The sequence below is a fragment of the Malania oleifera genome, chromosome 13 (assembly GCF_029873635.1).
Source record: "Malania oleifera isolate guangnan ecotype guangnan chromosome 13, ASM2987363v1, whole genome shotgun sequence".
NCBI classification, from domain to species: Eukaryota; Viridiplantae; Streptophyta; class Magnoliopsida; order Santalales; family Ximeniaceae; genus Malania; species Malania oleifera.
Window position 1 is genome coordinate 82,819,397 of NC_080429.1, and position 72,089 is coordinate 82,891,485.

Consider the following 72,089-nt stretch of genomic DNA (forward strand, 5'->3'; position numbering starts at 1 on the left):
ATGAGTTATTTTCATAATGTAAATACCTGAAACGATTCTGGCACGAGGCCACATGTATGATTTCGGCACGAGGCCGTATTTATGTTATCGGCTCGAGGTCGTATTTACTATGATTTTGGCTCGAGGCCGTATGTATGATTTTAACGCGAGGCCATATTTATAAAATGTTCGGCACGAGGTTGTATTTACAAAATTATGTACTATATGTTATCAAAACCCGGATGTTAGTTTAGTTCAGTTTAGGAGCTCGGTATCATAGCTATATGTGTAGATCAGATATCTACGTCAGATTAGTGCTAACCATCCCATGAGGAGATGGGAGATGGATAGTCGATGTGGCTTTCAGTAGAGTGTGGACGTCCACCTGGCAGTCCAGACCAGGGTGTGGCGGGCCCATCGTACTTAGAGACATATTTGATTCGGCAGTGGTCGGCCAACCATTGTCGGGTCCCGCCTTCGGGATACACAACCCGTCATGGGGGGTAATACATGACACCAGCTAGCTATTCATCCTGGGTATATTTTCAGTATTACAGTTATAACAGATGTTTATGTATGTTATGTTTTATTAATAAATATGAAAGTTTATGAGAACATAATACTTTATGATGAATGTTTACTGATACATGGAATGTACTGCATATGTATAATTGCATTAAATGTTCATGTTGCCACACAACTGTATTTAGTTTATTTTCCCTTACTGAGAAGTGTATCACTCCCAAACTTGATTAATTTTTCAAGAGCCCCTGAGAGACCGGCGGGTCAAGGCCGCCGTTGAGTCAATGAGATTACCCTGTGAGGAGGGTAAGATTTTGTAATAGGGTCAGAGATATTTTGTGTTTGACTCTAGAGACATTTTAAAATGTATATGAGGATGTATAGAAGTATAGTTTTATAATGTTATAGAAAGCTCTGGTATTATGCTTTATGGATGGATGTTTGGATTTTATGTTTACTGCTGCTTAGATTTCCGCTGTGACTGAAATGTGTCCCCGTTATCCACGGGTTTGGGTTGACCATTTTATTCATTAGATTTTATTTTATATTAAGGAAAATTTAGGGTCGTTACATGTCTGCTCTAATACCAAATATAATATACACATAATCAACCCAGTCCAAAGTGGGATATCAGGGATATACCTGTTGATAAATGCTTACTATCTATGCAGCAGAAAACATAAAAATACTCAAACCTTATATATACAATACTAGAGTGCTATAACCTCCATACATATATAAATACAACCCCCAATAATCCATGAAATTCCCTAGTGATTATACAAAAACATATCTCTCAACTCAAACACTTACCCTGAAACCAGGGCAGTACCACAACCTCCCCTACCTCGGAGCTCACTCTATCTTTCTACTTGGATCTCCTGAAATGTTTGAATTCTCGGGGTGAGACACCTCTCACTAAGTGGGAATAAGTTAATATCAGTGTGTGGCAGATGAGTTTTATATAATCAAGACGTAGCTATTAATTCAACTTAAAGACATTTCTGTGTATATACATATATCATAACTCACACCTATGTCATTTCAAATACACACTTTCTATTTGAACATACTTTTAACTATGATAAATAATTCTGCTTTTGTAAATCTATATATATATATATATATATATATATATATGTACATAACTGTGAAAACTTCCCTAGATGGATAACTGTAATCATGAATTAACCCCACATGATCGGGTTGTGTGGCCCGTAGGCTAAACTTAACCGTGGCTGGCCCACCAAGTTAAGTCAAACTATATTTGTATCTGTAACTGTAACTGTAACTGTGAGTATGATTGGCTTGCCCAGCCTAATCTGGACTCTAGGGGGAACCTCTACTCTCCTCTGGCCTAATCAACTAATTACCAACACTTTATATGAAAGTGTGGCTGCACTACTACAACTGTATAGAAACGGTACCGGACTCTCTGTAAATCTCTGGTCCATCAGAGTTTTGATACTATATAATACTATTTATAAATATTACTATGTTACCATGATTCTATATAAAATATAATACTATGAATTTGTATAAAACTGTGTATCATGGTTCTGTATAAATCTGTAATATCATGGTTCTGTAAAATCTATGGATCTGTATAAACTATATATATACATCATGGTTCTATAAAATCTGTAATACTATGGTTCTATAAAATCTGTAATATTATGAATTTGTATAAAACTATAAATCATGGTTTTGTAAAATACTGTATATAAACTCTATATTTAAAACTATCATTTCTCATGCCACACAGTTTGAGCGGTATTCATAATATAATAATTTGTATGAGAAAAATTGTATTTTCCCTGCTGTATGGGATAAACTATAATTCTCTACTGTAAATAATAATATACTCATCTCTCGGGTTTATCGACATCCCAAATACCAAGCTTTTCCAAAATACGTACATATATGTAAAATTATAATTTTCATACCCATAACTTTCATACTCTATAATCTTGTAATCGCATGTTATACTTTAATCAGTGCAATTTTCTAAATTTACTTATGTAACTTATTCCCCTTACCTGTTTCCTAGAGCTATTCCTACAAGGAACCCAAAACTATGTCTGCGGCACTCGCACAAACCTGTATCCATATACCCTAACTCAATCAGCTCAACTCCAGAATATTTACCTTTTTAATACTCTTAAGCCTATATTCTTTCAATAATTAATTAAACCTGAAAATAACTTCCTTACCCTAGGTTTGGAGTGGTTCTTGGGAAGTCTGAATAGCGAAATCTCTCCGGCTTACCCTAGGTTTGGAGTGGGTCAAGTTTGGGTCAAGGCAGGGTGACCCAGGTTTGGGTTGACTTGAGTAAGGGCTTGGGTTAACTTGAGTACTTGGATCTTGTTGAACTAGGTATTTGGGTTGGGTTTGACTCGGATCCGGGTCTGTTGACCCATGTATTCAGGTCTATTAACCCAGGCATTCCAAGTTGACCTAAGTATTTAAGTCCTTTTAGGGCATTCAAGTTAGGTTGAACCAAATTTTTAGGTCAGTCCCCTCGAGTCTATTTAGGTTTTGATAGGGCTTTGTGAATAGGATGGGAGTGATTTGGGTTCTGGTTTTGAAGAAATAGGTTTAAACAAGTATATAGTAATTGTATTAAAAAAAACTCTTATGATTTGTACTACTGAATCCTCCTTTAAACTCAATTTCAAACTCTTTCAAACAACCATTTTCATCTAAAAATGATACAAATTGATTTGGTCATTATACTTGTTTAATCATGCAATGATCCCAAACCGTTTAGACATAGATTAGAAGGGGAGAGTGAAAGCCCTTACTTAATAAGATACTCCTCCTTTCTCTTGGTCATCCTTTAATGTCATTTGCAATCTCTCCATCCCCTATTCACAGACTCTCACTGTGAGAACATGCTAATCGAATCCAACTTCTCTGCTCCTTCTTACTCTATTATTTTCACCTCCACAACTCCATTAGCCTTCTCACAAATTTCTACAACGCTCAATACGATCCTCCTCTAGCTCTCTATGTTGCTTTTCTTTTTCTAATACTACTTAAGTAACTCTCCAATGTCAATAAATAAATGGAGGTGTCGTCCTTTTTAAAAAAAAAAAAAAAAAAACCAAAAAAAACAAAAACAAAAAAAAAAAACAAGAAAAAAAGTAACTCTCCAATGTGTTCTCTCTCTAAACACTCTTCTCCTTGCTTTCTGCTCTTTCTCATCTTGCTACCCAAGTAACTCTATAGGGTATCTCTCTCTAAACACGTTTTTCCTCACTTTTTTCTTTGTATCCTCTTGCTGCTCAAGTGACTCCCCCAAGGTGTTCTCTCTTCTCTCTACCTCAATCTCTATATTTATAGACCAAAGAAGGGGGACAAGATCCTGATTTGCACAAGATTTGCTTAGGGGCTAGTAGAAGATAGTGTAGTGGAGCAAGCTTTGGGGAGCCTATTGGGGAATAGGTAGTTGCTGGTGGGGGTAGAGTAATGGAGCAAAAAGGGCATACTAGGAGCAAAAAGGGGTAGTGGGAGTAGGAAGGGAAAAGGGCTACTTATAGAGATCCTCTAGGGGTCGAGCAGGGTATTGTTTAAGGCTTCCAAAATCAGCCCCAATTGGACTTTAAATTGAGTACAAGCCCACTGTGGGCCCTAAATGTAAAAGTAGGCCCAAATTGGGCCTTAAGTCCAGCACAAGCCCACTGTGGCCTCAAACGTAAAAGCTAAGCCCAAAATTTGGGATTTCTATGTTAGGTTGCCAAAAACCTTGGCTTTGATCTTTTGTGTGTGCACGTGGATGCGGCCAAGGTGGATTTAAGCAGCTTAAAGATAGGAGGCTCAAGTTTTTTTTTTTTTTTGGTTGTATTTTTCTTGCATAATAAAATGGATGATTGTAAGAAATAAAAGACTTCATAACGCAAACCTAATGATTGAGCATTTACTTCAAGATGATGAGAATGAATGAATTAAGACATAAGGAGAGTCCCCTCTAGGTAAAGACCGTAGAAGGCATTGCCCTAAAAACATAAAGTTTTAAGAAAGATAGAAAATGAACCAAAAACTCCCTTAAAATTCACTTGATTTTGTGCTATAATGCCCAGAAAAATATGGGGCATCTACATCTAGACAACCTGTATAGTCAACATCAGAATACCCAATCATTTTGAGGTGATCCGATCACCTATAAGTGAGCATGTAATCCTTAGTACCTTACAAATATTTCATGACTTTCATTGCAGTCCTCCGATGACTCACCCTAGGATCACTCAAGTATCTATCAAGCGCATCAATTGCATAAGCAATGTCAGGACAGGTACATACTTGAGCATATAGTAGACTACCAACTACTAGAGAATAATGAGCCTCTTTTATGTGTTTTTATCATCATCATTCTCAACACATTATTTTCTTAAAAGTTTCTCACCCTTTACCACAAGTTTTGCACATGATGAACAAGATTGCATGTTAAATATGTTAAGAACTCTCTCGGCATAAGTTGTTAAAGATAAACCAAGAATACCACTTGACCTATCACGATGTATTTGTAAGCCTAGAACAAAAGAAGCATCACCAAAATAAGCCACTAGGGTCATCAGAACATGGAATGAATCCTTCTTAGATATTGGAGAGAATGTTTCTTTATGATCAATTCAATATGGCTTTGGATCTTTCAACCTCATCTGAGGAATCATGTTTGGTTTTGAAAACCCATTTACATCCACCTGCTTTATATTCGCCAAGTAACTCCACCAAGTCCGAGACTTGTTTGTGACCCATAAATGTCAGTTCATCTCATATAGCATCCATCCACTAAGGGATTTGAGGACTGATTGCAGCTTCTTGGAAACTAACCAAATCATCATTAATTCCCATATCATATTTATGTTCCCGCATATACCACATGAAACCATCTGAAATTACAAGTCTACTAACTCTCTGAGATCTCCTCAATGGAGGATCAATGATCTGCGGACCTTGGCCTCCATCATCAACTAATATAAGATCATGAACCATAACTAGTAGAATGATAATGTTCTCTTCTTGTGAAAACACAACATTTGAATGTGATATTGTTGTTAGAGGAAGTACAACATGTTCCTCTAGTGGGGGAAAAAAAATTGATGTGTGATTACAAATCATTTCTAAGGATCTCATCTCCACAAAAAAAAAAAAAAAAACAGCTCAATCTGACTCAAAATCTCTACTGGTATTTTAAGGACAATAAAATTTAAAGCCTTTTGAGCCAATGTATTTTACAAACACATTTGCTAGACATCTGATTCAAATTGTATATAGTTATTTTTAATGCATCTACACCATAAATTAGAAATTAATTCTAAATTAGAAAAATCTCTATGCATGTTGTCAAGGATACAAAGCAGATGGATATGTATGTCAACAGCTCTATGAATTGTGTACATTGTAATCTAATATTAATAGAAAAAGACTTGTATTTTTTTTTTTTTAATTATTTAACTTAAAATTGTCTTTTATAAATTATTAAATTTAGACTTAAAAGCATTAATGTTTTAATATTGTTGGTCACTTTAGACTTTATAATTGTATAGCATGTACAACCAACCTTACTCCTCTCTCAATCAAATGCATGATGTGTGTCTACAATAAATTAACAATCCCCATGATATTACAAACAGTCCATGGTGAATCTAGGCACATTCAACCTAGTGAGGGTACGGCAGATACTCTAGTGGAATTTTAGATAAATTCTAGTCATTATTTGAACAATTACTTGTAGCTAATTGAACAATTTTCCTATTAAAATTTTATATATATGCAGAATATTGAACTATTCAACACACAATCTCAAATTTTCTCCCAAACCCAATACACATTTCTTTATGACTTTTTGTTTTTTTGGTAAAGAAAATTCTTTGAATCTCCATTGCATACAATCATTTGCCACAAAAATAATAGTTGTCATAACCCACTAATTGAGTTACAGAAAGCTGTTATGCACACATCAGACAGACATAAGGAATTGTCTGCGCAGAATTGAAGAGAAGAGGAGAGAAGAAAGATTTCTGAAGTGGGTTGAAGTCACTTTCATGACGCACATCACATCCATTGGATATTGTCAAGGCCGTGGAAACGGGTGGACTGTCGCTAAATTTTCTTCCTATTATTTCAACACAGAATGATGTAATCGATCGGTAGGGTTTAGGGTTTAGTGGTTGCTGCCTAACATGAACATTTACCATTACGTGCATACTGCATCACAAGTGCCTCACAAGGTTGACCTCTTCTCTTCTCATATTCTGGTTTCATTCCAAGTCTTCCACCTTCTCCAAATGCTTCCATCATAAATCATAAATCATGGCGAAGATATCGCTTACACAAATTTTTTCTTCCTTTTCTTTCTTTTTATAATCTTTTTCATTTTTTGATGTGTGAGACCTTCTATTAAGTCTGTAGAAGCAGCCCAATTATTAAATCTCCAACAGTTCCCAGAATTCCAAGAACTAGTTGAAAATGGCTCTCGGAGGCTTAGTGTTTTTCAATGCTTGAGAAAGAGGTTTTTCTGGAGGAGTTTGCTAGGCTTTTGAGGAAGAAAAAAATAAAAAAAAAATTAGATGTTCCAAAAGAATCAACATGATCTTCCCATCAAATCTCCTTATCCAATAAAAATGCATCAAAGAGTGAGTGTCACACGGTAGGGTTCACATATAATTTTATGGAACCTATTGTTTAGTGTGTTTTCATTGGATAGGGGGGGTCTGATAGTGGTCCTCCCGAATGACCTAATTTTTTCTAGAGGTTTTTTTGGATATTACATCTAGTATCTCTCAAAAAGACATAAGGAATGGACCCACATGTAGGGCTCACACACGTGGGATTCACACCCTTTGTCTTCTTGGGAGATTTTAGGATATAATATCTTGGGGTACTTGTTCCTAAAAAATTTACTAGAAATTTTTTACGTGTAAGATTTGAAAATTATTATAGGATGGCACATTAATTAATACTTAACCCTACACAAGTGAAAGATATGATTTGAAGTAGACCTAGCAAAGCGAATCGGGTCGGTTTATCCGTGGCGGATAAGGCGGATTATCAGGTGAAAAAATCATAATCTATATTCGACTCGTTTAAGTGGCGGATTAGGCGGTTTTGGGTTGGATAATTCATGGCTGATGAGCGGATAATCCACCATTCGCAAATATAATTTTATTAATAATTTATTCTTTGTCATAATAATTTAAATTGTATACAATAACTTGCAAGTAGTTTGTGTATTAACTTTTTTAGTAACTATATTAATCATTCAATCTATCATAATAATTTAAATTGTATACGATAATTGATTGAGACATTTTTTTTTTCCCGAATCCTTGTAATGCACTACAAAAAATTAAAAAATGGGATTAAATATTTTCATTTTAATCTTCACATTATCAACATTTTTCTTTCAGATTTTCAAATATATTTTAAGAGAAAGAAAAAAATTTACAATCATCTAGTTCATCATAAAAATAAAAATAAACCACAGCTTCTCTTAAAATAAAGGCAAGACATGCTTGACTGAGCTCTCTTAACCATGTTTGGTGGGCAGAAAATCCACGCCCCATTATCCTACAACTTATATAGCGCAAGTCAAACACCTAACAAATAACTGTCATAAACTCCAATCTATACACCAGTCCAATCTTGCCAAACAAATACACCCAAAGAGAACTTTGCCTACAATAGCCTAGAGTGGATGATTTTGCTTTCCTGGGTAGCAAATAGTTTACGAAAAAAAAAAATTCTATAATCTGAATTCATTTTTCACTTTCCTCAGCAACCAAGCATAAGGCAATAAACCACAAAGTTCACTCATTAGAACACTCGCCAAATACATTATATTGCATCAATTGTACACCAAACCTAAGAGTCTAAGACGAACTCTGCAATTCCAATCTTACGATGTAATACAAAAAAGGATGTTGAATTTTTTATTGAAACAGAAGATATCTGAAGCATGAACATACCGATGTCATGCTAGAGGCCCAAAACCAAATGATAGATTTATTAGATCTGTAGAAGAACTGAAGAAGAAGAAGAAGAAGAATACTTGCGAAGGCCAAAGGGTATTCTGTTTCTGTAGCAAAAGCTTCTGCTGGTTCGAAGCCCGAATGGTTCACGACGAACTCACGAAGGCCAGAACTGAAGGCCAAAGGATCTCCGTCTCTCTCTCTCTCCTCTCATGTTGGCTCCCTGAAGTCTGAACAGTGAACAAAGACGCTCACTGCTCTTCACGCTGAAGAATCAAAGAGGGCAGTGCAGCAGGTAGACTGGCAGAGCCTGAGAGGCAGCTAGGGCTCAAATTGAATAGGGGCTATCGGGCTAGACTAGGACTTGGGACTTGGGACTTGGGAGTGGGAGGGGCTGAAGCAGTGAGGGTCATGAGGCGCTGAGCGGGGCGTGTGGGCAGTGGGTCGTGTGGGCACTTCGGCAGTGGGCTCACTGGATTAAAGGGTTTGGGTTGTAGCCTGTTGGGCTTTCCTGGGTTACTATTGTAAGCAGGTTGGCAAATATCCGTTGGATAAACCCGACCCGACCTGCTAAAGGGGCGGATATGAAAATGAAAAACCATATTCGACTCGTTTAGAAAACGGATAATTATAAGTCGGTTAAAACGGGTCGAATGCGGTTCGAATTAATGGATTTTTATCCATTTTGCCAGGTCTAATTTGATGTAATGCTAAAAGCATGGACTATGCATTAGGTCAGGCTTTAGACATTTGTCATTTGTAGATTATAAATCATACATTGAATGTCCATTGTTAGTATTTCTTGTGGAGTTGATGGATCTCAATTTGTTGTTTAGCACCATTTTAATGGATCTAAAAATTAATATAAACATCACGAATTTCAAATCTAATGTGGAGAAATTACTCCTTGCAAGCATTTCTCTTTCACCTAGAATATCAAATCAATTTCAAAACCAACTTTCATGGAATAGGTTTTTTTTTTTTTTTCAAGTATTCAATAGAAAAAAGGAAAATACTTAAAGTCATTGCCCGTGTCAAAGTCATTGCCCGTGTCATCCTCTGTCCGTGGCGTGCAACACGGCTCTAATAAAAATGGGTATACACCAATCTTGTGTTTGGTTTGTAAGAATGGAATGTAATGTAATGAGAAGAGAATGGAATGAAATATTTTATATGGGAAAAGTGTAAAAGTACAAAAATCAATTTCATTGCACTCCATTTTGTTCTTGTATCCCAAATAAATTAGGTTAATTCAGCATCATTATTAAAAATTATGAAATAATTTTTTAAAAAAAATTAAAAACTAGAAATATAAATTACGTACTAAAAAATGATTACTTGCTTGGTCAATATGCTCAAAATTAAAATAAAGTAAAAACCTTTGTGATCCAAAGATGACAAGGCAAATGAAATGAGTACATAAAAAAAAAAAAAAACATAAAGGATCAATTAAGATATGTCATGTATTACTAATACATCCTTCTATTACTTATATAACTTATTCTTTTTATATCAAGTTGTTTTGGTCCTCGACTGAAATTTTCAAAAAATCAAATTAGGCGATAGCTTTATTCTTTTTTATATAAAATACATAAAGAATTGTACCCATGGTTAACTCAAAATTGATAAAATCAAATTGAATTTTCCTATTTACTAACTTTAGACATGAAATTTATACGCAGAATTAAAAAAATATTATGAGAATTCTTTTCAAATGAATAGATCTTTACCAAATATAGGCACAATAAATGCATGCACTCTCAAAGTCAATGCGGTGTAGCCAAAATATAATGGAATGAAAAGCCATTATAAAAACCAAAGGAAAAAAAAAAAAAAAAGTAATGCAAAAGAAGCATAACTCAATTATATTTCCCTTTTCAAAGAAGATGTGATGATTCTTTCAATCAATGAGTAATAATGTCTAGGTTCATTTGTCCTACTTCTATTAAATATTATCCTATTTCAAAGGATTTATTTTCAAAAAATTCATAGAAAGTTAAATGAAGAAAAGATATTGTTGCCTCCACGGGCATGGCGCGGTGGAGGCGCATCAGCACGTAAGAAGGAGTATCGGGAGTTCAATTCTAGGTAGATACACTCACGAAACCACCGGTACCTATGAATGGTGAGAATTTACTCTGTGAGTCAGCGGAAACCGTGAATGGTGAGAATTCGCTTTGTGAGCTAGTGAGGACCATGGATGGTGAGAGTTCTCTGTGAGCCAGTAGGGACCGTGGATGGTAATGGAAATGTGTCCTGAGGGTCAGGTTGGCCAAACGTCCAACTAATGCACGGAAGCCATGTCCACATTCTGAACTTTACCTGATCAGCGAGACCTAGGGGGAGGACGCTGATCCTTAGGTTTGGTGCCGCACCAGAGGGTTTGAAGGGCTTGTTGGTGGCTGGAGTTCCTATGTAATCAGAGAGAGAGAGAGAGAGAGAGAGAGAGAAAGAGAGAGAAAAGATATTGTTTAATTGAACCAAGTCACTCGTCTGTAAGAAAAAATTAAGCAATTTATTTTATTGTAAAATACAAATAATAAAAATTTAAAGTTATACAATGACACAAGTATATGCACCCACAAAAATTTGCTCACTTATTTTTTTAAGAGAAGAAATTTTAGACTATTACATACAATTATTTTAATACGTATAAAGATTGAAGAATTACGGTTTATATTGACTCATTATAGATTAATAGCGTTTTTAACTTTGGTCTCATGCTTTTATTCTTGAAGCGTGAGTAAAGTTAGTGAACCCCCTAATAAGTCAGATTTTCTTTCGGTTCTTAATCGACATGAGATTGCACGCTGTCCTTTAAAAATACACAATTTTCTATCGCATAACTCTTCTTATACCCAATTAACCTTTACGTACTTCTAGAATTGATGGCTACATATATCGGCAAAAATAACAAAGTGCCTTTTTATCTTGTCCAAAATTCATATTTCCAAAAAAAAATTAAAAAGATACATAGCCAAGATGAACCCTACATCGGACCAACATGGGAAGAAATAAGTTTCTAGAGGGGCTCCTATATTAAAATCACAAAAAATATAAAAAGGAGGTGACCATGATCAATTTAAGCAAGTGATCAAATGTTTTTCAACTTCTATTATATTAACAAAAATCACAAAGGTTTTACTATCCTATCCGATTCGAAACATGTATTCCAAGAGCATCTAGGAAACTACGTGCCACGATAAGCCTCACATTCGGGTGTAGGACCCAATCGGGCCCACACCATACAAGTTATGTGGGGACTACTTTTTTTTTTTAATTAAATCAGAAAAAGGGTGGGGGAGGGGATAGTGGGCGGCCCGTCATATTATGATGGGCGCATTCACATCTGATCACCATCATTTTTCAATAAGGCATGGAAGCATATATATGGGGAAAGCAGCACAAGTTGAGGAATAGGATTGACTCGACAAGCTGGAAAAGATATATAAGAGAAAGGCCTAACTTGCAATAAATACACAGCTTTATTTGTGGCAAGCACGTCGAAGAACAACCCGACCCACAAGCCACAGTAGAAAACGCAAGAACCAAACAAGAAAATGATTTAATGAGCTTCTCCAAAAAGTCAAAACGACAGCAAATTAATGGCCACGAAGATCACGTACTAGAGTTTGCTCAATGACAGGCACCACTGCTTGCCTGCCTTTTTTCAACTATTGAATTCCTATGCATGTTTCTGAGTATATATGTGCGTGCGTGTGTGTGTGTGTGTGTATACATATCAACTTCACTGACTTCCCTTCCCACCTTGAACCAAAATCAAGATGGTGAGAGCACGTCCCATATTCTCCGGTTCTTGCATGAACCGCTCCCCTGTTCGTGTTCGGGTCCGTTCGAAATTGAAACCGGCCTCCAAGGCTGTTAAAGCCGATCAGAGAACGCAGTTTTCCGGCGATGCTGTGGCAAAAAATGGGTCGAGGAATGAAAAAAAGATCTTGGTGGTGGTTGATTCGAGCTTTGAAGCTAAGGGAGCTCTGGAATGGGCACTCTCCCAGGCAGTTCAAACCCAGGATACAATTATTCTTCTCTATATAACAAAGCCATCCAAACAAGGTATACACACATCATGCGCAGTGTCCTTTCTCATTTTCATTTTTCACTTTCTCCCTCTTTTCCTTTCTTTTCTTTATTTCTTTGTTTTCATGTTCATGGATAAATTGAATGCAATGGATGGATCATACGGCGCTTATTCCTTTTTGTATATGTTGCAGCTGCTGCAGACTCCAAGAAGGAGATTAATAAAAGGGCTTATGGAGTTCTTTACTCCATGAAAAATACATGTCAAGTGAAGAGGCCAGGGGTAAGTGAAAATTTCAATATTTATGCGTATTTGATCTTTCAGCTTCTTAATTCTATTTAATAGCAGTGTGCGGTGTTTTAAATAATTACTCTCATTTGTCTATTAATTTTACTTCTTATATATGTATTAACAATTTTATCTTACTTAATCTGCATATCTTCTTCTTTATCTAATTAAAGTTTTGCTACTCATCACACGATATCGTGAAAATTTCTTATGATTGTTTTTATCTCGGCTTCTTATAATAAAGGGGTTATAAACGATAATCCGTTCACAAATGACACCTAGCTATATTATGTTCAACCCACCTGTTTTCTTGTGATGGTTAGAGTTTCTCATCCAATTAAACCAGTTCAATTATTTGTTTCAATATCAAAATTTACACATGTTTGCCATTCTTTCTTGGCAAAAAGTTAAAAAATAAATAAATAAACAAAGACGACCTGTTTTATCATAGTTTATTTGATTTTGTAGTATATAATTATGATTGAAAAAACTTGTTTTCTTTTTTAACATTCCCACACATCTACCATCATAAGTCAACCAAGCATAATTGGCTGCACGACCTATTGTCTTAATGCCAACTATTATTTATATATTGACTGCTGATTAATTTTATTAAACAATTCATCTTCATGAACTATATGAAAATTTATACATAAATGAGAAATCCTTTTTTTTTTCTTTCTTATATCTAATATAATAGGTACTTTGACATGTATAACTTATTGTGGTTGTGGTGGGTATGAAAAAATGAACAGGTGCAAATAGAGGTAGCAGTGGTGGAGGGGAAGGAGAAGGGGCCAACAATAGTGGAAGAAGCAAAGCAGAGGAAGGTGTCACTGCTGGTTTTGGGGCAGAGGAAGAAAAGATCCATGATATGGAGACTGAGGAGGCTTTGGGGAGGGAACCGCAGGATGAATGGTAAAGGAGGGGCAGGAGTGGTGGACTTCTGCATCCACAATGCTCACTGCATGACCATTGCTGTGAGGAGGAAGAACAAGAAGCTCGGAGGATACTTGATTACCACTAAGCAACATAAAAATTTTTGGCTTTTGGCTTAACTGTCAGGTGTTCAGAAAGGCTTGCAAGGTATGGTTCTTCCATGTAAGATTTGAAACTCACAAATTGCAAATTGTCATATTAGCTATTGGATCCACACAGATTGGAGATGGTTTGACGCGTGGTCTCATTGACGTGAGTCCCACATAACTATTTTGGATCCATATACTAATATAACCTGCAATTGAATATTGCAAATCTCACATGCAAGAACCCTTGGTTTGTAAGTATTTCTCATGAGAGATAGAGATGTGTCTTGTTGACTGTTAATTAGACTTAGAAACTCTTTTCTGTTCTGATTATAACTTGTAGACAGCTGCTAAAAAATGCTTCTAGGTGCTTGTTTGAAGCAGTTCTCAAATGATCTTTAATCACTTCTAGAATCCATTTAGATTTCTAGTAGTGAGTTTACATCATCTGATTGCTCTTCCAAGTTGGTATTAAAATCATTCTCAGATTTTATTGGTCTCAATTTAATGCTACAATCAGTCCTTTAATTTTCTTTTGTGCTGTGTTTTTAAGCGTAAGTTTTTTTCTAATAAGCTATTCAAGAGGGAGATTTAATCCCAACGTGAAATGTTGGCTAAGCAATAAGAGTTTGTGTGGATGGTTCAAGAGCACTAAATTGCTCAAAATGTAAAAAAACTCTATAATTTCAATGTAACAACTTATAATCTCTATAAATAATATCATCTCAATAAGAAATAAGTGCTATCCTAGTTTTTTCATTATTGCCATCAAGCATATTAGACTGCTCTAACAAAACATTGCCTCGGCCACAAATATGCCTAACTTCTATATAACAAACGCCCGTGAGATATCACGTCTCACTTCAACCAAAAATAGCATCAACTACTTGGCACAGTTTCTAGAAATTGAATGAATAGTCATTACTGTTTCACTTTCATTGAAACACTTCAAATGACCAAATTCTTGGAGAAAAGCGTCTAATAAAGATCACTAATGCCGGACCTATATAATAGAGACTTACACTAAACCATACCTCTCGCTTGTAAGAGTTCCATACTAACCCGGGGCCTTATAATTGATGGCTTCTAAGTCTTATTCAGAAGAATCATTCCTCACAAAACTTTTGCCCAAACAACATGATTATGTATTCAACCTTTGTCACAATCTTTAGATGATCTTTATTATACGTTCCATCCCCAGTTAATGCTTGATCATTAACCTCCATCTTAACCTAATTGAGATGATTATGTTTGGTTCATGAAATCTCAAATATATTTAAAATGGCAATCTCATAAAATTTTTTTTTTTTTTTTGCTTGATTCACATTATATGATGCCCAAAATTTTAAATAGAAGTTTTATTTAGTGTTTAGGTTTATAAGTGTTTCAAATACATTACCAAAACAACCCTCAACCTTTTTACGTGTTTGTGTGTATTAGTAAAATTATAAGGTTTTTTTTATACCCTAGGAAACTTAGGGTAGCCGAAGCTATTCGGGCCCTTTCCTCACCCCAAAAAAAAATAAAAATAAAAATAATCCCACCTACAAATACCAATCCCTGCACAAATTAGAAAGATTTAAGAGGAGAATCAAACTCACGACCTCTTTCAACCTTTCTTTGCCCCTTACCACTAAGCCTACTGTGACAAATTAATAAAATTGCAAGTTACTCCTATCCTATTAAACGAAAATCATTGTAACTCTTATATTTTTAATTGGTTAAAATAAGGGCATGGTACTTAATAAATTTTACATAATTACAATTGTCATTTCAATTAGATTCCAAGGTATTAATGAAACGTGTCAACAATTACACCTTATTTGTACTACGATTAATTGCTATGAGCCTAGAAGAAATTCAATGTATCAAATATCAAATATAAGAAAATGAGATGTCATGGACTCTAGTCTTGAAACATGAATTATATGCACCAAATATCACTCACCAAGATAGCACCTTTGCATTTTCATAAACAAGGCTCACTTGAGAGTAAATTCAAATTTTTCACAAAATTCCCATACAAATTTCAAACATGTAATTATAATACACAGACCAATTCAATTATTAATTACTAACTTAAACATTTCTCATTCTTTTTTAGGAAATAGTAAATGTGTTCTTTCTTTTTTCTTACTTTCCAAAAAACTCTTACCAAATCAAACATGCAAGCCCTTCATATCAAAACATAGGGAAATTATACACAAGGCCTCCCCCTCCACGTATTCGTGTGTCTATATTTTAAATGTTCAACCTAGTGCCTATAAAGGATAGGATACATTATATGTATATATATATAACATAGCTAGCCAATAGAAGAAACCAAACAATTATATAATGTACAGAACATTCCCTTTAAGCAACAATGAAAACTGAAAATCTTACCCATGGTTTTGTGAAAGAAATCAATTTAATTTGTTGAACTGTACATTGTACACGAAAGCTTCTTTTATATTTTCCCAGGCCTCCAAAGAGCAAGCTGTTCCTCTGAACGACTGATTCCTTCATCATATCTGCTGTGTGTATTTCTTATTCAGTTCTCTTTAAGATTACACTAAACCCCTTTGAGGGAAAGAATCAATTCTCAAGCTATGCCAACCCACAAATTCCTTGTGGAGATCCTTCACTTCAAATCTTTCAGAAGTGGGTCAAAACTATGAATAACCACGTCCATATGCAATCCTGTGCAGCTGATCATAGCCTGCGAGTACTCCAGCCCCGGCCATACCAAGAAGCATATTTGCTGATACACCACGGAACAGTGCACTAAAACCCTCAAGGCGAATTATCTCACGGAGAGCATGCAGCCCATTACGATACTTTGAGCGCTGCCCAGAGGTCAGCATCATTCTTCGGCGCAAGGTGTCAAAGGGGTAGGCGCAGACACCAGAAACTGTTGTTATACTCCAACCCAAAAAGAAGCTTGCAATAAAATTACCCTGCAATGTCACATTTAAAGCACACTTTACCTGGGTGTGAGCTCACAAAAGAATCCCACAAAGAAAATTATCAATGATTCTGAATATGTCCCATACTTTGTTCATGACCTGTCATCTCACCAATATGAGGCTGCACCATTACAACTTGGGATATGACAATTTTGGTCATGTTGTTTACCGTGTTAAAATTTTAATGTAGATATTAGGGCCTATTCTTTTGTGGAAGCTGTTCACATTTTCCATTTTTAATTTTCCAAGGAATTACAAAAGTACCATCTTGCTTTCTAGTTTTCCAACATTTGTATATGAAACTTAGAGAACATCATATAAACTTAGAAAGCATCTCTTTATTATTTTTTATGTTCTCTATACAAATTTCAGAAAACTAGAAAATGAAGAATTTTTTCAAATTCTTGGAAACTTTGAAATTGAAAAATAAAACTGTTTACACAACTGGACAAACCCTTAAGATCCTCAAATTAGATGTTCAAAATCATGAAACATTGTTGCAATCGACAATCCTTAAATGGAAAGTGCACAAAAAGTCATGGTTCTGGCAGCAAGAAACTTGCGTCAAACAGCTGCAAGTCTCTTTTATCTAAAATCTAAATAGACAAATTCTTAAAGTTAATTCAATAAAACGTGTATAAAGTGCTTACCTCAAAGGGCCCCACCAAAATGATAGGCTTCATTGTGTCATACAGCCCAAAATACATGCCTCTGTACAGAGTAATTCCCATTATAGAAACCCCAAATCCCCGATAAAGGCCAACGATTCCGTCGCTCGAGAGAGTTTTTCTGTACACATCTAACAGCCCTTTAAACTGGCGTTTACCATTAACTGGGCATTCCTTAGCATCAGTTCCCAGCCGTGTGCGTGCATAATCTAAGTGATACAAAAATAATGAAGTAGTTGCACCAGCAGCACTCCCAGAAGCTACATTTCCTGCAAACCACTTTACATATCCATCTCTTTCTTTTGAGCGACCAAAATAGCTTTTGAAGTAACCTTTGAATGAAAAGTTGAAAGCCTGTGTCCAATCCAATAACTTCCCTTAAAATCTTTTTAACAATAACAGAATACTGGCATGCATACCAAATATTCTGGAAATATGAGCATGTCTGAGCTCTCTCTCAAGCCAAAAAATGTATGACAGATCGGCTAAAATCCTATAAATATTTGAATAACCAAAGAGGAATATGACACAAGGAGAGATAATTTATCAAATTGCATGCATTATTTTTTGTGTCCTCTATAAAAAGGCAGCAAAATCAACCGCACTGTGTATAACTGGGTATCCTTACACCAGTTTTTGATTATTTCTGATTTCTTTTTTTTTCTTTTTTTTTCACAAAATCTACCAATGGAATTAATTATCCATCCAAGTAGATAGATCATGTCTGCCAAATTTCAAGGAGATCAGAAGTTCTCTAAATTAAACTTCAAATTTTTGCACTAATAGAGAATATTTTCCAATTACAAGTGCAAAACAATTAAAAGGGTCCACTCTATTAAAAGTAACATGGATGTCTAAAGTCTCTCCCCAACCCAATAGTAGTATAATAAATTGGCCCAAATCACCCAAAGCCAACCAGTATCTGGTAAGCCAATACAACATGACCTCCACGGATCAGGGAAAGTAGTCAAAATTGCAAACATTCGTTGCAATGTACCCAATATATATAAATACAACCAAAGTGCACTGGGTGTAAAATTACCTATTACTATAAACTTCGTAATTCTTTATATGATTTTTTTTAGCTTGAATGTTGAATTTAGTTATCAATTCAACAACAATAATAAGTCTCAAGTACTCCCACTAGGTGAGATCGACTACATGAATTCTTTTTCTCCAATTCACTCGATCAAGAGCATTTTCCTCTATTAGATTAAGGGCTATTAAATCCTTCTTCGCTGCCTCATTCCAAGTTATTTTAGGTCCTATCCCTATCCTTTTTATGCCAGAATAACTAACTCACTCCTCATAGGTGTTGTACTAGGCCTTCATTCCATATGCCCCAAACCATCTAAGTCACCCCTCCCTTATCTTATCTTCGACCAGTACTATGCCTAAACTATTGCATTTATGCTCATTCCTTTGTTTATCTTTTAATATTATACCACTCATCCACCTTAACATTCGTATTTCAACAACTTTTACTTTTTGTTCATGTTGTTTTTTAGTTGCCCGACATTCTAAACCATAAGGCTTAGCCAGCCTTATGGGAGCCTTATAAAACTTTTCTTTTAATTTAGGGAGTATTCTACGATCACACAACATGCCTAACGCACTCCTCCATTTTACCCAACCTACTTTAATTCTATGTATCACATCTTCTTTAATTCCCCCTTCCACTTGCATAAGAGATCTAAGATATCAAAATCTACTAGTTCTAATAATTTATTGATTATCAAGTTTAATCTTCTCACACTACTTACGTTACTAAAATTACATTTCATGAATGATGTAGATCATGCATTGCCAAATTTCAAGGTGATAAAACATTTGTTAATATTCCATCGTAAGAGATGTCCAAATTAAGCATTTAATTTATTCATTAACAGATACAATTGAAGAATTACTGCCAATGAATGGGATAGTTAAGAGTGATGCCAGACAACTACGAAAATTATAAAAATTGATTTGGTTCAGATTTGTGGAAGAAATTAGAGAATATGCGAAATTCGGCCTACAAAGTTGGGCATTGGTTTGAAGGCGATTAATCAAAGTAAAACAAGTAAGAAGGCACAAAACAATTAGCATCACATTAATAGGTTCTAGCAATCACTCCATGGAGAAGAAAGTCTCTTCACTTTCTGGGGTTTAAAGCTTTGGAATAAATGTGAACAATTATTTATTCAATATTGCAGAGAAAATCAATACAAAGCTTATATATGACTCTCACCAACTACACCCTGGAAACAATTAATGTAAGCCATCAAACCTATTGATTAATTAGGTAAAATGGAAGACCTAAACTCAATGATAGATCTCTGCCTCTATTCATAATATATGTCAAGGACAATAGGAATGACCATAATACCCTTACTAGTTTACACTTATTACAAACCAAACTCTAACAATTAATAATAATGCTAAATGACTAAATAACCATTAACACTTCCCCTTAAGTTGGAGCATATATATCATATGCACCTAGCTTGTTACAAATGAATTTCACACAAGCACCTCCCAAGGTTTTAGTGAACAAATCAACAAGCTGAAACTCTAACTTCACATGAGTGGTTGTAATGAGCTTCTATACAAGTTTCTCTTGAATAAAATGGCAACCAACTTCAATGTGCTTTGTCCGCTCATGGAAGACAAGGTCAGAGGCAATAAGAATAACAGCTTGATTATCACACATCAACTCCGTAGGCTGAGAATGTGAAAAACCTAGTTTTTTCAACTAGCTCTTCAACCAAACAAGTTCACATGTAGTGTGCACCAAAACCCTATATTCTGACTCAGCACTCAACCTGGCCACCACAATTTGTTTCTTACTTTTCCAAGACACCAAATTACAACCAATAAAGATACAATACCCGGCTGTGGATCTTCATTTGGAAAGTGACCTGTCCCAATCTGCATTTGTATATCCCTGAATATGAGTGTGACCCCGATCCTGATATAAAAGACCTCTCCCAGGTGTACCTTTGAGATATCTCAAAATATGGATTACTACATCATGATGACTTGTTCTCGGGGAATCAAGAAAGTGACTCACAACACTTGTTGCAAAGGATATATTTGATCAAGTAACTGTGAGATAATTCAACTTTCCGACAAATCTCCTATACCGCCTAGGTTAGGAAACAAATCACCTATATCTAGCACTAAATTACTATTGGGATCCATGGGTGTATCAACAAGTTTGGATCCCAACAGCCCCTTCTCATCTAAAAGATCAAGAACATAATTTATTTGTGCCAATACAGTTCCTGTGCGAGATCTCAATACTTCTATACCCAAGAAGTACTTCAATGGTCCCAAGTTCTTGGTCTAAAGCTTACTTTGTAAGAAAAGCTTTAGGTCTTGGATGCCTCGATCATCATCACCAGTAATCACAATGTCATCCACATACACAATAAGCAAAATCCTGCCAGATGGAGTATGACGATAAAAAACAAAGTGATCTACTAACACCGATGAAGGCCAAACTCAAGTACTACAGCACTAAAACTGCCAAACCATGCCCTTGGAAATTGTTCTAATCCATACAATGATTTCTTAAGTCAACATACTGAGTCTAACTCCCCCTGGGCAACAAACCCAGGTGATTGCTCCATATATACCTCCTAATGAGGATCACCAAGTAGGAAAGCATTCTTCACATTTAACTAATGTAAAGGCCAATGACAAAAGGTGGCTAAAGAAATAAACAAATATATTGGAGCAAGTTTAGCAACCGGAGAGAATGTGTCCGAAGTGAATAACCAAACCATACGCCTAAGTATACCCCTTAGTAACAAAGCAGGCCTTCAAACAAGTCACAGATTGACTTTCACAGTGTACACCCATTGACAACCAACCACAGACTTATCAGAAGAAAGAGGTACCAAATCTCAAGCATCATTATCATGTAGTGCACGCATCTCTTCAACCATTGTTTTCCTCCACCCATAATGAGATAAGGCTTCAAAAATAGATTTTGGAATAGCAGCGAAAGACAAAGTACTAACAAAACATTAATAACAGGGTGACAAGAAATCATAAAACAACAACAAAAAAACCAAGCCTTAAGTCCCACTAGGTAGGGTCGGCTATATGAATCCTTTTCCGCCAATTTATGCGATCATGAACCATTTTTTTTTTTTTTTTTTTGATAGATTCAAGGATATTAAATCATTATTCACTATCTCCTCCCAAGTTATTTTAGGTCTACCCCTGCCCCTTCTATTGCCCCTTACAATAACTAACTCACTTTTCCTCACTGGCACACTATGTGGCCTACATTGCAAGTGTCCATACCATCTGAGTCATCCCTACCTTATCTTATCTTCTATAGGACCTACACCTAACTTACTGCAAATATGTTCATTCATTAATTTATTTTTCGATGTTATACCACTCATCCATCTAAGCATTCTCATCTCGGCAACTTTTACTTCGTGGATATTCTGTTTCTACCTTTTCAAACATCTATAGGAGGATCAACATCATGGGAAATAAGATCATCCAACGAGGGAACTAGAGGCACAATAGTAAAAGCTGAAGGAGACACTTCCCCCTTGGGTCGTTGTGTGTATACTTGCAAATTGGGATGATCCAAGCAACGAGAAGGACTCAAATTGGATGAAGATGTAGGAGGATTGGAAATAGATACTAGGTTTGGATCTGGAAGGCAAGGTAGAGGAGTAGACTCATTAAGGTCAACAAAACTCAAGGAATCAGAGTAGTATGGTGTAGACTCAAAGAAGGTGACATTAGTAGAGACAAAAAATCAATGTAAAGTAGGGACTACAACATCGATATCCTTTTTGAGTATAGGAACAGCCCAAAAAGATACATTTGATAGTTCCTCGAGTTAACTAATGGACAAAGGACACACTACCAAATATACGAGGAAAGGAGAACAAAGGAGCCTTAGGGAAGATAACTGAATATGGGATTTTTCCGCCAACGACAGAGGATGGCATTTTATTGATGAGGGAACAAGCTGCGAGCACAGCATCACTTGTGACGACCCGATTTTCTACCATTTTTTTTTTATAAACAATAATCTGTCACACATCTATCAAATATCTCTATCAAATATCTGTCAGTTATCTCTGATACCATATCAACATGACCCGACCCGAAATAGGGTACCGGGTGATCAGTCCATCTCATAAAAGTATACTAAATAGCGGAAGTCAATATATACACCATCCAAAATACAAATACCAAAGTTCTATTCATCCTTACACAAATCCATATACATCCCCAAAAACCCACAAAATACTCGGGGGGTCATACAAAACACATCCCCAACTCAAAAACGCTTACCCTGACTACTAGGGTACTATGGTCTCCTCTCCCTCGAAGCTCTCTCTGCTTGTCTGTCTTGATTTCCAGAAATGTTTAAATTCTGGGTGAGACACCTTTCAATAAGACGTAATAAATTATTCACAGTGTGTGGCAACATGAGTTTGGTTATATCATAACACATTCAATTAAATAATTATATCAATTGGGAAAAACATACAAATTTGTACTCATAATCATATATATATAAACATAGTTTCATAAACTTTCTTTTCTCTAAATCGTATATCATGATGTTTTCATAAGAATTCATTTTTCATCATCATATTTCAACATGCTTTCATAAGCTTTCATTTCTCATCATCATATTTCAACATGCTTTCATAAGCTTTCATTTCTCAGAATCATATTCTAGCCCATGAGTATCCACGAGCATATAGCACAACACGTCTGTAACTCATGGCTGATCATTTTTCATTTCATTTCTCACATTCATATTATAGCCATGAGTATCCACCAACATATAGCTCAACGCGTCTGTAACTCATGGCTATTCATCATATTATGGCGTATAATTATCGCTTCTGTAATGAGAAACTATCCACAGGATACTCATGCCACATCATCAGGTATCCACCCCACATGAATGGATTGTGCAGCCCGTAGACGGGACCTAACCGTGGTGCCTACCAAGTTTGATAAAAAATAAACGCATCTGTAGTACGATTGGCCTACTCAATCCTGGTCCGAACCCTAGGGGGTAACACAACCCTTCACCGGCCCAATCGACTGTCTCACCACACTCTATACAAGACGTGTGGTTGCCCTAACATATATACTAGCGACGGTATCGTGCTCTCAATATAACCCTGGTCCATCAGGGTTCTCATTTCCACATTTCTATTTTCATATTTCATCATGTTTGAATATCTCATCTTATCTATATAATTCTCATGATATATGTGTATCACTTATATCATCATTTCTCAATAGAAACATAACTGCATATCATATTTCATCGTTTCTCATTAAAAACATATCTATATAACACATTTTCATCATTTCCCAGTAAAAGCATATATGCGTATCTCATTTCATCATTACTGAATAAAAACATATATCATCATTTCTATAAAAACATATCTATATTTTTCATATCTTCATATTCGTATCGAACATATCAATATATCTCATATTTTCACTTCTGTATAAAACATCTGTATAACTCATATCATTACTTCTCAATGCAAATCATATTTATCAATATATAGCACATTCCCAATATAAAACGGTTATTTCATATTTCTCATGCAAAACAATTTTTTTACTAATAATCATAATATAATAATCAGAAGGAAAATATCCATATCATAGTTTTTTCAAACTATATACGATGTTCTCAATTTCACATACTTTAGTCAATAGTTAATTTCCCAAAAATACCTGTTATAATTTATTCCCCTAACCTGCTTACTAAGAGGATTCCTGCGAAGATTCTAAATCCACACCTGCGGCGTTTCAGAGTTCAAAACCCTGAAATCATATTTTCCCAGTTCAATCAACTCGACTCCAGAATTATAATCATATTCACATTTCCTAGGCCCACACACTCCAATAACTAATTAAACCGTAAATCAACTAATAATTCATCTCCCTCACCTCAGTCATGGAGTGGTACCTAGAATTCCTAAATCAAAAATCTACTCCGATTAATCTGCTAAGGGTTGCTCCTGGGACCCCGTGGTAGCGCTTAATCGTCGAATTGGGCTGAAATCGGAGTGAATTCGAAGAGAGAATGGAGAGGGTGTCCGTGGGTTGAGAGAGAGAGAGTGAGATTATGTTTTGTTCAAACCAAACAAGCTGCAATTCCCCTTTAATTCAGCACTGCCAGGTTTGGGTTTTTAACCCTTCTATTTTTCACCGTTTTACTGTTACTGAGTCGCGGTTACACAAAAACATCGATGGTTTTCTGGCCTCCCACCAAACCGTCGATGGTTTGGTCTACACCCAACCAAATTTCCTTCTTTTCTTTATTTTCTCATTAATTCAATTTTTCAGGTCTCTACATTCTCCCCTCCTTACAAAATTTCATCCTCGAAATTTGTTATCTATCACATTTACCAACCTTAAGGAAAACACCGAAATTTAATTAATTACCCTCACTTATGACGGAGGAAAACCGTGGTTACAAAGAAGAGTTTTGGGAGATTACAACCATTCACATAAAAAGAAAACTCTCTCAAAACCATTTATAACCAAAACCAAAAACACTAACTATCCTACACTATACAAGTCAATAATCATACATTATCAGTTACTTTTACTCTTACTAGCTCAACTCTGGACTCTACTGAACATATGCAGATATCTCTGGCGCATTTGTTCCTCTATTTCCCATGGAACTTCTTCAATTGCGTGATTACGTCAGAGTACTTTTACTAATAGGATCTTTTTCGTGCGCAGTTCTTGTTCTTTCCAATCCAAAATTTACATTGTCACTTCTTCCTATGTTAAAAAGTATCCTTAAGCTCCAATGCCTCATAACTTATCACATGTGAGGGATTGGAGTTCCTCAACATTAATACATGGAATACGTCATGGAATCTAGACAGAACCGGTATTAATGCTAACCTGTAGGCAAATGGACCCACTTTTTCCAATATCTCAAATGGTCCAATAAACCTAGGGCTTGACTTACCCTTTTTCCCAAATCTCATAATCCCTTTCATCAGTGAAACTTTCAAAAATACATGATCCCCCACATCAAACTCTAACTCTCACCAGCAAGTATCTGCATAACTTTTCTGCCGACTATGAGCTACTCTGATTCTATCTCTGATGAGTCTAACTTTATCATAAGTCTGTTGTACTAACTCTAACCCCAAAATCTATCTTTCCCCAATTTCATCCCAGTATAATGGATATCGGCACCTCCTGCCATACAACGCTTTATATGGTGTCATCCCAATGCTGCCCTGGTAGCTGTTATTATATGCAAATTCAACTAATGGCAAAAATTGTATCCAACTACCTCTAAAGTCTAGCAAACAAGGTCACAGCATATCCTCCAGTATCTATATGGTTCTCTCTGTCTCCATCGGTCTAAGGATGAAATGTTGTACTGAACGTCAACTGAAAACCCATGGCTCCTTGCAAACTCCTCCAGAATCGAGATGTGAACCATAGGTCTTAATCTAATACTATGGACACTAGCACGCCATGCAATCTATACCCTATATGTACAACTCTGTCAGTCTACTCATGGAGCAGTTAACTCTGATTGCAAGGAAACGGACAGTCTTCGTCAATCGGTCAACGACTACCCAGATGATGTCCTGTCCATGCAATGCTGGCGGTAACCCTGTGACAAAATCCATCCAAATGTGTTCCCACTTCCATTCGGGAATGTGAAGTGGCTACAACGTTCCCTCCAGTCTCTGATGCTCAACGTTCACCTGCTGGCATGTCAAACACTGCTTCACATATTCAGCGATTTCTTTCTTCATATTACTACACCAAAAAGACTCCCAAAGATCTTTGTATATCTTAGTGCTTCCAGGTTGCAATGCATAAAGGAATCGATGTGCTTCCTCCAGGATAATTCTCTTAATCTCAATGTCGGCTAGTACGCAAAGTCTGGTACAGAACCTCAAAGCTCCATCTTCAAAGACATTAAACTCTGCTCTCTGACCATTTTGCACTTCATCCATAATCTTTAATAATTCCGCATCTTTCATCTGGGTAGCTTTAATTCTTTCTTGCAAAATGGGCTAAAGTACCAAATTAACAATGAATCCACTAATTTACGGCTCAAAGCATCAACTATCACATTAGCTTTTCCTAGGTGGTAACTGATGGTGCAGTCATAATCTTTAATCAGTTCTAGCCACCTCCTCTGCCTCATATTTAATTTCTTCTATATGAAAAAGTACTTCAAGCTCTTATGATCTGTGAAGATCTCACACCTACCCCCATACAAATAATGTCTCGAAATTTTCAACGCATAAACCACCACTACTAACTCCAGATCATGGGTAAAATAATTCTTTTCATATTCTTTGAATTATTGTGAAGCATATGCTACAACTCTCCCCTGCTGCATCAGAACACACCTGAGCCCTTTGTGTGACGCATCACTGTAAATAACAAAACCTTCTTCTCCTGAAGGAATCGTCAGAACCGGTGCAGTGATGAGTCACTGCTTTAATTCCTAGAAGCTTTGTTCACACTCATCTGTCCATTCAAACCTTGCATTCTTCCTGGTCAATCTAGTCAAAGGGTCTGACAGTTTAGAGAATCCTTCTACAAATCGGCGATAGTATCCTGCAAGTCCCAAGAAACTTCTAACTTCTTGCACATTTTTCGGTCTTTCCCAGTCCACTACAACCTCAATCTTGCTCGGATCCACAGAGATGCCACCCCTAGATATCACATGTCCGAGGAAAGTGACTTGCTTCAACCAGAACTCATACTTCTTGAATTTTGCATACAACCTTGTTGCTCTCAGCGCCTGTAAAACTATCATCAAATGTTTCTAATGCTCCTCGGGATTCTTTGAATACACCAGAATATCATCAATAAAAACCACAACAAACTGATCTAGGTACTGACGGAAGACCTTGTTCATCAGGTCCATGAATACAGTAGGAGCATGTCAATCCAAACGACATAACCAGGAACTCATAATGGTCATAGCGAGTTCTAAAAGTTGTTTTCGGAACATCCTTTGCCCTGACCTTTACTTGAAGGTACCTAGATCGTAGATCAATCTTCGAGAAAGTTTGTATCCCCTAAAGCTAGTCAAATAAATCATCAATACGGGGAAGCAAGCATTTATTCTTGATGGTCACTTTATTGATTTCTCTATAGTCAACTTACATTCTCATCAACTCATCTTTCTTTTTCATAAACAATACCGGCGCTACCCAGGGTGACGCGCTAGGCTTGATAAACCCCTTATCTAACAATTCTTATAGCTGTTCTTTCAACTCTTTTAATTCCGCTGGTGCCATTCTGTACGGCACTTTAGAAATCGACACTATTCCCGAAGACAAGTCAATAGTAAACTATACCTCACGATCAAGAGGCAGTTCCAGCAAATCCTCCAAAAACACATCAAGAAAATCCTTCACTATCGGGATACCTTTCAACTTTAATTCTCCTTCCGGCACTTCTTTCACACAGGCCAGGTACCCCTAGCATCCCTACAATAACATCTTCGCCTGAATGACTGATAATATCTGTGGTGGGGTGTGCACACATGTCCCCACAAATCTGTACTCGTGCTCTCCTGGAGATCTGAATGCTACCTCTTTCTAATAGCAGTCAATGTTGGCATAGTGGACAGCTAGTCAGTCCATTCCCAGAATTATCTCAAAACCATGCATATCTAAGACTACCAAATTAGCCGGCAAAGACCTCCCCTGAATATAGATTGGACAATCTCAGAGTACCTTCCTACACAACACTATGGTCCCGGTCAGTGTAGCCACTGATAAACTAACATCTAGTGGCTGAGTTTCTAAATCACATATCTTGATAAATTCCTGGGCTATGAAGGAGTGAGTCGCCCCTGAATCAAATAAAACAATAGCCTTATATGACAAAATTAAAATAATACCTGTCACTAAATCGTCTGCCTCCTCAGCGTCTCCTGGTATCAGAGCATAGACTCGCACTGGGGCGGTATTCCTCTGCTAACCGCCTCAGGGTGCTTGGTTATCTCCTCGATACAGTCTAGGAGCAAGCGCATAGACCAGTGGTACACGAAAGTCTCGTGCTATGTGTCTGTGTCGACTGTATCGATAACAAATCACCTCTCTGACCTTGCATTCTCCTGGATGACTCCCGTGGCACCTAGGACAGGGAGGGTACAATAATTTGCTCTGTACAGCTCAGTCTCCCATCCCCTGTCTCTAACCTCCTCTGCCACCATGCCTCCTCCAAGGCCCCCGACTGGTACCTGCCTGAAAATTGGGAGGCGTGGGCCTCTTCCTCTAGCTCTGTGCCTTAGCACCTCTCTGTAGGCTGGTCTCTATTACTATAACTTTATCTACTAGTTCTGAAAAAGTCTGGGCCTCGAGTGCTACCACCTGCTCAAAAATATTCTGTTTCAGGCCCTCCTCAAATTTCCTCGCCTTCTTCTCCTCATCTGGCACCATGTATGGGGAAAATTGAGACAACTTGATAAATCTAACGGCATACTGTTGTACCGTCATGCGCCCCTAAGTCAAATTCAAGAATTCTGCTGCTTTGGCGTTTCAGGTAGTAGCAGGGAAATACCGCTCGAAGAATAATTCTCTAAAGCGGCCCTAGGTTATGATTATAGGCACAAATCTCTACTCCTCTAACAATCTTGCTGATCTCCACTAGCGTTTAGCCTCTCATGTCAACTTAAACGTAGCAAATGATACTTTCTATTCCTCAGTACACGGGAGAACTGCCAACGTCTCCTCAATCTCGTGGATCCAGTTCTCAGCCCGAATGGGTCGGCTCCTCTAGAAAATGATTAGGGTTTCATACGTGTAAACTGTTCAATTGTGCAGCTCCATTCCCTTAAATTCCTGGTCATTTCTGCCATCACTTGCTAGGTGACACTACGTAGCACTGCATCAAAATTTCCGCCGCCCATACTGGAAGGTCCTGTCTCATCACCACCACCAGCATTCATATCGCCATCCTCAAGGTCCATCCTGAAAATGGAACAAAATGGTCTTAGAACTCTATCATCATAACACAGCTAATACACTCATCTAACTAAAAACCATAAAATATTCTCCTACAACCATTCATTCTAACATCCTCGTATTTCCCAATTTAAGATTCAGTCTTACCACTCAAAAACAAGAACAGACAATAGTTTACCATGGCTTTTCTAAAATCGTCACTCCAAGAAAATCACAGAAACTACCATGGAATTTCCTGCCTCCAGGCTACAAGATAGAACCCTAAATTTCAAATCCTCCAACAATGACTGACTCATATCCCAGTCTACCCATCACCTACTCTCATCTGATATTGTTTTCCATTGAAGTTTGCAGAATCTAACAACCAAAGCTCTGATACCAAACTGTGACGACCCGATTTTCTACCATTTTTGTTTTATAAACAATAATCTGTCACACATCTAGCAAATATCTCTATCAAGTATCGGTCAATTATCTCTGATACCATATCAACATGACCCGACCTGAAATATGGTACCGAGTGATCAGTCCATCTCATAAAAGTATACCAAACAACGAAAGTCAATATATACACCATCCCAAATACAAATACCAGTGTTTTATTCATCCTTACATACACAAATCCATATACATCTCAAAAAATCCACAAAATACTCTTGGGGTCATACAAAACACATCCCCAGCTCAAAAACGCTTACCCTAACTACAAGGGTACTATGGTCTCCTCTCCCTCAGAGCTCTCTCTACTTGTCTGTCTTGGTTTCCTGAAATGTTTAAATTCTAGGTGAGACACCTCTCAGTAAAACGGAATAAATTATTCACAGTGTATAACAACATGAGTTTGGTTATATCATAACACATTCATTTAAATAATTATATCAACTGGGAAAAATATACAGATTTGTACTCATAATCATATATATATATATATATATAAACATAGTTTCATAAACTTTCTTTTCTCTAAATCGTATATCAACATGTTTTCATAAGCTTTCATTTATCATCATCATATTTCAACATGCTTTCATAAGCTTTCATTTCTCATCATCATATTTCAACATGCTTTCATAAACTTTCATTTCTCAGAATCATATTCTAGCCCATGAGTATCCACAAGCATATAGCACGACGCGTCTGTAACTCACGGCTGATCATTTTTCATTTCATTTCTCATATTCATATTCTAGCCCACGAGTATCCACCAGCATATAGCACAACGCATCTGTAACTCATGGTTGTTCATCATATTATAACATATAATTATCGCGTCTGTAATGAGAAACCTTCCTGAGGATACTCATGCAACATCATCATGTATTCACCCTATATAACCAGGTTGTGCGGCACGTAGGCGGAACCTAACCATGGTTGGCCTACCAGGTTAGATCAAAAATAAACGCGTCTGTAGTACGATTGGCCTACCCAATCCTGGTTCGAACCCCAGGGGGTAACACAACCCTTCACAGGCCCAATCGACTGTCTCGCCACACTCTATACAAAACGTGTGGTTGCACTAACACATATACTAACAACGATACCATGCCCTCAATATAACTTTGGTCTATCGGGGTTCTCATTTCCACATTTCTATTTTCATATTTCATCATGTTTGAAAATCTCATCTTATCTGTATAATTCTCATCATATCTGTATATCACTTATATAATCATTTCTCAATAGAAGCATAACTGCATATCATATTTCATCGTTTCTCATTGAAAACATATCTATATAACACATTTTCATCATTTCCTAGTAAAAGCATATATGCGTATCTCATTTCATCATTACTGAATAAAAACATATATCATCATTTCTATAAAAAACATATCTATATTTTTCATATCTTCATATCCGTATCAAACATATCAATATATCTCTTATTTTCCTTTCTGTATAAAACATCTGTATAACTCATATCATTACTTCTCAGTGCAAATCATATTTATCAGTATATAGCACATTCCCAGTATAAAACAGTTATTTCATATTTCTCATGCTACACAATTTTTTTACTAATAATCATAATATAATAATCAAAGGGAAAATATCCATATCATAGTTTTTTCAAACCATATACGATGTTCTCAATTTCACATACTTTAATCAACTGTTAATTTCCTAAAAATATATGTTATAATTTATTCCCCTTACCTGCTTACTACGAGGATTCCTACGAAGATCCTAAACCCACACACGCAGCGTTTCGGAGTTCAAAACCCTGAAATCATATTTCCCCAATTCAATCAACTCAACTCCAGAATTATAATCATATTAACATTTCCTAGGCCCACGCACTCCAATAACTAATTAAACTATAAATCAACTAAGTAATTCATCTCCCTTACCTTAGCCTTGGAGTGGTGCCTAGAATGCCTAAATCAAAAATCTACTCCGATTAACCAACTAAGGGTCACTCCTAGGACCTTGTGGTAGCGTCTAATCATCGAATTGGGCTAAAATCAGAGCGAAAAAAGAGAAAGGAGAGGGTGTTCGTGGGTTAAGAGAGAGAGAGAGAGAGTGTGAGATTATGTTTTGTTTAAACCAAACAAGCTGCAATTCCCCTTTAATTCAGCACTGCCAGACAAAACCGTCGACAGTTTGGGTTTTTAACCCTTCTGTTTTTCACCGTTTTACCGTTATTGAGCCGCGGTTACACAAAACCGTCGACGATTTTTTGGCCTCCCACCAAATCGTCAACGGTTTGGTCTACACCAAACCAAATTTCCTTCTTTTTTTAATTCAATTTTCCAAATCTCTACATCACTCCTAAAAACTTTGGGGAGATTCATTTAATACAATAGGGTACGGGATGACTTCAAGACTATGTCAATTTTTTGGCCTTGCAATCCCATTTTGTTGTGGAGTGTGGGCACAAAAAGGACGGATCATACCAAAGCAAGTCATATAAGTACTGAATTGGGTATAGAAGTACTCCTTAGCATTATCACTATGGAGTATCCTAACTGGCATATCAAATTGCCTCCTTATTTGGGAATAGAGGCACCAAAGATATCAAACAACTCGGAACAAACTTTCATTAAATATAACCAAGTCGTCCTAGAGTAGTCATCAACAAATGTAACAAGGAACCGGAACCCCACCTTTGATATGACACGACTAGGACCCCAAATATCATAATGGACTAGCATGAAAAGACTAACCACTCGTTTGTCTACCCGGGAAGATGATGCTTTCCCAATTGACAAGACTCACACTCAAGATTAGATACAAAGCTTAATGTAGGAACCAATTTTTTCAACTTGTCCAAGGGCGGACCAATGCGACAATGTATTTGAAGTGGTGTAGCTACGACTGTGCAAGCATTGGGTGGAGAAGGCGACTCAAAGTAGTAAAGTCCACGAGCCTCACATCCTATGCCAATTGTCTTTCTCGTTTTCAGATCCTGAATAACCACAAAATCAGTAAGAATGTGACAAAACAATTGAGTTACTTTGTAAGCCTACTAACTAACATGAGATTGAAAGGAGATTTAGGAATGTACAAAGTAGAAGAAAGAGAGATGGAAGGAGTAGGATTTACTATTCCAATCCCCTCAACAGCAATAGTGGACCCATCAACAAGGGTAATGAGGTAGATTTTTGGGATAGTGGAGATCAGAAAAGAAGTTGGTTGCACCTGTTATATGGTTAGTGGCAGCAAAAATCAATAACCCAAGGACTAGTAGGAAGGATACCAGAAGACATGCAGACTATAGGATTACCTTTCTGGGCAAGAGACGCAATGTGAGAAGATGCTTGTTGAGAGGAGTGATACTATAGAAACCTTGAATACTCCTCCTTTGATATAGTCACAGTACACAGTTCACTCAAACAAGTAATTAATGAAGGAACCATACTTTTGGGATTTGCAAACTCCATCCCAACATTCACAAACTCAGACCAATGATCATAAGACTAATTGTTGGAACAACCACGAACAAGGTGACCAACCATGAACAAGTCACAAATAAACCAGGTACAAGACTGCCACAGCACCAAGAAACTCAAACACAGCCTCAAGAAAGCAACTCACAGCACTAAAACAATTCGAGAAGTGAACCACTGAAAATACCATGGAGAAATCACCAACTAACTTGTATAACACTGCCATAGCCTCACAAAAGACAGCTTATGAGCACTTTCACTGCTCCAAGAAAGTCACCAATGACTGTTACTAACACCAAACAACAATTGACGAATTACCACGAGTGCATGGTTAAACAAAGATTGGATCTTTGAGCAAAACACGTGTCCAACAGCTTGATATTTTGATATATGGAAGGAATTAGATCATTGAATCAAAAAAAAAAAACGCAAATCCCAATGTTTCAGACTCAATAAACTCAATAACCATTGATAAACTGCTTCATGAAGCATCAAACAACCATTCCTTGGGTGCCGCACTTGAGCAATTAAAAAAGTGAGATCTATGGGCAAAAAACATCACAAAAAACTCCAAAAACATGTTAATAGAGAGATTGGATCACTGCTGGATCATTTCAGGTCAAACCATGCCTGAAAGTGGTTTCGTGCGCTGGCGTGTGGGATCAGCCCTGGCAGCCTTCATCCGGCACATGAGGGCACGTGGCACACTGCCTGGAGGTGGGATTTCAGTGGGAGGCAGATCGGCAGTGTCTGTGGGCGACTATGATGTTGGTTTTGACAAATCTATAGTGGATTTGATGTTCTCGAACTGGCAGTGTCACCCAGAAAATTCCAGCGACTGCTCTGAATTTTTGCTGCTGCTGGCTGTTTTCTATAGTTATATTATCGCTGAAAATTCTTCTATGATGATAGACAGGCAGCAGATTTTGGTTTTCAGGCTTCGGTTAGATGGTGGTGGTAACACTTAGGGTTTACGTTTCAGAATCATGTTCTAATATCATGTTGAATAATTGGGTAAAATGGATGCCATAAACTCGGTGATAGGCCTCTCCCTATGTTTATAATACATGTGAAGTACTATAGGAATGACCATAATACCCATACTAACTTACACTTATTACAAACCAAACTTTAACAATTAATAATAATGTTAAATGACTAAATAACCATTAACAAAACCCAAACCAATCCTGACCGCAGATAACACAGCAAACAAATGGCCCAAAAGATGCAAAATAAATACTCAAAATACCCCTAAATCAGACCAAAAATAAAATCAAATAATCAAAAGAAAATGCCCATGAACAATACTGCTATCATGCTCATGAACAACGACAATGCTAGAGTGATGTAAACAGAAATGTAGAGTGTGAATAGTGCTTGAACTCAACATTCAATTGAACGCCCAGATCAATCTCCATCATTAGCCCAGCAAATCAAATCTTATGCTTGCAAGATTTTTCTTTTTTATTATTTCCCTGATTTATCATTCTCCCCTTGTTGAGAGGAAACTCACCTCACCCTCAAGTCCTGAAGCATGCTAGAATCAAATTCCTTGATTCCTTGATTGCATGCCTAGCACTTGATGACAGGGTAGCATTCAATGCCACTTCAGAATCTTAATAAGGAATGCGACTTCTAGGAAGCAATTTGGCTACAAACTTTGAACCATTAATGAAAGCAATAAACTCAATAACTTTGGTTTCTTGAAATCCTAGCGTATGAAGCATCTTTCATTGCTCTTGCTTTTTCCTCCCCTAGGATGATAAATGTGGCTGGCTGAGGAATGTCTGGTAACAGGCTTGTCAATCATTGATTTGACTCCCCTTCCCCCCAGAGTATCTTTTTCTTCAGTGTCTACCCTATGCTGTTTAACTTGCCGTGTACAGAGCACTTCAAGATCTTTCTTGGGAGAAAAAACTTCTACTCTAGCAGTTTGGAATCCTTTGCATGCGGCAGAGTCATTCAGCAAGCAATTTAGTCTCTGCTAATTTATTATGTCACTGCCTATGCTTTCCTGCGGGCTGTTCTATTGATTTTGGCTTCCAAACTTACACCTTTTGCAATGCAGTCACCTGTCTTAGCTTTCAAGGTTCCAGTTTGCCTCTTTAGCTTGTCTTCATAGCTTTGCTGGCTGGCTGCAGAAAGCTGTTTTCTTGACTTTTTTTATCAGATATCATGAACCTAGGGAGTTTGTCCAATGTGGCAGCCATTTCAATAGCATCTGCCTTCACTTGAAACATAACGGCCGACATACATATATATAACACCAAACCCAACAGTTGATTTGTTCATAAAATTGATCAGGCAAGTAGTTATAAAGTGGTAATAGTCAGTTCGTAACAATTACACCTGATCTAACAAAGGTCTGGACTTCTACTATTGCACCACAAAATGTTCCCTAGCGGGAAATTCACTGGAAAGCTGGAGAACACATGAAAAACCTGAAGCTATATGAAACACCACGACATGATGTGAGATTTCAGAACCATCAAGGATTCTCCCTTCTGTTTCTGCCCATAGACACCACACGGTAGCAATCTGACTCCTAAGTCCTAACCAAGTAAGGTGGCAGTTGAGAATCCAGCAAACTCCCATGTCAATTTGTAGTATAGTTTCTTTCTATTTGTCGACACCACAGGGTAGAGAAAAACCTCAACAGGAGGTAATCTAGAGCCATTAGGCCTCAATAATCCAACTCCTAACCAAGGAATGTACAGCCATGAGTCCAGCAAACTCCCCTGTCACTAAAAACAAAAACGTGGAATGCAAAAAGAGGCAATAAATAGGAAGGTCATGAGCATGTTCCGCATTGACATATCTATCAACCTTGTCTAGGACTGCCATAACAACAAGAAAAATTGCAACCTTAAACATCATATTTCAAAAGAACTTAGCCAAAAAAAGGCTAAATTACACATTTGGTCCCTAAACTTCTCCTCAAACCTTACATTGGCCTCTAATCTTTCAATTGTACCAATCAATCCCAAAGTTTTAATTTTGTTTTGTCCAAGCTTAAAACTATGTCCACTTTGGGGTGAAGATTAAGCTCACTACAAGTTGTCAATGACCGAAGAGGCATATTACAGTTCCTGGTTCCTCATGGACCCCTGAGGTACCAACCTTGCTTAACACAAGGACTAACCACCCTCAAACATTCTCTCAACCAAGAACAAATTCACTCACCCAAACATATTTTAAACACAATACAAGCACGAGGACTTATAGCCCAAAGCAACAACATAAGGAGACATCTAGAAGTTAGATAATAAATTGATGTAAAAATACAATGCACATAGAACAAAGTAAGTAGGTTCAGTGATAAGCATTCACCTTTTGACTGTTTCAGAGAAAAAGAGTGGGCAATAAATCCCAAAAACTGCGTTTTGTATATCAAAGACTATTTGCATACAGTAAGGGCTTGCCTCTTTAGTTCAAAGAGACGGCACAATATTTTTAGAAACTTTTTGACGTATAGAATATCTTCAAAGCAAGTGAATACTAATTCAAATTACTTGAGATATTTATCGACAAGATTCCATATCAATTATGCTTTTAAATGATATATTATTACTTAGCTTGTTTACCTAGATAGGGATTTGTTAAGATTGCAAGGGCCCCTTATTGTGTGGAGTTCATCTTTGATATACAAAAAGAAGCTGTTGGGATTTATTGCACTACCCCCATTCATTGGCAATCAGTCAAATGAATGTTATTTATCCAAAATATGCTGATCATTGTGGAATTCATCCACAAGCTTCTTCTGATTTTAATCTTATTGCTTGCTATGATTCTTAGTTTCCAAGTAGGCAGGACGTCCTGATGATCACGTTCAATGAGTGGCTACTGTATATTCTTCCTAATCTGGTTAGTTGGCCCTTGAGAAAGAGACACTGTTTCCAGGTCCAGTAGAGAAGCCAAATAAAGAGGGTTGGCCAATTCTGCAGCTGAATTACGCTGGTTATAAAATGTATTTACGAACTCCGTGTTCCACAGCCATGTGCTCCAATACTTTGATTTGACCATCTTGGTCCCATTTTCCTCACTGTTAAGCCTGTGTTTCATTATTGCACAAAACACTTCCAACTTGATCTGCATTTTATGTTGGAAAAAGGTGCACATGAATATCTGGATGTGCAACATATTTCTACAATTGACCAGACTGCTGAAGCGAGAACAAAGGACATATCTTCCAAGCAGTTCATTGGCTACTATTCTTGTTGCCCCATTGCTTGCAGGGGTGTAGAGATAACTCTGATGACGGTAATTGTCATTCTATATCTCTATCTTTCAGCTTGTATTTTAAATTTAAAGTGCATGCTATCTGCACATGCTATAGGGAAGGATACAAACAGCAGTACATTTAGTCTTGTAACATTCCCGTGGAATCAAGGAAAATCCTACATTTCAAACACCCCTTAAATCTCCTTTGCCCAATCATATCCCCTATCATTTTCTTTGGAGCCACATCATTTGGAAGATTAAGATTCCCCTCAAGATCTGGATGTTCATTTGGACTGTGTCTCAATGGCTCAATATGCACTTCTTACACTGCAGAAGACCCTATAAGGCTCTCCATCTGTGCTCCATATGCCGTGACTCCAGTTTAAAAAATGCACATCTTTCTTTCATTGCCAAGTGGTTAACTATCTTTGGAGTATGATTTTCTCTTGTTTTGATGAAGCTTTTTTCTCTTGTTTTGATGAAGCTTGGGTGGCTCAGGAGGTCATGGGTAATTTCCTACAAGTGAGTTATTGGGATTTTAGCAAAATCATTTATGGAGATGCATGATTTTTGCTACCTAGTCCCTTTGGATCAAGAGGAATTCAAGAATCTGCAAAGACCACACAACTTCTCCTCATTTGTTATGGGATAGAGTTGTGTTCCTTGCCTCTTTTTGGGCTCATTCTTGTAGATTTTTTGGGCTCATCCTCTTTATTTGTCCCACATCAACTAAGTGAGGAAGGAAGAACCTTCCCTATTCATAAAAACCACCCCACCCCAAACCTTCCATACCACCATGGACCACAGCCCAGATCCGCTAATCCATACATAGGCTATGTGTAAGGCTTTTTTTAAATTAAATTTCAGCCCCTGTGGGAAAAACCAATAATATTGGTTCTGGATTAAAAACTTATGAGTCAATAATATCAGTTGGGTTCTCAGTTTCAGGTGAAATCAAACTGAACTTAACTAGTTACACCCCTAAGTCCCTACCCACCACCCTCTTCAACCCCCTCCAAAAAGAACGAAAACCAAAAAACAAAGAGAGAGAGAGAGAGAGAGAGAGAGAGAGAAGAAACTCAGGCTCACGCAAACACACATTCAAAGTTGGCCTATTCCAAATAAAAGCAAAGAAGACAGTAAAAAGGAATACCTGAGTAGGAAAATATCGTATAACATTGGCCTGGTTACCTCTCCAAAAAGATAAAAAACCTTCTTCTTTCATGACCCGTCCAAAGCAATCACAGACACCCATATAAGGTCTCTTGAGTTGCCCTCTCTTTAGCATCTCTCCTTGATTCTGTAATAAAAGTTTCACTCTCTCAATTGGTGCAGCCGCACTCCTTGATATTATTGCTGCTACCCCACCCATCAAAAAATCCACAGAAAATTTCTCTGAATGTGCTGTCATCACCATTCTACCACCTTTTCCGGTCTCTAGTGTAATAACAAACACATTTACAAAGAGAAGCATTATCAATGATGAATGCTAAGATATGAAGATTTTGACATGAAATTAGAAGAGTAAAATAAATCTAGATATTCTTGCCCATATCCAAAATTTAACACAGTTTAATCACTATTGAAATGCCGTAAACTCTTTTAATGACATGGTTTATGTCTGGTCATTCAGTATTTTCTGTCTATAGTACTGATACAAACAGGGTTCCATAATCATATATATTATCTTAATGTTTCATTCTCATTATCATCATGAATCAATCTTTGAATTTCAATCAAATATATAAATAAGACTAACTGCATGGCCAAGACATCTAAGTGCATGCATATCCTGTAAAAAGTCAATTTTGTTCTTTGATAGCTTTCAAGGTCAAAGGAAATCGTGAAAATAAATAAATAAGATTTCACTCCTTTGGTCATTCAGGAGTGGCTATTGAGCCTTCTTGGTTTCAGGGTTTCAGTTCTTACCATTTGGTTGGTTGAGGAAAAAAGCTAGTAAACATTGTTCCCAGAGCAGGATTTTTCATGGGCAGGTCAGGTGACATTTGCATTAACTCAGCAAGGATGACTGCCACCTGTTTTTATAATTGGCTTGAGCACAGTGTGAACCCAATTACTCAGATTGCTTTGTGCTTGTTACATCTAAAGGTGGAGAGAGACAGAGAAACCGAGAGAGGAGAGAATGAAATTAATATAACACGCCTAACCTGTGAGGTTGCCTCTCATTTCCCATTCTATTAGGAACAAAACAATATTGGGTGGATATAAATACCCCCCCTGACATTAACCTTTCACTTATGCTTTTCAACACTCCCCCTCAAGCTCAAGCATACATATCACATGTTCCCAACTCGTACAAATATATTTAACCCATGCACCTCCTAAAAAAGGCTTCATCACTAAATCAACAAGTTGATGCTCTGATTTTCACATTAGTATCAAAAGGTTTCTTAGAAGTTTCTCTCTAACAAAGTGACAATCAACTTCAATATGCTTTGTCCTATCATGAAACACCAATTCCAAGCAATATGCACAGCAGCTTGGTTATCACATTCTATCTTCATAGGTGATAAATACAGAAACTTAGGCTCCTCGAACAAATTCCACAGCCAGATCCACTCAGATCAATGGCTTTATATTCAAGTTAGACACTAGACTATGCAACTACCTCTGAAATACCAAGTTTCCACAAACCAAAAAACATATATATCCTGCAGTAAATCTTCTATCATCCAAATCGAGCCCAATCTGACCAGTACATCATCACTAGATCAAAGAATGGACATGGTTCTACAGTCCTCAACCTAGTGCACATTCAAGGATAAATCAAGATGCACCCCCGGGCATAAGCTCAGGTGGTAAGGAGGTTCACCAGATGACCTTGGACAAAGGTGAAGTCTAGGGTTCAAACCCTGCCGCCTGCAGCGCACATCTGCGATTTACCTCCTACGTGTTGGCTGAGGGCACAGCTGGCATAGGCGTGGGATTAGTCTGGCACGCAAGCCCAAGAAATGCAGCGTATCCAAAAAAAAGGGTAAAGCAAGATGCACAACATTCTAGTGACTACTTCAAGGTGAGCCTGAGAACTAATAAATCACACGGTTGCAAAGGTAATGTCTAGTCCAGTAACTACAAGGATATTTAGCTTCCCAAGTAACATCCTATACTGACCAGGACATCGCATCAATTCAACATGATCCACATTCTACCTAATGTTAGGTTCCATCAGTTTATCATGGGGCTCAGATCTTAATATTCCTGTTTCACTCGACAAATCTAGTACATACTTTCTCTATAACAGAAAACACCCGAATGTGACTACTTCAATGCCTAGAAGAATCATTTTAACTCACGTCTTTGGCTTGAACCTACCTTGCACGAACAAGATGGACTCTTGTATCATTGCATGCATCAATTATCTATCGTTGCATGTAATGACAAATTTTCCTTTTTTTTATATATATAAAGATCATTAATAAAATAGAGAAGGAATTACAAACAATGGAAAATAAGACATCCTCCTAAAAGAACCAAATAAATAGTTACATTAAAACCTCCCTCCAATCTTTTGGAGATCAGACAACAAAATTCCCTGAAAGAAACCCAAAGAAAGCAATCAAAAAGAAGCAAAAAAAAATACTCTATCTCACAATAAATTGGGAGAAGTTGGTTTTCAGCGAGAGATCCTAACGTTCCTCTCAATCCACAAAGTCCAAAAAAGAGCAAACACAGTATAATTCCATAACACCATTCCTCACTTAATTCTCCCAAAACCCCAAAACCTGTAATAACAATATCTTCAACCTATACTAAGAACAAGACTTTCCCTATAGTGATATTATAGTATAATAAAGAATGATCCAGGCCACAGCTATGAAGACCAAAAGCAATTACCATTTTAGTAGATCTCACAAACCATGCTCAAGGAGACTCTTTTAAACCATACATGGACTTCTTCAAACAAAAAGCCAACACAAACGATCCTTGAGCAACAAAACCATGACGCAATTGCAAAAAAACACTTTCGATATCTAACTGATATAATGGAGGATTAAAGGTGACTGCAGAAGACAATAAAGAGTATGTATGAAAGCATAATAAGGAGTAGATTTCAAGAATGTAGCATTAGCATAGAGAAAGATCCAATTGATGTAGGATTGTAGCACCAATACGCTTCTTAGTGCGAGAATATCCCCAAAAACATACATTTGAACACTAGGCCTAGCAAAACGGGCAAGTGGACTGGGTTTGGGCAGATCACTAACGGGCTGGGTCATAAACGGGTCGATGTTAAACGGATCACACACATGCCAACCCTAACCCACCCATTTAATAAACGGGCGGGTAAGAGGTCACCCGTTTTAAAAAATATAATATATTTATTTCAAATTTTTTTAAAATTTCATATAAAATGACATTTAAAAAAAAAAATACTGCATTATACTTAGTAATTTCTAAATAAAAAGAACATAAAAATGTAAAAAATATTACATCCCTTTAATGAATACATTTTTAAAAAAATGTAAAATTAAAAAAAAAAAAACACACACACTTCTAAAAATATTCACCACCACTTACTAAAGGTGCTTGCAAAGACAATTGACTTGATAGAATATCTTGCATACTATCATTAGCACTTGCATTATCCAACGTGATGGAAAATATCTTCCTATCAATACCCCATTCCTTCAATACTTTAAATATTTTTTCTGACAAAGCAACTCCTAAATGTGGGGGAGGCATGTGAGAAAAGTTGATGATCTTACTATGCAATACCCAATTCTCATCCACAAAATGAACTGTAATACATAAATATCCTTCAGTAAGACCAACAATCAGAAGTCAAACACACTCTACCAAAAATACTCTGTAGTGTAAGTTTAAGTTTCTCCTTCTCTCTTTCATGTATTTTCAATACATCAGCCTTAGCAGTGTTCCTAGCAATTGGTTTAACATTAGGATTAAGATATTTATGCACATCTCGATTTCCTTCATGCTCAACCCATGAAAAAGGATAGCAATGTTTTATTATGACAATTGCCATCTTCTCACAATAAACATCTTGGTCAATTTTTTTCGCATGAAGTTTGGTTCCATAATACATATGCATCTGCTTCACATCATAGTTATCACGTAATGGACAACTATTAATGTGGTGTCTCAAATTTGCCGTCCCATGGGTTGAAGCATTAGCAACATATTCAGCCCCACATTTTTTACATTTTGCCTTCTGTTTTCCATCAACATCTATAGGTAACAAATAGAATTCATCCCAAGCAGCTAATGTCATTCTACGTTGTCTCTTTTTGCTAGTGTCATCATTGATAGAAGAACAGTTCTTTTCAGATTTATCTGAAGATGGAGTAATATTACACTCATCATCAAAATCCAAGTTTATGGTGTCCATTATTTGCAATTTGTATTCTTCCTAACAAAGAATAATTTTTTTGAATACGCTGGGTGTCTTGGGCTTTCGCACCAGACTAATTCCTTAACAAAGAAAAATTGTTAAGACTCTGAAAAATAATAAAACAAATAAAATAATGAAAATATTTATACAACAAACACAAATCTGTTATTGGGTGTGTGTGTGTGTGACAACAAATTATTCTTTTATTTTCTGTAGGGGAAACACAAGAAACATTATTATAGAGATGTCTTTTGTTATTACTTGTGATTTTCATTCAACTTAGCTTCTGAACATGGTAGGGATCCTTCTTGTTTTCTTAATTTATTTTATTTATCTACTATTTATTTATGTACTATTTATTCATCACGAATCCATCATCCATGAAACCCAACAAGCCAGTAAGGCAGTAACAGAGAACCTAAAAAATAAAAAAAATCGCAACTCACCTCTGCGGCTCCACCTCTGGTCCTCTGCGTCTGTGGATCATGAAGGAGCTTGATCCGTGAGGCCTGAGGGAGCTTAATCTTACCGTGGAGCAACTGGAGGCTGTAGGTGTGGAGTCAAGTGGTCTGTGGAGCTGGGGATAACTAATGCCTGTGGCTGTGGTCTGTGGAGCCTAAAGGAGACAACGAATCGAGCTGCTCAAGGTGTGGAGTGAATCATTCGCAGGCTCGCAGCACCGGCAGGTCCGGCACGTAGCAGCGCACCACAGGAGAGGAGAGGAGACTCAGGAGTCAGGAGAGGAGAGGATTGAGATTTAAGAGAGTGAGAGCTGAGAGGTCAGAGATGAGGAGAGCCTGAGAGCCTAAGAGCAGTGGCGCGGGTTAGGGCCCTTAGGGTTTTTTTGTGTTGACTGAGAGCCTGAGACTGAAGTCTGAAGGCTGATTGCTAAAGGCGTGTGCAGTGCGCGTGACTGTGAAGCATTATGCATTAAGGATCCAAATTAACGGGTCACCCGCCGAGTGACCCGCCCAAACCCAGAGAACCCGTTTATAAACGGGTTGACCTGTGACCCGCCCAATTATTAAACGGGTTAACTTCTCTACACTTGAACCCGTTTTAAACGGGTGGGTCCAGGTGACCCGACGGGTCATGACCCATTTTGCCAGGCCTATAGAACACTTAAGGATCCAATTTATCAACACCTGCAAGTTGAGATGAAGGCAATAGGATGAAGTAGAAGAAATCATTAGATTCATGTCCTCAACCAATCCTCTCCATAATCTTCAAATCTTGACTCACAACAGAATCAGAAGAAAAGAGTTATTGAGCAATGTAAATGCTTCGTGAGTTTACATACAAACATGAGGTCAAATGGAAAAGGAGACAAAACAAAAGACAAAGAAAAGGAAAATCCAGGTTCCACTGTCCCAATGCCGCTAATAGAAGTAGAAAGATCCATTGGCAAGAGTGACACTGAGAAGTGATTCTGAATATTGAAGGTTCAAAAAAAAAAAACATAAGAGGTACCTGATGTAGCAATTAAATCTACAAGTCAAAGTCTAGATGGAGAAGAATTAGAACAAAGAAGCAATGGGAATACATAAGGCCAATGATGCAATAGGGAGACATGATGATTGGGGTGCACAATATTTAGGGAACTTTGTATATTCATCCTCTGATACTGTTACAGTCTATAGTTCCACAGCAACAAGATGCCACAACATCAGCAACCTGGTCACGAGTACGACTCTCTAACCCAGAACGAGAACATTTGCAAGGTGGACCTCTACCATGCCCAACCCTGCTACCATGATTACCACATTCACCATTGAAGCATTAACCACCACCAGATTGGTCACCTCTTTATGTTGACCACGCCTAATATAGACTTCTCCATACCATAAAAATCAAGCAAATGCAGTCTGACGATATAAGATATCACTGGATAGAAATTCAGGTTTAAGCTGGCCAAAAACTTGATTAATAAGATCAGTTTCCTTTGTTTTTTTCCATTTCTTTTACATAAGTTGAAGCACATTTAACTCCTCATAGAGCCATTTCATCTCTGCAAAAATCCTGTAAATTACTAGTAAATAAAAACTTAGGATAATCCCATATCTCCTTATTTGTATCTGAAAGTGCCCAAGTAGTTCCACAATAAACCAACAATTTGGGCATCTTCTTGAATCCATACATCCAGTTCCTTCTATCAGTAGATGACATTGCTTTCCTTGACTGGAGAGATAGACTACATCCTTAGAACTATTACTACCGATGACATTGCTTTCCTTGACTGGAGAGAGACACCACATCCTTAGACCTCTTACTACCATTCAACTTAGGAGTAGTAACTTGTGGAGGTAGCAAGGTAGACATAGTAATTGGATAGGGATCTTAGAATCTATGAGAAAACCCAAACATACAGAAGGAAGAGGATAAAAGCACATTAATACTGCGCTAAACAGAAACAGAAACAACTTACATCAAACTGCTGCTTGGGAATCCTCCAAACAACTTCAATCAAGGAAAATTACAGCAAACAGGCTGTCAACTGTTGCAGATTTGGAGGAAATCAAAAAATTCCGACGGTAATTTCCAGTAAAGAAAAACTCCAGATTGACAACCCTATGAACATTAAATACTCAAATTTCTCAAGGAATTCCGCTCATCCAGGAGAACCACACAGATATGTGGACCGTGACATTTAAAAAATAAAATTTTAAAAAATAAAAAATAAAAAAAGGCCCATAGTAGCCTTGGACAGCACCTGCAAGTTTCGATGAACAGTGCAGTAAACAGTGGCAATGAAAGTACTAGCCAACGGTGAATGAAAACAAGACTCAAGCATGGAAGATTAAAGCCTGCTCTGGTCCCATGTTCCATTTCATGGGAGAGAGAGGGAACGATAGTACCGTCATGGTTTTAACCTATGAGACTGCCTCTCATTCTATTTATAATAAAACAATATATATGAAGTAGACACAAATACCCCTGACATTACTCTTTTACCAGAGCTCTCCAACGCTGCCAGAAAAACTTTGCAGAATAGCGTGGGTTATGACCACACTTTTTCGTGTTACTTTATATTGTCACATGGGGAAAAACAAAAGCCATAAAAGAAACTCAAGGACGATTGCTTGACATTCCTTCAAGAGAAAAAAATTCTCCACAAAAATATGAGGGCAACCCACTCAATCCACTAGCTTGGTTGCAATACAAGTTGCTCCAATACACATTTTGTAAAATATGGGAATGCGATTTACATTGGTCAAGTTTGACACACAATCATGATTTCGAGACAGCAAAATAAATACCAACGGAAGGAAGATGGGAACATTGTCCTAATTCATCAATTCCATCCTGTGAAAATGGGTTCTATCCCTAGTTCCCCCTTGCATATATATCCCATGGCTTAGAAGCAAATATTTGACCCTTACATTTCAAAAAAAAATCTGAGACTAAATTCAATCGCAACACAGAAATGTCGCAATTTTTATTGAAGACAGCAATGTTCAGTAACTAAGGGTCAGAACTGCTCATTGCCAGAGGGTTGTTTGGTTAAAGTTCATTAGAAGGTTTCACATGGAGGGCAAGAGACTCAATAAGCTTCAAGGTGTTTTGAGGTAAGGTGTAGAGTCATTATACTGTTGTGTAAGGGTATTGGGGGCTCTCACACGTGGCTATTTATATTGGGTGCCCAGGGTTCGCACCCTAAGGCAGTTCTTTTGGAAAGTCTAGTGGAGATTTTGAAGGGACTCTATGGCGGTGGGACATTGTCAAACCATATAAATTGTTGTATTCTTCTCCTTCTATTTCGCTTTCTTCCAATTTGCTCAGTGCACGCACATTAGACTAGGCATGTTTTTCACAACAAAGCCATTAAATTACTCCAATGCATCAGAGGAACTTAACCAATATCAGGCATTTAAGTTCAAAAGTACCAAAGATAGGGTTCATTTTCACAAGCAAGTTGAAAACCTAACTAGTTCAGCAGGTCAAAATAGATTTTGAGCTTGCCAGAATTCCTTGTAATGATGAACTCACTATGTCCTGAGTCGATGAAGCGGTGAAAATGCCATGAGATTGCAGCATAGCCTCAACAAAAAAGCAGCATAATGGCACGAATGAGCAATCAAAAGTCTACTGATTGAGTGAACCTGGCTCACCAATAGAGTGTAACACTAGAAAAATACACAAACAAACATGATGAAGTTTATCCAATCTCCATCAAGACCATTACAGTTATGAGTTGTGCACAAGACTATTGAGATTTTAATGGATACAATTAGTTTTTTTTTTTTTTTTAAATCATATTTTTAAATAATAAAAGAAGATTTAATGAGTGAAAGAATAAACAATTAAAAAGACAAGTCAAGGGAAAGGGATCCTCAAAAACAACAATAGGGAGCACAGAACACCATCTTGAAACTAAAAACAAAAAATAAATCAAAAGAGCCCTCCAATCACATTGCAAGTCACTCGAGGAATTACCCCCAATAACATAAAGAGAAAAACTCAAAGGAGAGTTAAGAATACAACCTTATCTTAAATCAAATGAGTGAACGTACTCGAGAAGATCCTCTCATTCCTTTCAATCCATAACATCATACAAAATAACCAAGCACACAACCACAAAACGTTCGCCCTTGTTGCTATTCCAAAACCTGCAAAATTTTATCCCCATAAAACCATCAACGTTTTTCTATAGAAAACAAAGCTTTATTGAACAAGAAAGAAGAACAAGAAGTCCTCACCCATGAAAACAAAGAAAAATAAAAGCAAAATCATAAAACCTTCCACATTAGCTAAACATATCCAATCCTAACCATAAACACCAAACAAAGTACCCCAAACAACCTAGCAACCTCACAATGAAGAAAGGGGTGCTCAGCCCACCACTCTACACATTCTCAAAGAACAACGAGTTAACTAACACAAGTAGGACCTCAACTTAACTCGCCACAGTCCAAAACAACAGGAGAATGACCAGGTTACATAGACCCACCAATTCCTCCTAAAAATATTTTCCAAGGCTAGGCATACTAGGACAACTCTATCAACAACAGCAACAAAACAAAAAACAAAAAAACAAATGTCTAATTCCTCCAATTTAGACTCCTAGATTAATAAAACATCACAACAACCCTATCAACCTCCTCCTCCATCCATTAGATTAAACATCCCAAGTACCTCATATTGAACATCAACATATTTTAAGGAAACTCCCTTCCCCTATTGTCCTTCATGATTGACAACCAAAGAAAACCTTTAACAACCCATATAACCCCTCACCTCCCAACTCACCTTAAATTCCTTTCCTACCCTATCATCAACCACAAACACATAGCACCTCTATGGAAGCTCGCTGCCAACACAAAATGAAGATGTGCTACCATGAGAATCAACAATCCCAAGAGCTTGCTGGCATCCAAGGCAACTAGACTTTTTGAGATCTATAAAATCAAAGATGTTGCCATCTCTCTCTTTATAATGGTTAACAGCTATTTCTTTTTAAATCTCCCTCTCCACCCACCAACACAAAATGAATATGCTACCATGAGTGTCAACAATCAGGGGCTTGCCGTCATCCAGGGCAACTATTTAGATTTATAGAAATCATATACCTTGCCATCTCTCAGTAATTTTTTCTTGAGATCTACAAGAAGAACTGATTTGCAAGAAGTGCCATAGAGACTTTTCTATAAGGATATGTAATGAGTCTTATGAATCCTACAATTTTTTTGGCAATGAAAAAACAAGGGCTAGTTGAAGTTGATGATTCAAAGGTATTTTTTGGAATGAGATTTGTTTTGCATTCCATTCTAGTGTTGCTTCCACATTGTAATCCTATTCCTATCACCACGCTGTTCCTACCTCAATTGGTGCATTACGACCGTTTGCATGGCAGTTTGAGTGGCTTCCGAGACCTTTTTTTATCAGAAAAGAAAGTTCATCAAAGGGCATCAAGGTGATGCCACCCAAGTACAAAGGAACAAAAGTACATTTACCCGCAAAAATTCAAGGATTATATGCATTCAGAAATAGCCCACTATGCCAATAAAAATAATAGCAACCCAACAGTCTTTGACAATAGGAAGGGGCGTAGCTGATCCTTTGGAAACTACCCTCCACACCACCAAAAAGGAGGAAGAGGGATGGAAAGAGCTTTCCTCTTTTCTTAGCTAGTGTCCTTCCAAGCCCACAACTCATAATCCAGTGTTCTCGTAGAATCCGATGGCTATCAGATAAAGGAAATAGCCAGGCTCCACAAATTCTAATTCAGATGCAATGCAAGAGCATATGCTCAACTGACCTTGACATATGCAGCGCCTCTTAACTAGAGGCAGGCCTCTTTTCTGAAGGTGTGAAAGAATCCTTCCAGCCTCCCATGTGAAGAAACCAACCCTCGTGGGGGGCTGCAGTTCTCAAGCCAGGGGAATTCGCTGCTGGCTTCGGCTGGAGAGAGGAGATATTTTGTAGGATCTGACCATGAAATTCCCGTTTTTATTATATAATATATACATGTATGTAGTGTAGGAATAAGATAGGAAAATGCTGCAGATTAAAAAATTGTTTTCTTAAAACATTATTTTCCCTCACCAGATTATTGTGTATTGAGTCAGTAAATACATTTTTTGGATACAATAAAATTTAGAATATAATATAATATTAGTTTACATTATACACAAACGAAAACTGATTACTAACACCCTTAAAAATAATCTGAATAAATTTTCTAGAATTCTACTCCCGCAGAAAATAAATCAGATTTGAAAAGAAAATAATTTGTGAAAGCTTTATGCAAGAAAGAAAAGGAGAGAATGATGAATTTTTTGTATCTTTCGTGAAGTTAATTCTGTCTATTTATAGACAAAATTATGCATTTTTCAAAATATTGCATCTCTTCAAATCATGAAGCAGATTCGACCTGGTCGCACCCGACGTCGACCTGGTTGAGCCTGATTGAGCCCCTGGTCAAGACTCTCGGGATTTCTTATTCAGTCGATGGTACCATCAACCAGGTCGCACCTAGTCTCCTGGTCGCACCACTTAATATTAAAAAGTATAAGATTATTTTTTAACCATCTGATTATGATCAACGGTCACGATCTCACAACAATGCAAGTGTGCTAAGTGCTAAGTGCTTGTGCGCCAACTAAATGCGCCCTACAGCCCATGCCCCCGCTCGCGTGCGAGTACGTATGCGGACGATGCTTCACACTGTCCTAGGGTGCACTAGAGTACACACTAGCACTATCTCTTAACCATTTTTACCTTATCATTTATTAATGACCTTTCCTTTTCCACTTTTTCCAATGTGGGACAAACTCACACATAACATTAAATACTTTAGAAAATTCATCAAAAGAAAACTTGAAAACCCATAAAATCATATATTTTAGAGAATATTGCAACATTCTCACATCATTTTCAAAATATAGATGAAAAACAATTTATTCATATTAGAGATAATTTATGCATAAATGAAGGTGTTTTTAGAACTTGAACCTTCAGTTAGTGAATACGTATCAAAGTTAATCAAGATTACATAATAGACAAACTTTGAACTAGCAATCCTCTTTTGATTAACCGGATACATATCATATACAAATTATCAGATCTTTGGGTGTTACCAAAAGTCTATGCGTGGATTGGCCTTGCGTCTATATCCTAATTTGATGAGTGCTCAAAAGATAAATCAATTTCTCATAGGAAGCAGCACCACTTCCGACACTCATATAGGTAGGTTTATCAAAGGTACCCCTTGTAATTAAAGTACCTCACAAAACCTGTTATAAACCTATTAAAAGCTTAAGCTCAACCTTCACATTTTCACATTACAGGCATAAAACACTATTTTACTTAGGATGGATTATGTGACACATATACATTTAGTGCTTCCAATTACTACATACTATGTACTTTGCTCATTGAACTCAAAAGCTTGAAAATTTCAAGTGTTGAGTCAATTTTCCATCATTGGCAACTATGGGTTATGGATTTAAGTCTCATCCCCTTTGATGTTTTCTAGACCATGTCTCTTGCAAGACCTTTTGTTAATGGGTCAGCCAAATTTTGGCTTGCTCTCACAAAATCTATTGTAATTACACCATTAGTAATTAACTGCCTCACATAACTATGTCTTAGGCTAATATGTCTGGATTTACTATTATATATATTAATATATGCTCGTAACAAAGTTGTCTCATTGTCATAATGCAAAGATATAGGTGGCATAGGCTTTGGCCAAACTGGAATTTCTAATAACAAATTCCTAAGTCATTCTGCCTCTTTGCTACAAGAAGCTAAAGCCACAAATTCTGATGCCATAGTAGAATCTATTATATGGCTTTGCTTCTTTGAACCCTAGGAGATAGCTCCTCCACCAAAGGTGAATATCCACCCACTGGTTGATGTATGATCATTACAATCAGTGATCCAATTGACACTTGTAAATCCTTCTAAAATAGTACAATATCCTTCATAATGTATGTCATAATCCATAGTCAAATACTTTAATACTCTATATATAGCATGCCAATGAATATCACTAGGATTACTAGTATATCTACTAAGTTTACCTACAGCAAATGCAATATTAGTTCTAGTAGAAGTCATAGCATACATCAAGTAACCAATAACTCTAGCATATTCTAACTAATTTACTGCTATACCTGTGCTAGGATATAATTTCAAATTTGCATCAAAAGGTGTGCTAATAGCTTTGTAGTCATAGTGATTAAACTTTTTTAGTATCTTTTTAATATAGTGTGATTGGGTGAGAATCAATTTATCATTGTTTCTAATTATTTTAATACCCATAATCACATTTGCATTACCCATATCTTTCATATCAAAATTAGATGACAATGATTTCTTAGCAATTTCAATACTTTCAATATCAGTACCAAAAATTAACATATGATCAACATATAAGCAAATAATTACACCTTTATTTCTATCGAACTTACTATATATCCATTTATCATATCTATGTATTCTAAAGCCATTAGAAAGAATAACTTGGCAAAATTTTTCATGCCACTGTTTTGGGGCTTGTTTAAGTCCATAAAGAGACTTAGCCAATTTACATACTTTAGATTCATTTCCTGGCATAATGAAGCCTTCAGGTTGTTCCATGTAAATTTCTTCATCCAATTCTTCATTTAAGAATGCAGTTTTTACATCCATTTGATGGATTTTGAACTTGTAGATGGAAGCTAAGGCAAACAAGACTCTTATAGTTGCAATCCTAGCAACTAGAGCGTAAGTATCAAAGTAATCTATGCCTTCCTTTTGTGTAAGGCCTTTAGCTACTAACCTTACTTTAAATTTGTCAATTCTTCCATCTACCTTCATTTTCTTAACCTTGCTTTGAATTTGTCAATTGTTCCATCTACCTTCATTTTCTTTTTGAAGATCCATTTACAACCTATTGGTTTTAAACCAAGAGGTAAATCAGCCAATTTTCAGGTTTTATTACCTATGATAGAATCCATTTCATCATTTATAGCTTCTTTCCATTCTTGAATCATCTTTACCTTCTCCATATCCCTCTGGATATGACCTTAATCAACCACATGACCAAGGAATTTGTTGCTCCACTGAGCAAAAGAACACTTCTCTTTCTTCACATATAGATTGTTTCCCCTCAACCTGTCGAACACCTCCCGTAGATGCTCTTCATGTTTCCTATGAAACAACATCGATGCTCCCAAGGGTGCTTTGGAATGGCAAACATATCCCGCTTCCAACTCATCAAGTTGTTTCCCCAACTTTGTTGACTCTGGAGGTGTCATATGACATGACCCTTCAGCAGGTGGTTTCACTCTTGGCAACAACTTGATCCAATGCTCCACAGTCCGTTGTGGAGGCAAGTTATGAGGTAGCTTATCCGGCATCACCTCCTTGTACTCATCCAACACCGTTTGGATGGTTGTAGGCACCCGCTCTTGGCCTACTTCTTTATTTACCACCATCGTGGCTAGATGTGTCTAATCACCTTTCTCAATCCCTCATTGAGTTGCATAGCTAAAAGGGACTTCCAATCGTATCCTTTCATTGCAACGGCTTGCACCATACACGAATGATCTCCCATCAGACATAGGAAACCAGTCAAAGGCATCAGCACTGCCTTTGTACCCTTCAAGAATTCCATTCATAAAATGACTGGAAAGTCATCTAATAGCACCACTGTGATATTTGCATGACCTTCCCACTACCCAAACTTTACAGTCACTTGTTTGGCTACTCCAAGAGTGGACTGGGCTATAGAATTAACTGCTTTCATGTGTCATGTATCCTTCTCTAAGGATAAGTTGAGTCTCCAATTATGAGTAGCACCGATATCTACCATAGCACGAGTACTCTTCCCATTGATCATCAAGTCCACAAACATTAATCCTTTTACTCGTGTAACTTTACGTGCTTTTGTCTACTTTTCTAATGCATTCACCAGACGCATTACACCCATCCTCGGGGTATCATCCTCTTCCCTCTCGCTTTCCACCACTTGTCCCAAAGTGGAAGCTTGTAAGGCAGTGAGTAAGCCTTTGTGTGGGCACTCCATAACTCTGTGAGGGACTCCACACAAGTAGCATGAAATTTTCCCTTTTCCATTGGGTGTGTTGATTCCTTTAGACAATGAAACTTCCTTTGAGGTTGATGCTTTATGGTTGACTCCCCCACTCTTGGATTTGCCTTTCTTGAAAGACTTTCCACTATTTCCCTCTCTGCCAAACCCTTTGGACGAAATGGTATTATCACCAGCGTTGTCAGTCAAGTGTTCCATGACAGCTTGTGCAATAGACAAGTCTTGAACTTTTTGACTATGAAGTTCAGTTCTTGCCCACAGTTTCAATCCCTTAACAAAATAGAACAGCTTGTCCTTCTCCAACACGTCCTTGATATCCAACATCAAAGCAAAAAATTGTTTCATGTATTCCCTAATTAACCCACTATGCTTGAGGTCTCTCAACTTTTTCCTGACATTATACTCAACACTCTCAGGAAAGAATTGGGCCTTGAGCTTTCTCTTCAAGTTTGCCCAACTATTCGCTACACAACGTCTAGTTTCAATTTCATTATACTTGGTACACCACCACAATTTGGCGTCACCAACAAAGTATATGGTCACAATAGCCACTTTCACCTGTTCTAAGGCCATCCTTACAGCGCAAAAATACTGCTCCATATAAAACAAGAAGTTCTCCAACTCCTTAGCATCACGGGCATCCCCATACATCCTAGGTTCTGGTACCTTGGTCTTACTAACTACCAGAGTGTAGGAGTTCCCCATAGCAAGAACCATCATATTCATTTTTGCATCAATATTATTATTGTTCGCCATTCTAGACCCATCTTCGGGATGTTGCGACACCTTTCTTGACAAAAATGCATGATTTGGATCGAGAACCATACGAATCTAACAACTACAATTTAAGGTATACAATAGCATATACAAATTATATATATTCTGAATAATTTAAAACATAAGGTTAAAGATAATTGTAAAGCATGCGATCTACATTATTCCATTTTCTATAACAACCAATTATTATCTAAAAATTTTCCAGCTCACACACTCTTGGTACCTTGTAGCGAGCATAAAACACCTTCAAACTGACGAGGATATGCATTAAAACAAATAGAACTGACCATATGCATTTGTTATAACTCCTTGAAAAGCTTAAGCTCAAAAGGAAATTATTTATCTTCTAATATTAAAAATAAAATAAAATAAAATAAAAACAACAATAATGATTTATTGACAAGCAAGATACAAATAGCAAGTCACAAAAAACAACCAAGCCAACTGCTTGACTATATTTTAGTCACTACATAGCAATGGAATTAAGGTAGAGTACTATATTTGGACATGGACACATTAATTGGATGATGAAAATGAACAAGATATATTAGTAACTTTATGCTTAACTAACCTTCATAAGCTAAGATTGACTAGTGTACTTAAAACAACATTCCCTCTTGCCAACAGATTAGTTTTATTAATATTTAACAAAAGTAAGCTTCAAAGAGTTTCCCTAGTTTTTTTAATTGAGGTTTTTAATTAAGGAGAATGATGAAAAATCATGTGCCTCAAAACTATCAAAGGAAAAATTATAGATAAAAGTACTTTTGCTCTGAAAGATGGTGAGAAGCATGTCTAAGAATTATGGAAACTTAATGAAAAAAAATATATATTCAAGATTCATAAAAATATATATTGTGACCATAACATATAGAATAGTCATGCTCATGTTAGCACTTTAAATTAGATAGACATCGTGCATGTCTAACATACTAGTCCTTCTCCTTCTCCTATACTAGTAAATAACAATATTTGGAAATTAGCTAAGATTTCACATTCATCGTAGTACATTCAGTTGTGAATACAATAGGTATGCAGTTTAAGTCCATGGTTGTCACATTTATGCAAGATGTTCTACATCTTAGTTAAGCAACATTTCATGCAATTTAAAATTGCAAACTCTGGTGTATTCATATACAAGTTTTTGACTTTTCTAGTCAAATAATGTACTAATCAACACTTTTACGCAAATATAAATTGGCATTCACAAATGCTCTAAATGTTTAATCAAATATTTGTGACACCTTATTCATTTTATAATTCCTGCTCTTACACAATGATCAAGAAATTAATATAAGTTAAAGCCAATCAACATTTAGAAGCCTAGTAAAACCGAAATTAGGATTGTTTGGTGTTGCCTAGTATATGCTTATGTAAATGGGTTTGCGTGGCAATCTTGCTAGCATGTAATCAGATCAATTCTCTAGGTTTTCATCAACATTGTATACCTAAACCAAAATATTTGGTTTCTAAACTCTAAGGCTTGCAAAGTTGCAAACTGAACTCAAGCGAAGGCATATGTTAAATCAAAATTTGGTTGGTTTGGTTCTTTTTGGTTGGTTTAGGCTAGAAAATGGCATGCAAGCATGCACATAAATTGAACCAGTGCACTTGTAAACACAACTTAACCCATAATAGACAACTAATCTATCCCCAAACCAAATACACATTGACATTTAGCCATTAACAGATTCACCCAATTCGAAATAACCACAATTAAAAAAAAAAAAAAGAACAACATTATCATTTTTTCAACACAAAAACAAACCAAAGCAATTCTGTTAAAACAAGCAAGGAAATGATTAGAGCAATCAACTTTCAAAGAAAAAAAAAAGAAATACAAATAAAAATACAAATGGGAAGAAGAAAAATTGAAAACTTGTAAATTCATAGCCTCATGGGTGGACTGGTCAATTGATGATGAAAGCAAGGGTTTTTTCTTAGGTGGAACGTCAAAAATTATGAAAATAAAATTTGTAATGAAATTTAAAATCAAAAATAAAAAATAAAAACAAAAATTATTAATCTATTTAGTTAATATTTTTTAAATAAAAATAAAATTTTTATTTTTTATTTTTTATTTTTAAATCATATAATAAGTAAATATAATTAAAATAATAAAAACTAAAAGTGAATATAAAATTATAAAAAAAATTATTAATTATTATATTTCAAATCTATTCTATTATGTTAAAGGAGATCAATCGGTTGTCATAGGTCTCCAAATGTTGATCTTTATTTTATAGATTTTTGAATTATTTAATTCATTCTTAATTTTTTGATCAATTAATCTAAAATGAACTCTCATTATATTGGTTACAACTAACACATTATAGTACACTCTTAGTTAACCATGACAAGCACTTTTAGATGTTTTGCCTTGAGGCATCCAATTACAGTCGAGTTCCCTCTGTTGATAATTCTCCATAAATCTCTCAATCTCTCTCTCTCTCTCTCTCTCTCTCTCTCTCTCTCTCTCTCTCTCTCTCTCTCTCTCTCTCTCTCTCTCTCTCTCTCTCTCTCATTTCTAGTTCTTTCCTCTCTTTGAGTCCCTATATGCATTCCCCTTTATCTCTCACTCTAAATCTCACCCTCAAAGCATTGCATTATTGCTCACAAATATGTCTTTTTCCCCTACATCTCTTTCCTAAATTTGTTTCTCTTTTTGTGTAGCCCCTTCCCTTATTGACACTCCTCTCTTAGTCACACTCTCCCCATTGAAATCTCATGGACATCCAAAAGAATAATAAAGTCACACTGATTGAGTGAAATGCGACTACAAGGGATAAATGAGGATGACCCTCTCAGAAAATGGATCCTTAGGATCACCAAGTTGCAGTCCTTAGCAAGATCGTTCTTACTTCTTTTTCAATGTCAAAATTAGTTTATGGCTTTGTTGTGCATTAGAGAAAAAAATTAATAATGCACTATTCTCATTTGCTTTGGATGAGTATTCTTATTAGTTTGCTTTTTTTTTTTTTTGTCAATAAACTATTAGACAAAATTACCAAGAGAGTCAAATTTGTTCTTTCTCAGTATAATTTTTTTAGATTCCTTTTTTTTTTTTTTCATTTATATTTCACATTCGCAGCATTTGTTTTGATTCTAGCCTAAAAATCATTATTGGTCCTTCACTAATAATGTATATGTTGACTCTATGAGTCCTATCCTGTTTTGATTATAACAAATTCAATATATCTTACTTGTGTATTTAGTGCTTGTACAGATATATTCTTAGAAGGCATAAAAAGTAAGGATACGATGGAAGTCATAAGGAACTCAGAGCTCATACCTTTTCATGGTAATTCGAAGGGCAAAGATTGAAGACATTTTTTATTATTTTTTTGTATTTGAGTTTTTGATCTGTAATAATATGGTTTGTAATAATGCATTGCATAAATGATGGGATGAATAAGCTTAGGACCATAGACTAACCTTAGGGTACCTAAAAATTGCATGAAAAACCCTCTAGACATATTTTCAAAATCATACACTTGGAGTTGACAAAATCTAGGGTCAAAACAAGGCTGAATTTTAAAGTTTATCTTGCCCCGGTTGACTGACCATTACTGAAACAACTTGTTAATAAAATAAAATATTTTTCCCTAGTTTTAAATTCAATCATTAACCTAAACAGCGGAAGGTCAATCATATAAAATAAAACCACACATAATACAATACCAGAGTGTCAAATCATCCCACATTATACAAACATCGTTGTTCCTCAAAAACTACCCTTAGAGTTACCAAGGGTTTACAAAACATGCCACTCAAAAATAATACTCACTCTCAAAAAGGGCAGTACTACAACCCCTCTACCTGTAAGCCTGCTCTGCTCGCTTAGCTGATTCACTTGAAAAATAATTCAATACTAGGATGAGCCAATGCTTAACAAGACGAAACACGCTATTACTAGTGTGTGGCTGCTGAGTTATATTTCTGTATTTATAATCTGATTTAGAAATAATATCATGGATAACTAAAATTGTAAATACTAGTATAAACAACATATATTAAAACTATATAAATTTACTTTTCATAATACTACTACTATTTGTGGAAATCTACTTATAATATATGAGAAAATTTCCCTGGATGGTTTTATGTCATGATTTAACCTCTCATGATAGGGTTGTGTAGTTCGATGGCGGGACCTATCCTGGCTGGCCGACCAGGGTAAGTCAACTGAATTCCGACAGTCTGATCGGCCCCCTCAATCCATATCTGATGGAGAGCCTATCCCGACGTGGGCATCGACCTCATACCACTTACTATCTGAGTAAAGTTGTTGCATTCTGAACTGAATATCTGTAGCTAAGGTACCGTGCTATGCTATCTGATCCATCAGGGTCTAATACTATATAGGTAACTGATATCTATAATATACTGTTTTTACTGTGGTTTCTAAAATAACCATAACCCCATAGAATCTATCTGAAATTCTAAATAAACTGACTAAAATTCTTATTTCTGTATAAATGAATTGCTATCTGAATTTCTGTTTATTAAGGCGTTATGGTACTAATAAACATGTTATTCTAAATTTACTGAAAATACATATTTCTGAATATATTGTACACTAAAAAATTTGTCATTCTTTATCATGCAAATATTATGGTATTTCTGTTAATAACTATAACATGGTATTCACAAATTCTATAAATATAATAATGTTCTATTATCAACTCATGCCACACAAATAAATATTAATATTATCAAGTTTTGGAAATTGTAAATATAGATAATTTGAATAATAATTTGATAAAAATATATAGTTCGTACTGCAATCGTAAAAGGGTTTCCTAGCATAGCATATTTCCCTTACCTGACTACTGGAAAGTCCCTATGGTATACTGGTCTAACACCCATAGGGCTTCCTACTCAATACCCTAAAAACAACATTTGTCATAACAGAATATCATTATTTCTTTGCCTCCATCATTTCCTACCACTGCCAGAAGGCCAAAAATTGAATGAAAGGCCTTACACTGATTTTGGGAACAAATTCAACTCGATCCTATTGACGATCTGCCCCAGTAAACTTGAAGAGAACTTCGTCAAGAGCGTCGTGGTGGCCTCAGATCATCGATTGACGGGGCCAAAATCGAAGAAAGAAGAGGGAAAGACTGTAGAAGAGAGAGAGAGAGAGAGAGAGAGAGAGAGAGAGAGAGAGGAATATTTTCGTTGATTTTTCTGTGATTAAACAAATTTTAGGGCTATTTATACTAAGGCCTTCGTTGATGAGCCACATCATCTCATCGACGAGTCTAATAGGAAATTTGTCGATGAACTCTCCCCTTCGTTGACGAAATTCAAATCGGCCAAAACATTCTCTCGGGGTTTTCTCATCGACAAAATATGCCCTTGTCGACAAGACCCTATTATACCCTCGTCGACGAATCCCCTGTGTTCGTCGATTGAGGCCATAAGAAAATTCCTTGGGTTATTATATTCAAAATGTAATGTTGTCGATGAAAGCTAAGCATTCATCGACGAAGTCTACTGCCTCCTTCTGTTTCTATTCCTATTTCCCTCCCTTTTATTATTTTAAATATCATTATTCTTCGGGTCGTTACATTCTCCCCTCCTTATAAAATTTCGTCCTTGAAATTTACTATTCATATGATTCCTTTTTCTTAAAAGGCAAAACGGTCTACTTATTTTATTACCTGCCCTTACTTATGGCGAAGAAATACCGTGGTTACATGGGTAGTTCTGGGAGATTACAACTATAAAAATAAAATTCTCCAAAAATTGAAACACGACCTATCCTATACTCCATATTACAATTACATTATACAAAACAAAATAAAATTACTACTACTTTAATTTATACATCACCGCTGTGTTCACTAAATAAGTGAGGATATCTCTGTCTGATCTCATCTTCAAGCTCCCACGAGGCTTCTTCTACCATGTGATTCCTCCACAAGATTTTCACTAACGGAATCCTTTTGTTGCGCAATACTTGCTCTTTTCTATCTAGGATTCGCACCAGAGCTTCTTCGTATGCTAGATCAGCACCGAGTTCTAATTCTTCATAGTTAATTATATGGGAAGGATCTAGAACGTATTTCCTTAACATAGAGACATGAAACGTTTCGTGAATCCTGAATAGAGATAGCAGTAAAGCTAGCTGATAGGCCACTGGCCCAATTCTCTCAAGTATCTCAAAGGGGCCAGTGAACCTAGGGCTCAATTTACCCTTCTTCCCAAACCTCATGATCCCCTTAAATGGTGTTATTTTTAGAAATATATGATCATCCACTTCAAATTCCAGTTCTCGGCGGTGAGTATCCGCTTAGCTCTTCTGCCGACTCTGTGCTGCACTGATTTTATCTCAAATGAGTCAAACTTTATCACATGCCTGCTAAACCATCTCTGGACCCACAACTCGCCTCTCGCCTACTTCATCCAGAAAAGAGGGAATCGACATCTTTTATTGTATAACGCCTCATATGGTGTCATGCCGATGTTAGTTTGATAACTGTTATTATAAGCAAATTCAACTAACGATAAAAATTGAGTCCAGCTACCCCCAAAATTCAATACACACGCTCGCAACATATCCTCAAGTATTTGAATTGTTCTCTTTGTCTGTACGTTTGTCTGAGGATGGAAAGCGGTGTTGAATGCTAGCTGAGTACCTAGTACCTTTTGCAAGCTCTTCTAAAACCACGATGTAAAACATGGATCATGGTCTGATACTATAGATACCGACATTCCATGGGGTCGAAAAATCTCCTGTATGTAAGTCTCCGTTAATTTGTTCATAGGGTAGCTAACTTTAATAGGCAGAAAATGAGTCGTCTTCTTCAGCCTATCAACAATCACCCAAATGGCATTTTGACCATGTTGTGCCGGCGGTAGCCCAGTAACAAAGTCCATGGATGCATGGTCCCATTTCCACTCAGGAATAAAAAGTGGTTGCAACTGACCAGCCGGCCTCTGGTGCTCAGCTTTAATCTGCTGGCACGTCAAACACTGCTGTAAAAATTAAGCTATTTCCCTCTTCATTCCACTCCACCATAAATACTCTTGCAGATCCCTATACATTTTCGTACTACCAGGATGAACAATGTATAGAGATCTATGTGCCTCTTCTAGAATTGTCCTCCTAATACTGTCATCTGTAGGCACACACAATTTGGTACGAAATCTGAGAACCCCATTATCGAAAATATTGAATTCCTCACCCTAACCATCCTGAACTATGGCTAGCACTTCCACTAATTCGGGATCATCTCTCTGAACAGCTTTAATTCTTTCATACAATGCAGGCTATACAACCAAATTGGCCATGAATGCCTGAGGATCATCTACTACTAGTTCCACGCCGAGCCTTTCCAAGTCCATTCGAATCGAGTGCTGAACTACTGCTGCTAGCTGCATTGTACCCTCTGATTTACGACTTAAAGCATCAGCCACCACATTTGCTTTACTTAGGTGGTAACTGATGGTACAGTCATAGTCCTTGATGAGTTCTAACCACCTTCTCTAACGCATATTCAACTCTTTTTGTGTGAAGAAATACTTTAGACTCTTGTGATTAGAAAATATCTTACACCTTTCACCATATAGGTAATGTCTCCAAATCTTCAGTGCATGTACAATCGCAGCCAATTCCAGATCATGAGTAGGATAGTTCTTTTCATATTCTTTCAACTGCCTAGACACATATGCTACCACCCTACCATGCTGCATCAGTACAAAACCGAGCCCTTACAAAGACGTGTCACTGTAGAAAACATAACCATCACCTCCAGAAGGAATCGTTAAAACTGGTGCAGTGATGAGCCGCTGCTTTAATTCTTGGAAACTCTGGTTGCATTCTTCATCCCACACAAATCAGACATTTTTCCTGGTCAAACGCGTGAGAGGTCCTGATAAAGCTAAAAACCCTTCAACAAATCGACGGTAATAACTTGTCAGCCCCAAGAAACTCCTGACTTCCTACACATTCCTCGGCCTGGCCCAATTCACCACCACATCAATATTACTGAGATCCACTGATATACCATCTCCTGAGATCACATGGACTAAAAATGCAACTTGCTCAAGTTAGAACTCACACTTACTAAACTTGACGTAAATCTTTTCCTCTCTAAGTGTCTGTAGTACTTACCTCAAATACACCTCATGATCCTCGAAATTCTTCGAGTATACCAGTATATCATCAATAAAAACCACCACAAACTGATCAAGATACTGGTGAACGACCCTATTCATCAAGTTCATGAAAATAGTTGGGGCATTCGTTAGGCCAAAATACATAATGAGAAATTCATAGTGCATGTACCTGGTCCTGAAGGCTGTCTTTGCAACGTCCTCTGCCTTTACTCTCACTTGATGATATCCTGATCTGAGGTCGATCTTGAAATATACCCGTGTACCCTGGAGCTGATAAAAAAAATCGTCAATACGGGGTAGAGGATATTTATTCTTGATAGTAACCTTGTTGATTTCTCTGTAATCAATACACATCCTTAAAGACCCATCTTTCTTGTTTACAAACAATACTGGAGCTCCCTATGGCAATACATTGGGCTGTATAGACCCCTTGTTTAGCAAGTTCTGCAACTGCTCCTTTAATTCTTCCAATTTAGCTGGAGCTATACGGTAGGGAACCTTAGAGATCAGCGTTGTCCCTGGAGGCAGATATATATTAAAATCCACCTCGCATTTGGGAGGCAATCCTGGTAGTTCTTTAGGAAAAACATCTGGAAATTCTTGCACGACTGGGGTATTGTCAAGTTTCGATTCATTTTCTAATGCTTCCTTTAAAAATTCCACGAATCCTTAACTTCTGTCCTGGAGTAATCTGCTTGTCTACATGGCTAACACCAACTGTGGTGGAGCACATAACCGTAAACCAACGAATCTGATTTCCTACTCACCAGGGGGTCTGAAAATTACTTCTTTTTGATAACAATCAATGCTGGCGTGATTAGTAGCCAACCAGTCCATACCCAGTATTATATCAAACCCAACCATATCAAATACAATCAGATCTTCTTGTAGCACTCTCCCCTGAAATTTCTATTGGATGGCTTCTAAGTACCCTTTGACATCTCATCACTAATCCTGATGGTGTAGCTACTAACAATGTTATATCTAACAAGTAGGTCTCACTTCCAGATAATTTAACATAAGATGCAGAGACAAAGGAATAAGTGGCACCTAAGTCAAATTAAACAATAACTGGATATGATAAAATAGTAAATATACCTGTCACCACATCCGCGATAGTCTTAACATCACCCGACATCAGAGCGTAAACTCACGTTGGGGCTACATTCCTCTGCTGGCCTCCACAAGGCGCCTGATATCCTCCCTGAGCCACTTGATGTCCTCCTCGATAGGGCCTGAGAGCTAGAACCTGGTCCTGTGGCCCTAGGCAGGCACGTGCTATATGGTTGAGCCTCCCACAACGGTAACATACACCTTTCCCTGCTAGGCACTACCTTGAATGACGTCTTTCACATGTCTGGTACTCTAGAAAGGTCTGTATACCCTGGTACTCCCAAGGTCCTACCATCTGCCTCTGATCTCCTCTATCACGACCTCCTTTCCATGGACCCCTACTGGAGCCAGCCTGGTAACCTTGAGGCGTCGGCTTCTTCCTCTAACTTTCTGCTGCTAAACCCCTCTGGATACCACTCTCAATGATCGCAGCTCTATCTACAACCTCCGTAAATGTCTGAGCCCTGAAGCCAATCACCTGCTCAAATAAGTTCTGCCTCAATATCTCTTCAAACTTCCTAACCTTTTTCTTTTCATCAGGTGCTAAATGTGGAGCAAAATGTGACAACTCGATAAATTGAGCTGCATACTGGGATACGGTCATCTGCCCCTATACCAAATGTAGAAACTCTGCTGCCTTCACACTCCGAACGACAGAAGGAAAATATCGCTCGAAGAATAGCTCCTTGAATCGATCCCAAATCACTGGCACTGGAACCGGCCTCTGCTCTTCTATCAGTCACGTTGACCTCCACCAGCGCTTTGCCCCCCTGTCAGTTTAAACGCTGCAAATACTACCTTCTGCTCATCCGAACAAGGAAGCACTACCAATGTCTCTTTAATATCCTGGACCCAGTTTTCAGCTACCATCGGGTCATCTCCTACAATAAAGGATGGGGCCTTCATCCGCGTAAATTGCTCAATCGAACAACCACGCTCCCCAAAGCTCCTGGCCATCTCAGCCATCACTTGCTAGGTGACACTGCGCAAAACCATATCAGTATCAGCACCTCCCATACTGGAAAGTCCTGCTCCATCCCTCCCAACATTCGTACTGCTATTTCCTGGATCCATCCTAAAAAATAAGAACACACTTATGAACCTTATCTTCTTGCACAGACCCTATCTATTCCATTCTACTTAAATCCTATATTTATAATTAACTACTCTCCCCTATCTTAACTCAAGTCCAGTTCTTCCACCTAGACACACGACTCGATGATAATTTGCTATGATTTTCCTGAAAACATCACCCTAGGAAAAACACAGAAACCACCATGGAAAATCCTGTTCCCATACCACAGAACAAACTTTAAATTCTTCCATATACTCGGGTATTGTTTCCACTGTGCTCTAAAGTCTACAGAACCTAACAACCTACGCTCTGATACCAAATTGAAACAACCTGCTAATAAAACAAAATATTTTTTCCCAATTTTAAATTCAATCATTAACCTAAATAGCGGAAGGCCAATCATATAAAATAAAACCACGCATAATACAATACCAGAGTGTCAAATCATCCCGCAATATACAAACATTGTTGTTCCTCGAAAACTACACTTACAATTACCAAGGGTTTACAAAACATGCCACTTAAAAATAATACTCACTCTCAAAAAGGGCAATACTACAGCCCCTCTACCTGTGAGCCTGCTCCGCTCGCCTAGCTAGTTCACCTGAAAAACAATTCAAAACTAGGATTAGCCAACACTCAGTAAGACAAAACATGCTATTACTAATGTGTGGCTGCTGAGTTATATTTCTGTATTTATAATCTGATTTAGAAATATTATCATGGATAACTGAAATTGTAAATACTAGTATAAACAACATTTATTAAAACTATATAAATTTACTTTTCATAATACTACTACTATTTGTGGAAATCTACTTATACTTATAATATCTGATAAAATTTCCCTAGATGTCTGTATGTCATGATTTAACCCCTCATGATAGGGTTGTGTGGCTTGAAGGTGGGACCTATCCTGGCTGACCGACCAGGGTAAGTCAACTGAACTCTAACAGTCTGATCGGCCCCCTCAATTCATATCAGATGGAGAGTCTGTCCCGACGTGGGCACGATCAACCTCATACCACTTACTGTTTGAGTAAAGTCGTTGCACTCTGAACTAAATATCTGTAGCTATGGTATCGTGCTTTACTGTCTGATCCATCAGCGTCTGATACTATATAGGTAACTGATATCTGTAATATAATGTTTTTACTATGGTTTCTAAAATAACCATAACCCCATAGAATTTATTTGAAATTTTAAATAAACTGACTGAAATTCTGATTTATGTATAACCGAACTGCTATCTGAATATCTGTTTATTGGGGCGTTATGGTACTGATAAACATGTTATTCTGAATTTACTGAAAATACATATTTCTAAGTATACTGTACACTAAAAAATTCGTCATTCTTTATCATGCAAATATCATAGTATTTTTATTAATAACTATAACATGGTATTCACAAATTATATAAATATAATAATGTTCTATTATCAACTTAAGCCACACAAATAAATATTAATATTATCAAGGTCTGGAAATTGTAAATATAGATAATTTGAATAATAATTTGATAAAAATATATAGTTCGTGTTGAAATCATAAAAAGGTTTCCTAGCATAGCATATTTCCCTTACCTGACTACTGAAAAACCCCTATGGTATACTAGTCTAAAACTCGCAGAGCTTCCTACTCAACACCCTGAAAACAACATTTGTCATAACAGAATATCATTATTTCTTTGCCTCCATCATTTCCTACAACTGCTAGAAGGCCAAAAACTTAATGAAAGGTCTTACCTTGATTCTAGGAAGAAATTCAACTCAATCCTATCGACGATCTGCACCGGTAAACTTGGAGAGATCTTCTCCAGGAGCATCGTGGTGGCCTCAGATCGTCGATTCGGCGACTAAGGGGGCCAAAATCGAAGAATTAAGAGGGAAAGACCGTAGGAGAGAGATAGAGGAATATTTTCATTGATGTTTCTATGATTAAACAAAGTTTAGGGCTATTTATACTGCGACCTTCATCGACAAGCCACGTCATCTTGTCGACAAGTCTAATATGAAATTTGTTGACGAACTCTCCCCTTCGTCGATGAAATTCAAGATCGTCCAAAACATTCTTTTAGTATTTTATCATCGACGAAGTATGCCCTCGTCGACGAGACCCTCTTGTACCCTCGTCGACGAATCCCCTGTGTTCGTTGACGAGACCATGAGAAAATTCCTTGGGTTATTATATTCAAAATGCAATGTCATCGACGAAGTCTGCTGCCTTCTTCTGTTTCTGTTCCCATTTCCCTCCTTGCTATTATTTTAAATATCATTATTATTTGAGTCGTTACAATTACAAGGTCAAATTGCCTTGGTTGACCGACCTCGGTCGACCAGCCACTTAACACGTAACATGCCCCAGTCGACCGTTGAAGCACCTTTTGGCAAGCCTCAGCCGACCAGCCGTATTTATGCTTTAAGCACACAATCGATCGACCCTAGGTACGACCGACCATTAAAGGCTTAAGCCGACCAACCTTTGCATTTTGGCCCAATTCTAAAGGATAGTCGAGCGACCTTTTAAGAACAAATTGCCCTCGGCCGACCGGCCACCAAGAATAGCCGACCAGCTATGAGCCCAGTCAACCGATCCTGCGAAGGTTAAGAAATCGCCTTCGGGCGGTCGACCTTCATCTTGATTAGATGATCGAAGCCGCTGAAAAAGTCCAAATTTTCACACAGGATAGTCAACCGACGATGCCCTAGGTCGACCGAACCTCTTAGGTCTATTAAAAAATCAGCACTAAAGCGCGGTAATCTTTTAATTAAACAAATTAATTATTTCCCAATGTGTCCCTAATGGTTATTTTTTTGGAATGTCTATACATACTCCATTTCTAAGCATAATTAGCATCTTGATTAGCTAAAAATCCTCTAAAAATTTCTTGAGCTATTTTTTCTACTACTGAAGTGCATTGATTGAATTGTTATACATTTGCTTAGTATAGAAGCAATTTTCTTGTACACAAATTTTATTTACTATTGTATTCTAGGCATGGCTTGAGGGGGTGTTGATCTAGCCTGTAAGGATCAGTTGTAATTGGTTGTAGCTCAGCCATGCAATTCGAGTTGGGGAGTCTCTGCCCCATGAGGAGAGGTTGTATACGGTGTCGTTGCACCCGTTAAGCGAACATTAGTGGAATCCTCCAGCTGGTTAGCTAGAGGTGGGGATGTAGGCATAGTTGCCGAACCTCAATAATATATTGTGTGTCACTGTTCCTTTATTGTCTTACATCCTTGTAAGTGCTTGCTTATTCTTTATCTTCTTAATCCAATGCACTGGTATTCAGATACATTTTTGTGATTGCTTGAGAAATACTGGAACTGTTTTATCTGCCTAGTTCATCTAACCGTTTTTGTATTTGTTGAATTGGATTTGTTTAGTAAAGACCCTAGGTTGAGATATATTGGTTGTGGATATAAATTGAATTGACTTGACCTAATATTCTTAAATATCCAATTCACCCCCTATTGGGATTACACTAATTACATCAATATATAACTATTTTTGTTTTGTAATTGATTAATGATTTTTATCACTTACCCCTTTTCATGTTTATGCATATTACTTTGTTTTAGGGTACATTATTATTCAAAAGCTTATATTAGGAGTTAGTTATTGTCATTCTATAGTATTATTGTTCTTAAGTGACCTTGGTTATGAGTTTAGTCTTTAGCTCAATTGAAAGCGTCCCTTTTTATAATTGATAATTTTTCGACAACAATCTTAAGCTAGAAAACACTCCTAAATGGAAGCACATCACTGCATCTCAAAACAAGCAATTTTGGGTATTCCAAGGTAACCACGTTACTAGCTAATCAACATTCAATATGGTTTTTAACTTCCACAAAAAATAGTAAATCTAGCTACTAATTGTTCTACCTAATTTTGTAGTCATTTGTGTTGTATTCTGATCCAAATGTACTATAGGAATACCAGCCTACATCACCTAGAGGTCCTATCAATAAAATTAAGAATATGATGCAATTTTCATATTAATAAGGAATTATCCTCTATTAAAGGCGCAGGGCCAACGGGTTGTCAAAGGTGGTGACAAGATTCATTGGATGAAAACATTGTTACCCACATTGGATTCCTTGATCACAAATTTTCCAACTACTTTACTTTCTAACTTGTAAACCATTAATTGGGTTGCAGACACCCCATTTTCTCCAAGGCCTAATGTAACAAAAATAACACATTTTTTTATTACTATTATTTCATGCAAATATAGTATTGAATACAAAGAAGGAAATACAAAAGGGGGGGGGGGTTTGGAATATAGATAAATACAGGAAAATATAGTGAAAAATACAAGAAAATGCAGAACAAAATATAAGGAAATACGTGGAAAATACAATGATACAAAGACACAGGGGAATAAGCAGGAATTTTTGGTTAGGTCCTGTTGGCACCTGCACACACGCATAAAGAGAAAAGGTTAGAGAAAATCAAGCAATAAAAGAGAGGAGATTTCTTTCTTAAAATCGTTTGGCCTGCAATAAATTGATTAATTTATTTCTTAAAATTGAATGATTTTTAAAGAATAAAATTGATTTGTTTCCCAATCCAATGGCTCAGATGGGAACTCATATGGAATGAAATCGGCAAAGGGGATCCAATTCCAATGAGCACAAAGTTGGGATGGAAATTTTATATAGGAAGGAAAGCACATGCATAGGAAGGTAAGAAGTTTGGAAATAGGCAATTGGAAAGGGGTGATTTATTGCCTAAAGGGTTTGATTTGGTTTTTATGATGGCCAAGGCCCCAACCCTATAAATAGGGGCCTTTACAAGAGAAGAGGGACACGAAGAAAATGAGAGACATAAAGAAAAAAGAAAGAGAGGCGATTGAGAGGCCATACATATGACATTTAGCGTCTCTTGAAGAGACACTCAGATATTGAGAGAGTAGAGTGAATAATTTCAATTGAGAGAAGGGTGCGCTAAGTCCTTCCTGAGCAAAACTGAGAGTCGGATTGCTAAAGGACCGAAGAACTAATGACCCTATGATGCCTGAAGGATTTTCAGAACCAATGAGCAGAGGAAGAAGATAGGAGCAAATACCAACACCCGAAAAGAGCAACTCAAAGTCAGAAGGCTTAGAGAAGAAGAGTCGAAGGAGTGGAGGACTTGAGGTTAGTCTTTCATTTTGTATTAGTAATTTTCTTTTCTTCCATATCATTAGTTCAATCATATGCTTGTTTTGGAAAACCAAAACAAGGCTCCCTCCCCACGTGATTCATCCCTGAGACCAATTCTAGTGTTGAAAAAGCCCCAAGGCCATTGCGTTAAGAAAACCCAGAAGCCTACTATCAAAAGGCTAAACCCTAGCCCAGTTTAGAAGAAGCCCAAGAAGGCCTAGAAGCTAATTGTTTTAAAAAACCTAGGCCCACATTTCTAAAAGCCTCCAAGCCTATGGTCAAAAGGCCAAGCTCAAGCCCACTATTTTTGTTAACTTTGGTGTGATCCGAAAAGGGGGGATGAATTGGGTTTTTAAAAATTTTCGACTAATTTAAACATTACGCTGATTCACCACATATCATATCTCATTCATGATATAAACGAGTATGTAAAATAGTTAAATTGTGAGTGCGGACATACATACATGTGTGCTGCATATCTCATTTAAATTAATTTTGTGTGCATGCAATATGGTTGTAACAAAACATGAACAAGCATACACATACTAAGCTTAAAGTGCATAAAGTAAATGAGATAAGGAGAGAGTGACACACATATTTGTTATCGAGGTTTGGCCAAACCAACCTACATCCCTGCCTTGGGCATACCCAACAAGGATTTCACTAAACCTGCTCACTTAACCAGGTGGAGTAGAAGCCGTTTACATCCTCTCCTTATGGGGCGAGGAAAACCCCAGCTCAATTATTAGGTTGAGCCGAACTAGTCTTACTTATGGGACTGAGACTCCCTAACTCAATTTTTGGGTTGAACTGAATCGGTCTCACTTACGGGACTGAGACTCCCCAGTTCAATTAATGGGCTGAACCTAACCAGTACATGTAAAACATTTTTGTACATGAAAATTACTTCTAAAATATACAAGCAGAAATGTACACATTTAAGCTCAAATGCAAACACTCTAACATGATATGAAATGTATGCTCAGTAGAGTAAGGGTATGTTTCTCAAAATATTTTTTCAATCTTTGAACATAATATGTATGATGAAGACTTCAAAGATTTAAACCCTAAATCAAATATATCTCCAAAAATGTTTTCAATAAGACATAGGAGAACCTAGGGTTATAGTTTCAAAAACTTTGCACAAAACAAAATATATGCATTTGAAGATCTATGTGCAAATCAAAGCAAGTAAAAGTCCAAATAAAATATATGTTCTCTTTGAAAAGATTTTTTAAAGAATAATAAAGATAGATTCAGAGAGTAAAAGATTTGCCTCAATGAAAGAGTTTTTGTAATAAAAATGTTTTTGGAGGAATTTTGATTAGGATAAAATTAGAGAGAAAAAATAGCTAATCAAAGTTACTAATTTTGACAAATGAATGGGTATTTATAGTTTTTCTAAAAATTATGATCATTGGGGACCCATTGGGAATTTTGGAAATATTTTAATTAAGTTTTAAACTTAATTACCTTGGTAAAAAAATTTGAGAGTTTCGGTCGCTTGAGCCATAGTTTCGGTCGCTTGAACACTCACAAAGAGAAAAGGTAAGTTTTGAGTTTGGGTGCCCGAGGGTAAGTTCGGTAATTTGAAGTTAAGGCGATTTCCCAAAAGTTCGAGGTTCGGTCGCTTGGTTCTGGGTTCGGTTTACCGAACTCACATGTTTAGTTGCCCGAGGGTGATTTGAACGTGAAGTTCAGGCACCCGAGGAAGGTGAAAAGTGACAAATCTAAGGTTTGGTCGCCTGGGGACACTCAGTTCAATTTGGTTTGGTCACCCAAACCAAGTCAGACTTGTTGACCAATCAACCATTCGGTCTACTGAGGTGTTTCGAACACCAAGGTTCAGTCGCCCGAAACCCTATTCATTTTATGCATTAAGTCCTATTTCAGTTAAAATTTAAGTGTAGGGACCTAGGGTCTATCGAAGGCCAAGGCTATTTAATTAAGCCCAAAACCTGGCATCGGTCCTTCGATCGACTGAAGTCAGCCCTAAGGTTTGTCTACGGTTCTATCTGAGCATTCAAATCATTTCATGCATATGGATGCATTATTACAGACTAGAATAATAAAAATAAATATGTATATACAAATTGAAACAAATGTCTTCTTTTTCTTCGTCTTCTTTGCTTTCATGTCTATATGTAATATGCCAAATAATATCGCATTTTAAGTTCTTCTGGCATCCATTTATCGGTGTCTTATCTTCGTGTTGAAATGAAACTTGTTCATACTGTAAATACACACATAAGATACTGATGATTTGTTAGCATCAAAATAGAGATTAGACTCAAAAAGCCAACAGTTTTAAAAAGAGACCAGGGCCTACGTTATTCAACAGCCCTCAAGCCCATGGTCAAAAGGCTAAGCCCAAGCCCATTGTTTTAAAAAGACCCAAACCCA

General features: G+C 37.0%; 2 protein-coding genes across 6 annotated transcripts; one reads left to right on the top strand and one right to left on the bottom strand.

The window, feature by feature from the left end:
* Positions 1–11,951: 11,951 nt before the first annotated feature.
* Positions 11,952–14,329, top strand: LOC131146714 (uncharacterized). Its single transcript, XM_058096467.1, has 3 exons — positions 11,952–12,548; positions 12,707–12,795; positions 13,557–14,329. Exons 1-3 carry the CDS (start codon positions 12,260–12,262, stop codon positions 13,857–13,859), a joined length of 681 nt encoding a protein of 226 aa, XP_057952450.1. The 5' UTR covers positions 11,952–12,259; the 3' UTR covers positions 13,860–14,329.
* A 1,810-nt stretch (positions 14,330–16,139) lies between these two features.
* Positions 16,140–49,357, bottom strand: LOC131146715 (ADP,ATP carrier protein ER-ANT1). Of its 5 annotated transcripts, none has more exons than XM_058096468.1 (5): positions 49,162–49,357; positions 47,417–47,512; positions 38,688–38,971; positions 17,425–17,796; positions 16,140–16,765 (listed from the first exon to the last, which is right to left on the bottom strand). In XM_058096468.1, exons 2-5 carry the CDS (start codon positions 47,454–47,456, stop codon positions 16,481–16,483), a joined length of 981 nt encoding a protein of 326 aa, XP_057952451.1. In that variant the 5' UTR covers positions 47,457–47,512; positions 49,162–49,357; the 3' UTR covers positions 16,140–16,480. The 5 variants fall into 5 exon arrangements, with proteins under 5 accessions (XP_057952451.1, XP_057952452.1, XP_057952455.1 ...); XM_058096469.1 differs by having other exon boundaries at positions 47,388–47,512; positions 49,162–49,348; XM_058096472.1 differs by lacking the exon at positions 47,417–47,512 and having other exon boundaries at positions 49,162–49,253.
* Between the last annotated feature and the right edge of the window lie 22,732 nt (positions 49,358–72,089).

What these genes read in the sequence shown, in the direction of transcription:
- LOC131146714 (XM_058096467.1), top strand. Translation starts at nt 12,260, where the DNA reads ATGGTGAGAGCACGTCCCATATTCTCCGGTTCTTGCATGAACCGCTCC. An exon ending in AACAAAGCCATCCAAACAAG is followed by an intron (nt 12,549 to 12,706) that starts GTATACACACAT and finishes TATATGTTGCAG; the next exon opens with CTGCTGCAGACTCCAAGAAG. An exon ending in GTCAAGTGAAGAGGCCAGGG is followed by an intron (nt 12,796 to 13,556) that starts GTAAGTGAAAAT and finishes AAAAATGAACAG; the next exon opens with GTGCAAATAGAGGTAGCAGT.
- LOC131146715 (XM_058096468.1), bottom strand. Translation starts at nt 47,456, where the DNA reads ATGATGTTATGGATTGAAAGGAATGAGAGGATCTTCTCGA. An exon ending in TACGATATTTTCCTACTCAG is followed by an intron (nt 17,797 to 38,687) that starts GTATTCCTTTTT and finishes GATTGGACACAG; the next exon opens with GCTTTCAACTTTTCATTCAA. An exon ending in TTTTGGTGGGGCCCTTTGAG is followed by an intron (nt 16,766 to 17,424) that starts GTAAGCACTTTA and finishes GTGACATTGCAG; the next exon opens with GGTAATTTTATTGCAAGCTT.